Consider the following 72,089-nt stretch of genomic DNA (forward strand, 5'->3'; position numbering starts at 1 on the left):
TAAGAACGGAGTTAATTTGAGTATTTTTCTTCTAAATACACTTTTTCCTTATCAATGCCATCTATAATGATAGGAACGACTTAAAGAATATATACATTTTCCGTTTCATATGCTTCATAAATGGCGTACCAGGTTCGACGATCCCCTTAGCCTATACTATTAATTTTGATTTCACCTCATTCATCATGTAATCTTGACATTTTGTTATTTTATTTCAATTCTCTCAGGTCATTACGAATGTGAGCGCATTTTTCAGAAGTTTGTGCGGCCGGAAACGGGGACAGTGGCCGAGGCCAAGGGGTCGATCAGCAAAGAAGCGACGATTAAGCGTGGTTGTTGAAGTAATAGTAACGATGATGATAATAGTAGAACCAGGAGGCCGTTTGTAGAAATCGTAATCGTGGAATCGCCTACCTTGATACTGATTAAGGTAAGCCTGAATAATACAAATTGAACACTACTGATACGTTTATATCATTATCTTACCAATCTGACGCCTCAGATGGTGTTTTTCATGCTACCCCTGTATGTCAGTTCCCGGGTTAGACGGAAGATTGAAAACGTTTTGCATCTTTCTCTGATCACAAGCGTGCCAGTTCGCCTTCCCTTTAACTATATTTATTAAACTCATTTTTTGGTGAGAACTTGGTTCTTAATAAACACTTTTCCTGAAAGCACATATCAATATTAAATGTGTCACACAGTCACCTCAATTTGGTACTGCCGCCCCCCACCCCTCAAAAAAAAAACATATGTAAAAAGACTGACACATTTATTACAAAGTGTAACATGATAGGATTTTCTCGCCGGAGTGGAGGGGGGGGGGGGGGGAGGGGCTAGCCTAAGTACCTTGGAGGGGGGGGGGGGGGGGGCGTGTTCCGAGGGGGAGTAGAGCGGGGGGGGGGGAGGGACACAATAAGGACCATGTTCTCTTGTATTTAATATATACTGAAGGTATATGAGTTTTTTTCCAGGGGCACGTTCCCCTGAGCCCCCTGGATTTACCGCTGCATTTTCGAGAGCGTGTGACCTTACACTAATACTTGAAAAATCATTCTTGAAAAAGTTATAACTTGTGTTAGTTTGATATTTATTACCTTTAAAAGCGGAAAAGTGCAACATTTTTCTTTATTTTTTTTGCCAGTATATTTCTCAGTCTTTTTTTCAAAATATTTATTCAATATTTCAAAATATCCTTTTAGTTTATGACTAGGCCATGATACTTAGGCCAAATTAAAAAAAAAACATGTTTAGCGTCATGATTTTTTGAAAATAGGAAGGAGAAGGCCCTCCCCCCCCCTTTTTTTCCCCTTTCAAAATGGCCGCTCAAAATGGCCGCTCGGTAAATTTTCCCTGAAAGTCGGGCTATTTTTCAAGATGGCCGCCGACAATAGGAGGCGGCCCCCAAAAAGGAAGCGGGCGGGGACGCTAAACATGCATATTTGTTTTAATGGCCTTATTGTGATCATACTATTCATTGCGTTTTCCACCCCACACACTTTTATGTAACGCAAATTAATGCACACGTCTTTGTGAAATGCCTCGATACGAATTATTCCATTCACCTTTCACAAATAATTTTATTTCAATAATCACATTGCAAACCACTTGTTAGGTAGGGCAAGCCATTATGTTTGTCCAACCTAGCAACAGCTAACGTATGCAATTTGAATTGTAACAATATAAATATAATTATTCGTGACGGAGAATGTAATGGCTCCTGTCTAGGTATAACGAAATTTAAATACATAATGCATAAATGCATAAATTTGAATTAATTTTGAAAATGGTCTGTCCAACTCTTGCTTCTTTGTTGTATGTGTCCTATGATAAATTATATCTACCGGTATAAAGAGATTGGACAATCCATTGTGTTTGTCTTACCTAGCAACAAGTCGTATTACGTGCATTCTACCATATTCAGGCATTCTGGCATATAGTTGACATATAGTGGACATACAGTGGTATTTATTTGTTTGCTTTTCCAGATTTTCTATTCGCTCAAGAAAATTGTCGCTCAAAAAAAGTCGACCCCCCCTTCCACCCCCCCCCCCCCCATGAAAGCTGACATCCAGGGGACAGCTTGAACCTATCTGAGGCGCTCAGTTTGGTAAGTTCAATTTGTGAGATATATTTTTCCTCCTTAGCCCTTGTCAATTTACAAATTCCTTGGGAGGGGGCTACCCCCTTTCACACCCTAGCTCCCTCATAAAGTGCCCCAACTTTTGAGAGCCTTTTGACACCATTGTAATAGACCGGTTTACTAACATATTTAAATGTTATGCATACTTTATAAACAAACGCTGATTTTGACAACCAGAAAGATTGCCCGACAAAGCAACTTTTATGAATATATAGAGATATAAAAAATATATATAATATATTGTTGATATCAAATAATAAACCACAGCGGACAGTCTAGTGATCTGCTTGAAACTACTAAGACTAGTTAGATGTAACATGAAGGAAAGAAAGTACGTTATAATAAAAGGCTACAAATTGGAAAGAAATATAAAAAGCATATACTTGGAATGAGGTGGAAGGAAAAGGAGAGAGGAAGATGATCTGACCACGCCACACAGTGACGACCACGATGACGACTACGGTGATGAAGGGATGATGGAGGAGTACTCGTGTGTTTACTTTTGAATAAAATCCTACGGGGACCAAGGGGGAGGGGGGTATATTTTCCCAAAAGCGACCTAGACAGACTTACGTCAATTGTAACTCGAAACCTTAACCTTAGTTAAATTTATTTAGATCTAAAAATATAAAAAAAGGATATAAATTAAATATGGGTTTTCAAAATATTATAACATTTTTTAGTACGACAAAATAGCATTGCATTGCCAAGTTGTATTTAGACAAAAAGCACACAAAATAAATTATATTTTAAACCAATAAAAAAAGGTTAGTAAAAATTAGTAAAATATAAGTAAAAATATATGTATAGAATGTTAGTGTACCATTCCATCCCATATATCACTTTCTGTAACAAAATTTAAATTTGTGGAGGGGGGCATCTATTGTATTTAGCAAATCATCTCAACATTGACGTATAGAATCCAAAATAATAAAATGCTCTTTAAAATTGTAGAACACGTTCACATGATTTAATTAAACCAAACTGCAATCATTTCAGTTATATTGATTGTGGAGTGAACACATAGAAAGTATTCATATAGCAATATACAATATCCGATTTTCTCCATCTATGTTTGCATTTACCAGACTATTCAGTGTTATTCTTTGCCAGTTTATAATTTAAAATGCCAGTACTTCTAAATATCTTCTATACATAAATGTCCGTTTTCCTGACTCTGTCTTCGGACGAGTTATATCTACACACAGATTACCCTGTCTCGTTTTGTAAACATTTGTTAGATGTGTAAATGTTTCACTAATTTAAGGAGGCACTTGGTTTGTCATAGCTTTATACATCATCACTGCAGTGTCGTTTTCTATTTTCTTGGTGAGAGGGTGACGGTCCCATTTTAGTAGTTCAAGGTTTTCCCTTCCTGATGAAACCCAGGAGGTGTTGTTGATTAGGCGAGCACCTCGGTTTTGAATTCTTACGATGTTTTCCCTAACTGCTGATCTTCGTACTTTATCCTGGAGACCATCCCAGATAACGGCCAGTGACTATTGACGTATTGGTATGGTATGGTATATTTTAATTATTCACGGTTAAAACAAATACAATAATTGTGCCCGCATTTAGCAAATGCTGTTTTTCAGCGAGGCCGAGCAATTGGGACATGTCCAGTCTCCAAAAACTTACGATGACTGTATCTATGGACCATTGTTTTCCCTTACAGCTGATCTTCCGCATTTAGTGCCCGCATTTAGTAAATGCTGTGTTTTAGCGAGGCCGAGATTACATAAAATTCGAACAATAAAATATAAAACAATTAAAATGTGCAAACAAATATGCAAGTTATAATACATGAACATATTTACAGAAATTTAAGTACAAAATCGAATCATAGTGACAAAAGAGAGATAAAAAGAACATTTCACCACGAGATGAAAGAAGTGAGCCAAATTCTTTAATTTTACTGATCTCACTGTAACATTTAACAACATTTAAACTTCTGACATCGTTGGGCAAGGTTTTAAAAAGCCTTGATGCATGGTATAATGGACTATGCTGAAGAAAATTTGTGTGATGTCTTGAAAGGGGAATTTGTGAATTAGCATAATGAAACATAAAGCCTACATCAGTATTAATTTCCACCCTGCCGTGATTCAGCGGTATCCAGAGTACGAACGGGGCATCTCCATTCACCATTTGGTTTTCTCTATAGATCAAGACATGATGAACAAAGTGCCCGAAAGGACACTCTTCATTGGCGCATTCGATTTTATTTATTTATTCATTTCACATGTTTAAAAAGGGTAGCCCAATTAGGATATACACTGGTTTTCGTTGGGGCGCTTTAAAATACAAACTTTATACATTCCAAAATAACTTGTGAATAAGACAAAATTGAACATTTTATTATATAACCAACAATAACTTCATATTACGTTACAAAACATTAAAATGCACAAATTGAATATATATATTTTAAAAAACCTAATAAAGAGGAGAAAAGATTTACACTAATATGATATTACACTAATATGATATATGAAGGGTAAGGGTAGGTAGGTATATGTGCCAGTCTAGCGCCTTCCGATTTACACGTAAACATTTAAAACAAACTGTATTAATAAAATATTAAAAAATCAACATTTAAAATAAGACTAACCGTAGCTGCACGCAAAATTATTTACAAAATAAATACATGAAAGTTTAAACATATACAAAAAAAAAATTCTTGAGCGATTTAGTGTGTTTGGCACTGATGCAATATGGAGTTCTTTGACTTGACCGGCATTCTGGACTGCTATACCAGACTGTCCTTCTGCCAGGCAGAGTGGCGTGGGTGAGTCCTACCTCGGACAGATGGAAAAACATGCTTAGCACAAATGCAGAATGGAGTTCTTTGACTTACCCGGCATTCTGGACTGCAATACCAGTCTGCCCTTCTGCCAGGCAGAGTGGCGTGGGTGAGTCCTATCTCGGACAGATGGAAAAACATGCTTAGCACAAATGCAGAATGGAGTTCTTTGACTTGACCGGCATTCTGGACTGCAATAAATGACTGTCCTTCTGCCAGGCAGAGTGGCGTGGGTGAGTCCTACCTCGGACAGATGGAAAAAACATGCTTAGCACAAATGCAGAATGGAGTTCTTTGACTTACCCGGCATTCTGGACTGCTATACCAGTCTGTCCTTCTGCCAGGCAGAGTGGCGTGGGTGAGTCCTATCTCGGACAGATGGAAAAACATCCCGTGTTGACGTAAGGAGTTACTGGTGTTTTATTTTCTCAATACCAGAGGCAGTACATATAATAAAAATCATGCAATTTACATCATACTGACTTGGACATCACATTCAGAATAATCAAAATATAATTCAAAAATATAATTCTTAACTAACGTCAATTGCTAAACAAAACAAATCGTTCATACATTTTTTAATTCGTTTAAAACAATAATAGTAATAATGATAATAATGATAAACAAAAATAAATAAATGCTTGTACATGAAATATTATAGTCTTTCAAACTGAAAATAAAAAATAGAAAATAGAAAATTAAAAAAATACAGTAATACCTCTGAAAAGAGAAAAAATAAATAAATAAATAAAAAAAAATAAAAAAAACAAACACAAAGCAAGGAAAGACTACTGGGAAGTTGCTTCTTTTAAGTTGATTTATATCACACAAAACCTTCCAAGACCTCCAATCTTTTAAGTGAATTGAAGTTAAGATCATCTCTTCCTGTGTATCGATCTCTTTTACGGTGGCAGTATACATAAGTCAAGTCCAGCATTTCTCTGCTCATGCTGAACTTACTGATCAGGTACAGATGTGATGTCGTTTCTTTCTTTCTGGTTCACTGGTGCCCAGACATGTTCAATCACTCTCCTGACCACGCCTTTGAGATATGGTTTCTTTTGGGTCATATTCGCGTTCTGTGGGGATTTATTTATTTATTAAGTTTAATTTCAGTAGGGTAGTTCCATTCAAGCCAAAAATAAATTTAATGGCCTGCTTTCCAAGGAAGCCCTACATAATACAGGTACATAAAATAACATCACATTTGAAACAAAAGAACACAAATTTAACACAGAACTACGTAATAGTATGATAATTTAATTAATAAATGGACACTCTAAACGAATACATTACAAAAATATTTTAAATATCAACAACAATAACTAGGGCCTATAGCCCATTTATTCATTATCTTTAAAACAACAAATCTAGCACACAAGAAAATGAACACTAGATTTCGCAAGAAAAAACAACAACTAAATATTAATAAAGAAAAAGAAAAAGCTTATTGGAGTCGGGTGGTATGTCATCAATCATCTCCAGAAGAGCCATGTAGCCCTCGAGTGAGAAATGAACAAACTCTTCTGTTTGATTGAATGATGCCATCGCCTTCTTTTTCGCATGGCGAAAATTGTACTCCGCCTTTATGTTTGCAAGAGTCGCTGGCTCACTTGATTTTCTTCCATCGAAGAGTCTATTCATCATGTTTGTCAAAAGATTCCTCTTTTATGAGATTCTTGGGCTGTAGGCAAAAGGCCCTCAAGTCGCTCGCTTTTGTTTCGAAGAGCAGATTGGGCCTTTTTTGCTCCAATGCTGAGTTGAAACGCCCCACCTTCACAATGTGACACAAGTGGGTACAGTGATGTGTCATGGGTGGGGACATACTTGTTAAGGGCTTTGAGTTTGCCTATAACACCTGCAGTTGTAGATGGATTTTCATCAATAATGCCAATATTTACCAATTTTGTTTTCTTTGCAGACTCAAATCAATTCAATTTAATTGATTTCCACTTTAAAAACAATTAAAAAACGAACAACATATAATGAATAATAGTGGTTAGTAAACATAATAATCTACATAATAATCATGAAAAGCACTAATTGGCTAATCGAAAATGACCCCTAAACAAGTAAACACATAATATATACACTGTAAGAAAATATCAACTATTATAACAGGAAAAACATAACAAAAACATCAAAATTTAAAATTTAAAAAATGATAAGGAAGCAAAGATAGGAAACATAAAGAAATATTCATCATTTATGAGTTCAGGAGGTGTTGTTCAACTAATCGTACGAACTGATCCACGGTCTTACTATTCTTGAGATTAGTTGGGAGGTTATCCCAAATAGTTGGTCCATTGTAATGAATTCTGAGTTAATGATACTTGTTCTTAACTCCATGCTTGTACTTACGCTTAGCTTGTGGCCGTGCTTTGAGGCCCTAAGGGGAAAGTCCTCTCAAGGATGAAGCCGATCTCTTCCTTCAGAGCATTGTGTAGATTCGCCAGATCATTTGGGGTCTACAAGATCTGTTCTAACGGTATGTTGCGAGCTTGCAATGTGTCCTGTGCTGGTTTCTCTGTATCTTACAGGAAGGGAACCGTGTCAGCTGCCCCAAAACAATTGGCTCACAAGCGGACATTTTCTCTCACCTTTACACTTCCTTCATGGCGGGGGGGGGGGGGGGGGTAAACTTCTGGGTGTTTTCCCAACTCAGGCGATAACCTCTAGAGTCTAGACTCCTCTTCCATTCCAGCATGGACAGCATGGGCCATGTTCTCTTGTATTTGATTTATACTAAATGTATATGAGATTTTGTTTTCCAGGGGGCACGTTCCCCTGAGCCCCCTGGATCTACCGCTGCATTTTCGAGAGCATGTAACTGTACACCGAATACTTAAAAACAATTCATTCTTGAATAATATATATGAAAGGTTATAACTTGTGTAAGTTTGATATTTTGTACCTTCAAAAGCGGGAAAGTATAACATTTTTCTTTATTTCCCCCTATATTTCTCAGTCTTTTTTTCAAAATAATTATTCTATATTTCAAAATACCCTTGAAGTCTTTGAAAAGGCAAGGCCATAATATTTATGGGATTATACTACCCATTGCGTTTTCAACCCCACGCCCTTTTGTTACCCCGTGTAAAAGGTCATTTTCGTTATGTAACCAAATTTAATTTAATTTAATTTCTTAATTTGAGCCCATGGACTGTTCTTCCGCAGTGCCGTGCATACATAAAAACATACACTAAAAAACAACATATATATAACATAATACAACATAATAATGATGAAATAAATATATCCAAAATAAATACAACATACACTAAGAAAACCTATGAAATATTTAAAGGGGACGGGAATTACTCATCAATGGCTCTTGATTCCATATACTTATTTAGATAGGGTAGTTCCATTCAAGCCAAAAATAAATTTAATGGCCTGCTTTCCAAGGAAGCCCTACATAATACAGGTACATAAAATAACATCACATTTGAAACAAAAGAACACAAATTTAACACAGAACTACGTAATAGTATGATAATTTAATTAATAAATTGACACTTTAAACGAATACATTACAAAAATATTTTAAGTATCAACAACAATAACTAGGGCCAATAGCCCATTTATTCATTATCTTTAAAACAACAAATCTAGTACACAAGAAAATGAACACTAGATTTCGCAAGAAAAAACAACAACAACTAAATATTAATAAAGAAAAAGAAAAAGCTTATTGGAGTCGGGTGGTATGTCATCAATCATCTCCAGAAGAGCCATGTAGCCCTCGAGTGAGAAATGAACAAACTCTTCTGTTTGATTGAATGATGCCATTTTCGCATGGCGAAAATTGTACTCCGCCTTTATGTTTGCAAGAGTCGCTGGCTCACTTGATTTTCTTCCATCGAAGAGTCTATTCATCATGTTTGTCAAAAGATTCCTCTTTTATGAGATTCTTGGGCTGTAGGCAAAAGGCCCTCAAGTCGCTCGCTTTTGTTTCGAAGAGCAGATTGGGCCTTTTTTGCTCCAATGCTGAGTTGAAACGCCCCACCTTCACAGTGTGACACAAGTGGGTACAGTGATGTGTCATTGGTGGGGACATACTTGTTAAGGGCTTTGAGTTTGCCTATAACACCTGCAGTTGTAGATTGATTTTCATCAATCATCTCCAGAAGAGCCATGTAGCCCTCGAGTGAGAAATGAACAAACTCTTCTGTTTGATTGAATGATGCCATCGCCTTCTTTTTCGCATGGCGAAAATTGTACTCCGCCTTTATGTTTGCAAGAGTCGCTGGCTCACTTGAGTTGAAACGCCCCACCTTCACAGTGTGACACAAGTGGGTACAGTGATGTGTCATTGGTGGGGACATACTTGTTAAGGGCTTTGAGTTTGCCTATAACACCTGCAGTTGTAGATTGATTTTCATCAATCATCTCCAGAAGAGCCATGTAGCCCTCGAGTGAGAAATGTACAAACTCTTCTGTTTGATTGAATGATGCCATCGCCTTCTTTTTCGCATGGCGAAAATTGTACTCCGCCTTTATGTTTGCAAGAGTCGCTGGCTCACTTGATTTTGAGTTGAAACGCCCCACCTTCACAGTGTGACACAAGTGGGTACAGTGATGTGTCATTGGTGGGGACATATTTGTTAAGGGCTTTGAGTTTGCCTATAACACCTGCAGTTGTAGATTGATTTTCATCAATAATGCCAATATTTACCAATTTTGTTTTCTTTGCAGACTCAAATCAATTCAATTTAATTGATTTCCACTTTAAAAACAATTAAAAAAACGAACATATGCATATGAATAATAGTGGCGGGATCATGAAAAGCACTAATTGGCTAATCGAAAATGACCCCTAAACAAGTATACACATAACATACACACTGTAAGAAAATATCAACTATTATAACAGGAAAAACATAACAAAAACATCAAAATTTAAAATTTAAAAAAATGATAAGGAAGCAAAGATAGGAAACATAAAGAAATATTCATCATTTATGAGTTCAGGAGGTGTTGTTCAACTAATCGTACGAACTGATCCACGGTCTTACTATTCTTGAGATTAGTTGGGAGGTTATTCCAAATAGTTGGTCCATTGTAATGAATTCTGAGTTAATGATACTTGTTCTTAACTCCATGCTTGTACTTACGCTTAGCTTGTGGCCGTGCTTTGAGGCCCTAAGGGGAAAGTCCTCTCAAGGATGAAGCCGATCTCTTCCTTCAGAGCATTGTGTAGATTCGCCAGATCATTTGGTGTCTACAAGATCTGTTCTAACGGTATGTTGCGAGCTTGCAATGTGTCCTGTGCTGGTTTCTCTGTATCTTGCAGGAAGGGAACCGTGTCAGCTGCCCCAAAACAATTGGCTCACAAGCGGACATTTTCCTTCACCTTTACACTTCCTTCATGGCGTGGGGGGGGGGGGGGGGGGGGTAATCTTCTGGGTGTTGTCCCAACTTAGGCGATAACCCGCCTCTATAGATCTACCGCTGTGTTTTCGAGAGCGTGTAACTGTACAATGAATACTTTAAAAAAAAATTGAATAATATATAAAAGGTTATAACTTGTGTAAGTTTGATATTTCGTACGTTTAAAAGCGGTTAAGTGTAATATTTTTCTTTATTTGTTCTCCCTATATTTCTCAGTCTTTAAAAAAATGTTTATTCTATATTTTAAAATACCCTTTTAGTTTTCGACTAGTCAATGCCATAATATTTATGTGATAATACTATACCCATTGCGTTTTCTACCTTACCCCGTGTGTTTTCCACCTTACCCCGTGTGTTTTCCACCTTACCCCGTGTAAAATACCATTTTCGTTATGTAACCAAAATTTAATTTAATTTTATTTATTTATTTAAGCACGGAGGCCTATACCTCAGCACATGGACTGTTCATCCGTAGGGCCGTGCATACATAAAAACATACAATATAAAAATAACATATATATATACAACATAAAACAACATAATAACGATAAAATAAATATACACAAAATAAATACAACGTACACTAAAAATACATATGAAATATTTAAAGAAGACGAGGATTACTCATCAATGGCTCTTGATTCCATATACTTATTTAGATTACATTTGAAATTCATATGACAACTCACGTTTAAGTTCTTGTGTAATAGAGTTCTAGCACTTCGCACCAAAATAACAAACTCTTTTTCTTAAAATATGTTCTTAATTTCGGTTGTAAGAAATTTTGCATTTAATTTCTCATATCATAATTCCATTTTCTCCATTATGAAATTTCGTTATGTTATTCAATCATTTAGATTCCTGGAAGGGAAACAGAACGACTAGCTGCCAGGACTACAACTTATGACAAAGACGGCCTCCAGGCGACGAGTTGACGAACCAAGGCGATGGTGAGTAGAGCAGCTTTATACGAACAGATTTAAAGCAATATTCGAACTTTTATTAGAAGGAGCACTCGTTTACCGAAGTTACGGTTATCTGTCGATTCGTATTTCCGGAAATGATATAGCGTTCGAGCTGTAATTATGTATTATTATGCTTTTAAATGATCAACCTTCGGAATAACAAACAATTGAATTTAATAACACTTTGGATTAATGAAGTTTCGGAATTATGAACCTGCAGAAAAAAAACCTTTAAAAGTACGTTGTTACAAAAGAGCAAGATAAGACTGGAATATTTTGTAGCCTCTTTTTAACTAAAAGATTCGGAATAGAGAGCTTTCATTCTAGCTCGCTCCTTGTACTAATCTTTATAGCCACAAAATGAACACGTTATCAAATTGCATAGCATATTTTCAATTTTACCAGGGGTACGACAACAATGAAGCGAGGAAAGCCACCTACATGCAGGTTGATAGCGATCACGACGCCTACCAAGTTACGACTATAGTATACGGTAATGGTGAGCAAGCGATTACGAGACTGATGGTGACCACGGTGGTAAACAGGTATATAATAGAGCAAGATTATGAGGAAATAAATGGTCTTATCAAAATAAAAGAAACTTGATTAAAATTATCATAAAAGAAGAATGCAATTGTGTTTGGTATTTTGAAATCCGCATTTTGAAACCTACCTAAAAATGTTGTCCTGGGCCCCATCTTATAAAGAGTTACGATTGATCCGAATCAATCGTAAGTCCTCCAATCAATCGCAAGTTTGCAGTCTCCTATCTCTTATGTACATGGTTGCGATTGATATCAATCGCAAATAAGTTGCGATTGATATCAACTCTTTATAAGATGGGGCCCATACCATTTTTATCTACACTGCTATTCCCGCAATTTTTTAATTTCCTAATTCTAATATTTTCATAGTTGTATTTTAAAGGCTGGTTAAATAAAAACTACACTCTCTTCAAAGTAGGTCTACTGCTTAATAAACTTAACATAATTAATGCAGGCCTTTAATCCATGATTGGCTAAATCTTGCAGCCGTTAGGTCATCATTCTCCACCAGTAAATCAATTGACTTACATGTTAATTATACAAGATAATAAAAGTGTCTATTCATTTAAATTTTCAGCGAGGGGCGGCAGCCAGGGTGATGGCAACCAGAACAACGAACAAGATGACGGCAACCAGAACAACGAACAAGATGACGGCAACGATGATCATCAGGCCCGGTCATCAGGGTGGAGCCAACCAGTGCGACGACATGGACGGCAACCGGAGCTTGATTCGGTGAAGACGACCGAGCCGGGGCGACGACCAGAGGGACGGCGTCCAGGGTGATAGCTACGGAGATATAAAGTGCGTCCCAGAAAAACGAAACCGAAAATTATCGATGTTTTATCATAACTTAATAACATTTATAATTGATAATGACACATATTTGGAAAGCTTAGAGCCTCCTCTTTCATTTGGTGTAAAGCATGAGTGATTAGAATGGATTTGACGAGAGGAAACCAAAAAGTCATTTGGCGGACGGTATCTGAATTTCAAGGAGAAAATCACATTTCTAGAAAGTTGAGTTTCTGCCCTTTTATAATTATGACACCTTAATCAGGAAATGAGCAAGGAATGACACAGTTCTGTTTGTTTAAAGTAGTGCTTGCATTTCCATAATTTTATCAAACGAATTCGTTTTCACTGGGTGCCTGCCGTAGCAACAAAGAGAGTTGACAAAAGACTTGACTCCATTTCGTTGACAATCAGCGTAGACGAAAGACTTCATGCATGGCTGATTGTCAACGAAAAGGAATGTTGTGTTGTTAGGGTGACGTATATTAAGACTACTTAAGGCCCATGGGGCTGAAAGTGTACGAGACCATCAGTCAACGAGACTCCAAAGTTCAGTCTCGTTAGTTTTCTTATATTTTGAGGGTCATGAGACTTAAAGGAAACCAAAACCTTTATACTAAGTTACTTTTCTTGTAAAGTTTAAAAGATTTGAATAAAATCTGTGAAAGTTTGAACAAAATCGGGCAAGGAATAAGGAAGTGAGAGCTTTTTGAAATTACTAGTCACTAGAGGGCGGTATTCAATTTGATGACATCATCTGTGAACAACTCTCCATGCCTTTTGTACATAAGATTTCACAATTTTTGTTTTTTCTTCGTATTTATTTGTGTTCTTGATCCGACTTCATAACATGTGAAGTAGAATATCATTTTGCATTCTATATCTTGCTTTCAGGGGAGTACATTATCTCAATCACAAGAAAGAAGGAAAAACATGAAATTTGATGTACAAAAGGCACGGAGAGTTGTTCACAGATGATGTCATCAAATTGAATACCGCCCTCTAGTGACTAGTCCTTTCAAAAAGCTCTCACTTCCTTATTCCTTGCCCGATTTTGTTCAAATTTTCACTGATATTTTTCAAATATCTTAAACTTTACAATAAAAGTAACTTATTATGAAGGTTTTGGTTTCCTTTAAAAGCCGGTCTCGTGAGCTTATTGATGTGCTCCCGTGGACTTTCGGTCATGTGTCCATTAAAAGGACATTGCATCTAATTGTTTTGGAGTAAACTCTGTAAATTCTCTGTTTTCACTAGTATGTGTGTTGACATTTTTGTATGTGAAAACAATCAAAGTTATTTCCAATGTGATCCATAACACTTCGTTTAATTGCTCTGTCAAAGTGTTTTATATGAAGTCAAATTAATTGCATAATAATTATGTACCTGTTTTGTATATGTTTCAAGCAGATGAAACCTTGTGTTTTAGGTTCTCAGTCTTCTTAGTGTAGTCCCGTTGTAGTAATGTGGTATTGATTTATTTTCTGGATAAACATGAAATGTTACTTAAAATGGAAAAGAGCACTGGCAGTATGTAATTGCGTAATTATGACACAGACTGCCAAGTGACGTATGCCTATATTCTGTTTTTCAAATTGACATATCATAATGTTTAACGACAAAAATTACATTGAAAATAAAGAATATTCATGGTTCAAAATCACATTTATAGACTCACGATTAGTCCTATATAATTTTGATTCTGAATACATTTAATTTGATGCCCCAGGTGTTGTCGAAACGAAGATTCACTGTATATTACAGACACAAACATTGTTACGGCTGGAAAACGGAATATACCAAAGTTCCCCTTTCAACGTTGCACCCACATCATTGTTCTGAAAGTACAAACAATGTATCCCTCCAGCCAATTTAGTTCAAATTCGTGTAGTGTCATTTTGAGTACTGACTGTAATTTTCTTAAAGTGTCACATTATTTTCTTTCATTTTGTAATGTTTTGGATTATGCAACGAAACGTTTGACCATCTTTATAGCTATTACAGAACAAAACAGAGGGGCTGACTAGGTTTATGGCACTCTCTTGACACACTCTCAATAACCATGGGAACTTTTTGTTAGTTTTTAATATACCATAGACATACCTCCTTCTTTGGACAAAATTTGGTCCATGCTCTTTTAATGAAAAATTAAACCCAATTTTAGGGGCATCTGACCGTTGTGGTGTACAGTGATATCGCTTTCTTTTGACAAAATTTGTTGCATGGGCTAAACCGAGGGTAAATTTGATCCTAACTGGCGTCTGTTCCTGGAGGGAGGGGGGATCTGTGGGTCGACAGCCTTCCCCCCCCCCCCAACTAACCATAATCTAAGCGGGGACTTGTATGAAGTCAATTGTCTAATTAATGGGTCAAGAGGGGTCTAAGTAACGTTCTTGGCATCAGAGGATGGAAGAGATGGGAAAGAGAGTGAACGAGAGAGAGAGGGAAAGAGAGAGACAGACAGACAGAAGAGTGAATATGTATGTGTGTTTATAATTGTGAGGGAGAGGGATAGAGAGGGGGGAGAGAGAGAGAGAAAGGAGGGTTGCGAGAATGGTAAATTTTTTGAATATTTTTACTTCTATGACATGAGTGCTGTAATGGTGATGAAAAGGTAACATATACAAACAAACAACCAACAACAAAAAGCGACAACAAAGATAAAAGCTCTAGGAAATATTCTGCCATGTTAATGTTATAGGGGTTCTGGACATCCACCCCCGGATAACCACCCCCAGTCAACTACTCGCTAGGACAACTACCCCCGGACAACTACCCCTAGGTCAACCACCCTCTAGGACGACTACCCCCCGGACAACTACCCCCAGAAAACTACCCCCAGACAACTACCCATATACCCCCTAGGACAACTACCCCCAGACAACTACCCCCTACGACAACCATCCTCTAGGACAACTACCCCCGGACAACTATCCCAGGGGGTGGATGTCCAGGGAGTAGGTGTCCAGATATACGGTTATAGGACCCTCTTTTCACGATCAGTGGGCAGAACCGCGGTGGACCGCCATTGACATTTTCATGAGGAATCAATATTACCCTTCGACTTCTTTTTTTCTTCTGTTTTTCCATTTCTACTCTTCTCTTGCTTTTTGTCTTCCTCTCTTGCTCTCTATTTTGCTTCCTTATTCCGCAATGTCTTCTTCTTTTTGTCCCTTCTATCTCTTCATGATCCCTCTTTTTTCTCTGAAAAGAAGAAGAAATTACCATCTACAATGTTAGGACATGAACCACTATTATTTGTAGATTTGAACTCACATTATTAAAAGTCCAACTTGCCACCTTTATTTTGTCAGTTATTATTTCATCATCAATTAAGATTGTGTTGTTTACCTCCTTTTGGCTTGATGGCAAGAGTTTTTTCAAAACCTTCCAATTTTTTATCAAAGAATTTTTGCATTCTGAGAACTCGTTGTGGTAATACTCTTTTTTAAGATTTATGTTTAGGTTATTAATGTTTCTATGATATTTGAACTTTTTCCAGCAACAATTACACTTCATCTTTTTATACCTTTTCTTATAGTAATCACAGTCACGTGCCAATGTAATATATTCATCCAATGCACCCCATTTCGTTTTCTTCTGAGAGAAATACAAGGTGCATGTTTATCACTTAATATTGTGAACACAGATTTGATATGAGACCACATTTTATCAACTTCAACATTTTCTTCATTAAAGTCAGCCCAATTTTGATTTCTCAAGTCCTCTTGAAATTCACTTTCGTTGAAGTTCCGAAAAGATCTAAATTTACATATATTCGAATGGAGCATTGGATTTTTGCCTGTTACGACTAGATACATCAAACAGTGGTCACTAAAACCACTGGACATTACACCGGACTTCGAGTTAGCAAAAGAATCCGAGGTAAGTATTAATCCAATGCGTGTACTGGCTATGAGGTGTAAACCGCATGTAGGCGCATTTATTACTGATTAAGCTGACAAATACGACAAATATCCTTACCATTTTTAGACAAAGTATTATCATTTCTCAAATTACAGTTGAAATCACCCAGCAAAACGATATTATTTAACAATGACATTACTACTTTCTCTATATTCCCTTTAAGGATGGTAAAAAATGTTCCTGGGCAGGAAGGTTTCCTGTATTAAAATACCATCAATATCGAACTACTACTTGTTATTTTGATTTCTAGCCAAAGTCAAGCTCCTTCTTTATGGAGCACAATGTTGGGGTCGATGGAGAACATCTTCAAGGCAATATACTGACATATTTCGATTAACACGAGTCACCAATACAATGTGTAAGATCAATGCTTTCCCTGAGGAGTTATTTTGGTGCGAATACAGCTAGATGAAATTTATATACAAATGAAGCAATAATTCATGGAGCACATGTGGAGGTCGTTGGAGCACATCTCCAAGGCGGTTATCAAAATATACTATAATGATAAAAAATGCCAGTCAGACATAAATATGTAACGTTAATCCTTTTCTGAGGAGTTATTTTTGTGCGATTACAGATGAAATTCATACACAACACTACGCCAATATAATTGATAAAATCCCGGGGGGGGGGGGGGGGTACTCAGATTTGGTTTGGTCGGGGGTGTGCCGCCGAAGCATTGAAACCCTTACCCATTTTTTAGGGTCATTTGGGGGATTTTCCCCCTGAAATAAGGCCCATTTTCACAATTTTCGGGTGTTTGCATGGCAAACATCCGAAACTTTTGGTAAATTTGAAGAAAAAAACACCTATTTTTAATGGTATTTTTGTCATAAATGGGACCCATGTTTAAGGATCTTTTGTGAAAAAATAGACATAATTAGCAAGTGTAATTTATGGAGCACATTTAGCACATGTTGAGGTCGATGGAGCACATATCCAAGGCGATATAAATTAACATATACTGACACATAATAATTAACATGAGTCAGAAATAAATATCAATGCTTTCTCTGAGGAATTATTTTGGTGCAAAATTTATACACAATGACGCGAATATAATTTAGAAAATATACATAGAGGCTGTTCACACCGCAATGAGATAGCGCGGTCTATCGTAGCACCCCCTTTTTTCTAGCGCGCGCAAGAACGCGCTATCTCTCGTGGACCACCCCCAAGAGGTGCTCCAGTGGCACGCCGTTTTGGCTCGCCGTGGCTCGCTGTTGGGCGGACCGAAACGACGTTGTACCTTCCAAACCGCAGAGATAGCGCGGTCTAGCGCGCGCTATCCCTGCCGGTGTGAACAGCCTCATAGTCTAAATCTCTAGGGTCTATTAGCAAGTGTGGTAGGGGGCCCTTGTGTTCACATTGTTTTAGAATGGGAAATAAATTAATTTAATTGAATTATCATTAAAAAAAGAATGATAATACTATAACAGCAGGAGAAGTGATAATGATAATAATGAAAAGGATAATGATAAAGACAATTTAATAATAGGCCTAAAAATTCTTCTTTTTGCACTCCATAAATATAGATCGCGCGCCCTCAACGTCACATTTAGACCGCTAATTTTCAAACGAAATACGTCAACAAAATTTTGCCGAGAAAAAGAATGTAAGTTGCCCTAAATTATCACCTGTCGTCTTTATTTTATTTTACAATGAACATTATTAAGCAGTAGTGTTAACCCTTGATTTTGTATTGAATATACCGAAAGTGTGATTTAAGCACTGTAGTCGGAATTTTACAAGAACATTTGCGTGACGTTCGTTTCGAGTGTTTGTCGAGTGCGATCTTGTGTGAGCTTCGGCCGTTTGAGTGCGAGTTCCCCCGAGGAGCTCCCCCTCTTCGTTGGGCAGCGCGAGCTAGAGCTGAGGCTCCATGGTATAGTTTGCCGCAGTGATGATGGCGCTAATTCAGAATCATATCCATACTAACTGATACTGGAGATACCCTACTGAAACATACCAAAAATCTATTAGACTCTAGATCTAAAAACTAAATGATAAATCTTCATAAATTGTTGAAATAATGGTTCTCAGCAAAATTTTGTTGACGTAGCCGTAGGACTAAATTCATTGCGACAGCACACGTAGTTTCGCAACAGACTTGGTCTACATATGGCTAGATCTATGCATGTTAGCGCATGTGCTAACATAACGCAGAAGTGCAGAAAGTTGTGCGACACTGACCAATTTCGAGCTAAGTTTGAGATCGTTCCGGGGCCCTAAATCTGATTTAATTTTGATATTTAAGAAAAGTTGTTCAGCTGCCTGATTTGTGCAAGTTTCGTGGCTCATAAATTATTTTTATGCCTCCGTTACGAAGTAGCCGGAGGCATTATGTTTTCGGGTTGTCCGTCCGTCCGTACGTACGTCCGTCCGTCCGTACGTCCCGTTCTCGTGATCGCGTTATCTGAAGAACCGATTGATGGATTCCTGCCAAACTTTGTTCATGTATGTATCTTGCAGAGCCGATGAACTGATTAGATTTTGGGGTCACAAGGTCAAAGGTCAAAGGTCACAGGGCTCATTATGTATGCTGAAACAGCTCGTGATCGCGTTATCTCAAGAACCGATTGATGGATTCCTGCCAAACTTAGGTCATGTATGTATCTTGCAGAGACGATGAACTGATTAGATTTTGGGGTCACGAGGTCAAAGGTCACAGGGCTCATTATGTATGCTGAAACAGCTCGTGATCGCGTTATCTCAAGAACCGATTGATGGATTCCTGCCAAACTTAGGTCATGTATGTTACTTGCAGAGCCGATGAACTGATTAAATTTTGGGGTCATGAGGTCAAGGTCAAAGGTCATGCGGCTCATTATGCATGCAGAAATAGCTTGTGATCGCATTATCATTAGAACAGATTGATGGATTCCTCCCAAACTTAGATCATGTATGTATCTTGCAGAGCCAATGAACTGAGTAGATTCTTGGGTCATGAGGTCAAAGGTCAAAGGTCATGGGCTGCTAATGTATGCAAAAATAGCTTGTGAACACATTCTCATTAGAACTGACAGATGGATTACTATTTAACTCGGGACATCTTGCAGAGCCAATGAACTGAGTAGATGTTAGGGTCATGTGGTCAAAGATCAAAGGGTCATATATGTATATGAGAAATTGCTTGTAATCACGATATTCTGAGAACCTGTTAATGGATTACAATTGAACTTGAATTTGAACAATTTCTTCTGTTTTGGTTTGTAAAATTGCTCTATGACGGAGGCATCATTTCGACTGCGCGCAGTCGAAGTTCCATCTAGTTTAGATTGTTACAGCTGTTGAAATGGCTGTCTGACCGGTGGTATGGGTGTCTGGTCAGGTCGCCCCCAAGCCGGTCGCCTCCTATACGCAGTCGCCTCCTATACGCAGTCGCCTCCTAACGTAGTCGCCCCCAAATTGTGTGGTCGAGTCGCCTCCTATACACAGTCGCCTCCTATACACAGTCGCCCCCTATACACAGTCGCCACCTACGTACAAAGGCAGTACGCTAGCGCAGCGGTCAGAAGCAGGTTATTTAATGTTTATGCTATTTATACGTTTGTAAATAAAAGAGAAAGTTTCATTCTTTCTATTATAATGTTGTCCACCTTCTTTTAGATTACTATTTTGTGCTAAAGTATAATGTGATAAACGTTTCATTTTATTTTGATGCAACAGAGATTTACATTCAAAGGTTTCACTTTTTATAATTGTACAGTAATATTCTTCTCATTTCGTTATTATCAGCCGCTGGTTCTCTATTTCGTTCCCTAAACTAAATAAAGGTATATGTGAGAGGGGGGGGGGGGTTAGAAAGTTGGACGTAGCCTGTATAGAATGTGATAAACGTTTCATTTTATTTTGATGCAACAGAGATTTACATTCAAAGGTTTTACTTTTTATAATTGTACAGTAATATTCTTCTCATTTCGACATTATCAGCCGCTGGTTCTCTATTTCGTTCCCTAAACTAAATAAAAGGTATGTGAGAGGGGGGGGGGGGGTTAGAAAGTTGGACGTAGCCTGTATAGACCTGTATTTGTTATGTTATTTGTCTCCCCTCCGATCACCCCCCCCCCCCCCCCCCCCCCCCCCCCCCCCCCCCCCCCCCCCCCCGCTCTGATTTTGTTCTTAGTTAGTCTGTTGGTTTGATTATATCTTTTCGCTAAAGTATAATGTCCGACGTATACCATCAGGAATATGTTATAATAATTAATCTCAAGGAAGGGATGATGCCGGGATACAAGCAAATGGCGGAATAGACAACATTATGGAAGATGAAGATGGACAAAGATGAAGATGGACATAGACAGAGAGAGGGAGAGAGGGGAAGAGAGTGGGTTGGCGGGAGATGGAAAGTTGGACGTAGTCTGTACTGTATTTATTTTTTCTCTTAATCCTTGTCTGAATTCAGTTTTCCCTCGCCGTGCTGACGTTTCATTAAATTATTAGAGAACGGTTTTCGACTCTTAATCCTTGTCTGAATTTAAGTTCCCCCTCCCGCGTGAAGCGCGGAAGCTTTGACGTTTCATTAAATTATTAGAGAAAGAACAAAGAAGACGATTCGTTGTATACCGACTCTTAATCATTGTTTGAATTATCAAAAAAATTCTTTGTTATTATTATTGTTTCAGCGCTTTTATCCTCCGCGCGCTTTAAAATAATGAAGGACAAAAGCGCTGCGACATACAATAAGGTATGTATTTGAAAGAATAACTGCTTTTTATTTGTGCACAGATTAAAAGAAAGTGACATCTATATACAAAATAACTATATAGGTTAAGGTTGGAACCTACTAGTGCTTTCGAATACTTGAAAAGATGAGCAGCCTGTGTTCATGTTGGTCACGCATGGTCGTCGCTTATTCTTTAAACAAAATCACGCACTTATATAGAATGAATCAGTGAGAGTAAAATTAGATAACGTTTCGTTCATTTGGGTCTACCGCCGAAAGCTTTTATTTCGATCTATTTGCTACATAATAAACTTATATAAGTCATATCAATTATAGCTCACTTTTAATTCAACGTAGAGACATTCTCTTCTATTTCTATTTTTAAACTTTTACAACTATCTCATGACGACACGTTCTAGTATATGGGTCTTGTAGTATAGTGAACACAAACTATGGGATTAAAAAGGGATCTGAAAATGCTCTAATTTGCTTGCGTGTACAAATTATACTTGAGAAAAGCTAAGAAAGCCAATCTATAAAATCCTTATTATTCCTATAGCCTGTGGATACTCCCTTAAGTTCCGTCACTAAGCCAACCAGAACGATTTATTTATTTATTTATTTAAAATGGTTTATTTCATTAAAAAACATTCGCGGCCCGAGAGCCGAATCAGTTTCTTTTACAAAGTATACATCAGTGACAAAGTAAAATTACATGTAAAACATTATGCATGGTAGCATTATGGTAGTAAAATTGCAATTCTTTTGTACATAATTGTGCTTCAACGACCTTGGCAAATTGCTTGGTACATATACAGAAATCTGAATTGTATTACCATATTTGCAATGAAATTATATATTGAACTTATACAATATATGAATAGTGATACATTTTTGATATTCAAAAGAATTAAATGTTTTGATTGGAAAATGCATAGCCAGATAGGTGGTGTTTTCTTCAATAACAGAAACAGAGACAACAACAGAAACCAAATCCAGGAATTATAAAATCAAATAGATGCTACAATGATTTAAACAAATTATACATTGTATAGGTAAAATGCAGAACATTTTGTATTTGGGCCAATATACTAAAAGGTACATGTAGAATATTGCATAAGATAAAAACATGGGTAAAAGTTTGCCATTACAATATTCGATATAATGTGCATCATCTTGGGAATTGTTAAAAAGTCAAACAGGATTTTGTACAATTAAATCTGATTTAGTTTTAAAAAAAGTAAAATTCTATAGTAACATTATTCAAAAATGCATTCACATGTCACCCTTTTATTTAGGAAGTTATACCAGAGAAATAGAAATAGAGAGAAAGAGAGAGAGAGAGAGAAAGAAGGAGAGTGAGAAAAGGGAGATAGAGGGGGTGGGAGAGAGATAGGGAGAGAAAGAGAGATAGAGGGAGAGATAGAGAGCGAGAGAGAGAGAGAGAGAGAGAGAGAGAGAGAGAGAGAGAGGGGGGGGGGGGGGGGGTGGAGGGGGAGAGAGAAAGAGTGAGAGTACCAAGACAGTGAGCTAGCCAGAAAGCCATGAAGAGGGTCTCCCCGCTCCGCAGCACAGCACTGACAGAGAGGAGACAATAGGGGTATTGAGAGAGTGATGTGGTAGTACGTAAGCTGGTGGAAACTTAGATGCAAATATCCTCGAAAATATGCAGTTACAATGGAAAATTTTCAATATTTAGTAATATCATAGTACCGTGAGATGCCAGGAACTAAAAATGGCTTGACTTTGACTTGTAAAAGACATCAAACTAAAACAACAAATTAGGGGGCGAGCTGACCAAAAAAATGGGGGCGAGCTGACCAAGAATCCCAAAATCGGCAAAAAAAATCAGGAGGCGACATGACCAATTGTGGGCGAATTTGGAAGGGGGCGGGCTGACATTAGGCGAGCTGACATGGAACCGTCTGACCAAAAACTGGGCGCGCTACTAGATCATATTTAAAAGTAGATTCTAGACCCATTGTTACCTCTGTTTCTTGTCAATTTTGAGTATTTTTTCTACAAACAAAGACTTATAAAATACACTTTCTCACAGGATTCACAGCAATTTAAACTGCTGCACAAACCGACGGTGGAGTGCGGGCACGTGTGCGTACCTGAATTTAGCGACCGTGACGATGGATTGCTTAGATCTAGATTAATTTAATGGGCAGGTTGCATTATTTGTAAAACTTTTGTTTCATTAGAATTATGCATTTAGGTCTACTTTTTTAGGCCCATACAAGGTCACGGCACTGCATAGACATAGTCTAACCATACTGTGTGATGGATGGCATAGTGGCATTAATCGCATGCATCTCTATTCTATTTTTGAGACCATAAGTCATTAAAGGTTTGACCTGAAACTGATTAATATTTCTTTTAAAAAAAATAAACAAGTGATTGTTATTCCTGATAAGCTAATAAAGCATAGACCTAGATCCTATTTTTTCAACTAGATCTAGGTCTAGTTGAACAATAACAACAAGGAAACATTTAGGTCTAACTTAAATGAAAATGAATGACTAAAAGAACAAAAAACAAAAACAAACAAACAGTGACAAAGTGGTGTCAGAAGGTTGGCAAAATCTGTTGGCTGTCTTTGTGCTGAATTAGCACAAAAGATGAACACATTTCTAGTTAATGCACAATCAAATTTCAATGATATGTGATCCCATAGACAGTCAAAATTATTGTGCTAGGGTTTTTTAAATTGCAGGTCTAGTCCTTAGATAAATAGCACATGTCCACTCTTTAACTAGCCCTTAGCTTAGGTCATGCATTTAAACAATTTATAAATTAAAAACTTGTCTCTTGATGATTAACTTACTCTGTTCACATTGATATGTACAAATGTATTGTAATTTGTAGGTTTATTTTTAATGTTTGTTTTACTTTGTTTGTTATAGCGCTCAGAGACTTTGGTAGAAACTAGAAAACGCTTTAGATACGGTAAGTACTGTTTTTATTATTAACATTAAAACAGGCTAAATGATTTAATATTTGTAATATTATAATTTCCAGTGCAGACCAGACTTGAGTGTTGATCCAGCAACCATCGATCATGAATCGTCAGAGTGCAGGCAGGGCCTCCATGTCCTCTATGGGGAGTAGAAGGTCTTCAGTGGGACCTCTCAGGGTCAAACATGACAACAGTGAGTACAAAATGCATGAGCATATGTGTGTGCTTGTGGGCATGTGTGGGTTTGTAAGACATGTGAAACAGGGATAATCATATGTATAATTAACTTCCTAGTGGGGATACAATGGCAACTGTGGATATCCCCAGTAAAACTTTCTTATTTTTTGCTAATTTGGGTAAAAGTGACCCGAGAGGAGTCTACCCATTTCCTGGAAGAGTTCCAAGACATCCACATTTTCATAGTGAGATGCCACATTTTTTATTCTAAAAATCTGATAAATGTACTAGCCTGAAAGTTACCAATCTTGATACAAATAATAGTAAATAATTCTTCTGATTCACTTCAAAATGCTGATTATATTCAGAAGATTTCATATTTTGGGGCCTGCTAATGGGCCACCCTGCCTATAAATAATGTCCAAATGTCAGTTTTTCATCATATTGAAGTGCGTAATGCAGGCAAGACCATCAAGAGCGTTTCCCTAGTTACTCTTTTGAGGCACTTCATGATCATTTTGAAACAACATTTTTATAGGGCTTCAATATTACACCATATCACAGACACTGATAACACGTAGAGCATGTATCTCAGATATCACATTGTTAAACGATGCCTTTTATAATGAATACAGGAGAACCCTTTATCCCTGTTTTTAAAATTGAATACTTGAACCACTGCTACAATGTATATATTGCCTAAACCTCTGCAACGTTCCCTCACGTTATCCATTTGGTTTGATTCCCATCAGATGCTGCATCAACAAGCAGAGCTGCAGGGAATGGGTTCATGCGTCGGTCCTCAGGGTCATCAGGGACCAGTGCAGGAGGTCGCAAGTCCACCACCTCAAAGTCCACCTTTGGCTTCAGTAACACCAGAAGGTAATTATAAAGCTTTGAGTAGAAGTGCAGTATGTACTCTATAACAAGGTGTACCGAATCGTTCAAAACACAGTTTCATTGATACTGGGTAAATTTGAACTTAATTAAGTACCTTGTGTCACAAAATGCTCCCTAAAATAAAAATGTACACGACACACGTGTATAGGGCCATTGAAATTCCTGTGGTTATGGTTTCTCGAATATTTCAAGGGACTTTTTGATGCAGTCTAGCATAATACCTGTAAATGATATGCCTCTAGGTAATTTTTACATTCCATAGTTAATTTAGTAATATTTTCTTTAGGAGACCTCTTTAATGGCTATGGCCTCAACAGCGCAACGTCAAGAGACTTGTGATACTAATTGTATGCAGCTGGGGGGTGTTCCACAAAGCCTTTTTTCAATGACAAAAAACAAAAATCAGTGACAAATCTGCTGATAACCAATCAGAAGCAAGGATTTCAGTAGCTTATAACAAAAACTGTCATTTGTCACTGATGACAAGTGTTGTGAAACGCCCCCCAGATCTCATTGAGTTTGCCAACTGTTTTCCTCTGCAGACCTTCCAGCGGCTATGGTCGGTCTAACATGGCTAGGGAAGTACTGCGGGAATCACGTCCAATTAGCGACAAGTCTTACATGCAGAAAGAAATCAGAAGAATCATCGAGGTAGGTATCTTCAAAGTTTCTGTATTTATATTCCAAACTTTCAGAGATACATGTACAAATGAATACCATCATAGTGTAAATTGACATTTTCTGGACATCAGTCACAAAATTTTGCAATTATAAATTTGCAGTTGATAGGCTACACCTTGCCTTTCTGTCTTTTCAATAGCATATTACCATAGCTGCCAACCATTCCTATTTTAGAAGAATAATTCCTTAAAAATTTGGCCTCCAATCCATTGTTTTGATTCCTACATTCCTTTCTTTTTCTGAAAATTTTTGTTTATAAAGTACCTATACAAAATAGACTGTATTCTTTATTTTTTCCTCAAGAGATCCCTAATTTCTGCTGTGAAAGGTTAGAAGATATCACTCATTCTGTGAGTAGGTTGATGGAAAATCCATCAGCTAAATGTCCTGTTAAAATAGTAATATTTCATTCAAGACCAATTTTCTTTAAAACTTCATCTTCTCTTTCGCATTCCAGTTCTTGCAAGAGAATGGTTTTTCGAACCCCATCTCTGTGAAGCAGCTGATGTCCCCGACAACCAAGGACTTTGTTCGGGTCTTCCAGTTCCTCTTCAGCTTCCTGGATGAAGACTATGTGGTCGGCTCAAAGATTGACGAGGAGATTCCAGCAAAATTCAAAGAAATGAAGTAAAAACATGGACTTTATTTGCTTTTCGTTGTACATTGTACTTACAAAATCTATTACACGCATATTATCTTTTTATTTTTCAAACTATATTGTGTAGTGTCTCAGTTTAACTGTGTCAGTGATAAAATAAAATCATTATAAAATCAACCAGTTTACATACAGTCAAACCTCTCTTGGCAGTCACCCGCCTATAGTTGTAACCTACATCATTTCTCTCTCAGAAGAAATGCATGTCTACGGTTCCTCAGTTTTCCTGTTTGCCTCATATAAGTAAAATATTATTGACAAATTACAAATAGATTATAGACAGATGCCCTTTGTGTTGTAGCTGTACGTAATTGCATCCCAAAATCGATTTGAGCATATTAAAATGATTTTCTTTTGTTGAATCTTTTCTCCTTTTTAGATACCCCTTCACCATCTCCAAGAGCTCCATGTGTACCCTTGGAAGCTCCCATGCGTGGCCTCACATCCTGGCTGCTCTTCACTGGCTCTTTGACTCTATACAGGTAATTCAATACTGTGGACTGGGTGCTGTTTAGACGTTTCCCAGTCATTTTGTATATTTTATATTATGTAATTTTTGTGGGAAAGAGGAGTAGAAGAAGAAGGATACTTCGGATTGACAATCCGCAGAAATGGTCAGAAGAGAGAGGAGTAGAAGAACTGGGAGTGGTGCTAAAAGAGAAGGCTATGAGCCGAGGGTTGTGGAACAGCATGATCGCCAAAGTCAATTGATATGGCACTTAGAGAGAAAGAGAGAGACAGAGGTCTTTGTTGTAATAATGTTATTTGTAAAAATCAGTGTGACTCTTCTGACCCTTACTTCATTAGTAGGACACAAGCTGTGGGAAATTAAATGGTCATGTACAGTCATGGCAATTAGTGTGAAAATCAGAAGGAGTCATGTGCAATCTTTTGATATGGATTAATTAGTATTAAAAAAATCATTTGTATCTAAATGAAGGAAGAAAGTTCAGAATATGAAGAGTGATTCATTTTCATTTTAGAGGCAATGTTCATGTTTCTCAGCAAATATCATATTTATAAGCATAACACTGGCAGTTATCGCATTAACTTTTATAAGTTTATGTATTTGTTTCCTTTGTAAAATCCTTACAGTATGCTATGAACACGAGTGTAGCAGAGCTATTGTTTACTGATGAAGAAATGCCTGGCTGCCTAGATGAACAAGCTTACTCTGAGGTTAGTATCACAAGAGGATCAAGAGTTGTTCAAGTTTACGTTCCTCTAACATGTGGCTGAAAATATGCCTTAAGTCAAACCAGATCCAGATTTCAGACATTTTCGTGCTGCGAAATAATTGAATCACAACTCCAAATTTGATAAAATTGTGAAAAATAGCTGTCATGAACTATTAATCAAAGGGGGAATTAACCTCTCTACTATGAAGCATTATCATGACATAGAGAGTAAAACAATGTTTCATTGTATCACATCCTCTTGCGAGTACAATAAAGATACCCTACTTTGCCATATTTACAACATCGTCTGCTCCCCAAGGAAGCTGCCATTTTGTCGAAATTTCCCTTCAAAACTTCTGCGAAAGACAAAGAATTCTAAAGAGAGTTATACGTCGTCCCTTACGTCAAATGCATGATGTTTTAAATGGCCTACAAACTGAAATTAACATGTAGTTTGAGGTTAATTCCCTTTTAATGTTTCTGGTTTCTCTGTTTGTTGACATGAGTTTGATTTTGGATTTGCTATTGTACAAGGGAGATTTCAGCGCAGCAGTCTTTATGCATATTTTTTTCTTGCCAGAGCTCTTTGAGTGTCTTCAAGTATGGCTCACTGTTCATTGATATTATAAGCTTCTCAATTTCCATCCATAACAGGTGCACTTTGACTACTTGGAAAACACATACTCTGAATATATGAATGGACAAGATCGGTACGATGTGCATGAGACCAAACTCAGGAATGCTATACGTAAGTACAATAGTTGAATCAAATGTAAATCTTTTAAAGATAAACTTGAGTTCTGGTAAAAAATGAATTCTCACAGAATCTAACGAAACTTACACTGAATGTTCAAGATTACAAATAAATGTCATGTGCCAAACAATTTTGGAAGAAAATGTATACTGGCTGAGTAATGAGCATCAGGAAATCAGGGTAGTACCAGCCCTGACACCATGTGTGTTGTCCATATACATCTTTCTATGTAAGTGATTGTTACTTTACCAAGACTGCCAAATTTATGATGATTTTGATGACTCCAGAACCTTGCATTACACACCATTACTTACATGCTATATGATCAACTTTTCTGATCCATTCCACACCTTTTCTTTCACAATGTAATCGCATTACCAGAACTCAAGTTTATCTTTAATACCTAATTAATAGTATTTCTTGAGAATATGGAAGGAGTAATCCTCCTACAATGTCATTTGCAAAGACAGTAGATGCTCTTTAACTTTTCTTTTATTTATACAAATTGTCAACTTCCTTCTCGGGCAAAATTTACCATTACTAATTTCATTTTAAAATCTGTCACGCTTGGTATGAGAAGCAAGTATGTTATACGGCAGCAACAGGTCTATATGTTGTGGTCCAGTAGATAAGTCTCCGGACTATGAATCCAAGGTATGGGGTTCAAATCCCTATAGAAGTTCTTTGGCAACATCTGGCACACTCCACCCAGGTGAGGTAAATGGGGACTTGGCAGGAACTAATTCCTTTAAATGTTTGATCACTGTAATGGCAGCCATGCTCAAGCCGGGGAAAATGGAGTGCTAGGAGTGGCAATATACCAGACATGAGTGCTATGGAACACTCCACTATTATTATTGTTATCATTATTATTAGCAAGACCTTTGTTTGTGGGTGACATAATTGTTTTTTGTTGGATTTCTCACTTGATGATACAGAGACGACCAAGGGCGGTGAGGTGAACATGGACAATCTGGTAGCAGAGGAAGAGAGGCTTCAGGCAGAGCTACAGGAGTTGGAACAGCAACAGGTATCTTACCCATTCACTACTGAATTCTCTCATTCCCATGGTGTTTAAAGCCTGTCTGTACTAGTTTGGCCAGGAGGGATTAGACCACCCAGCATGGTCACTGACAGGTGGCTATCACATCAACTCAGCTCTCAATTAATATAAGAAAAAGAGGATCACGGTGGACCAATGGTCACCAATTAGGCATTGTTTTCTATATAGAGGGAGCAAGTAGCTACAAGTAGTACAGTGGGGCTTTAATACTAGCCATGCCAGGTTCCCGTAGGCAATATGGGGTGTGTCAAATGATGCAATAAGATCTAAATTAGCAATATCTTTAAAAGATTTCAATCATTCTCACTGCAATTTTATAGGTAATATAATAGTATACTATCTCCTAAACTTTGAATGAATTTGAACAAGGTTATGGTTAAACTACAAAGGTATGCTTCTTTTTGTAAGACATAGCCTTTTTCAAATGTTAAAGAGATGTTTGGGACTCCCTTTATTAATTAAAAACTTACCTGTTGAAAAGGCATGTTATCGTTATACCATACTTTTCTACCCCTTTTCTCAACCTTTCAGTGTCAAACCCTGCTATAACTCTGCGTGAACCTAACTCTTCACTTCAACCCTGGACCTTACTCTAACCCTCTACCTTTGCCAAAGTAAATCCTTGTTTAAAAATTGCCACATCATGGGGCTGTTATTCACAGTAGTAGAGTATATACAAAAAAACAAATTAAATATATATATTGCAAAAAAAAGATTGACAAATCATGCCTATAACTTGTGCCTTGATCTGTTTCCATCTCTCTCTTACCCTCTTCAGAGCCGTATTCCCAACCTGCAGGAGCAGATGAAGGCCAAGACCATTGACTGTGAGAGGTTCTCTAACTACCTGGTCAGTCTGAGAGAACACAAGAAGACACATGACCTCAAGATGCAGGAGATTGACCTTCATCTAGGTCAAATGGGTAAGAAGGACATCTGACATTTGCTCCTATCGCAAGTGCTCTGGGATTTATTTCGTCAAAAGTATGCGGTTGCGCTTTTAGGTTAGGTGTAGACAGGGCTCCATACAAACTGTTTTGGAAGGGGAACCAGATTGAACTTTTACAGTCTGTATGCATGAGCCCTACTTGTATGTTAAACATTTTGAAGTTTTCTGGTTCAGTCTTAGATAATTGAATTGTGCTCCGGGTGCATGTTTATGTCTAGCCCTAGTTTGGGATTCTTGTACATGTAGTGTCAGGTCCAGGGTTGAAACTGGGAGATTAGTGTACACAATCCTGGAGCAATGCCGCCAGAGCATGTATCTTAGCTCCACAAAATCATCCAGACAATCCGAAACTCTGGGTAAATGTGGGTAAATCTGACCATATTATCATATTAAGTCTTTAAATGTATTGTTCAACACTTAAATTCTAAGGCAGAATTTGCTGCCTGTGGCATGGAAAGAGTTAAGAATATTTGATTGATGTTTTTGGTTAGCAAATTTAAAGCCTGTCTGCCCTAGTTTGGCCGGGGGGGGGGGGGGGGGGGTTAGACCTCCCTGCAAGGTCACTGACAGGTGGTTATCTCATCAAATCAGCTCTTAATTAACATAAGAAAAAGGGGATCATGGGGGACCAACAGGCATCGATAAGGCATTGTTTGCTATACAGAGGGCGCAAGTAGCTATGAGTAGTGAAGTGGGGCTTTAATAGATTCATCTCTTTTTTTGGATTGTTGGGGAGCAGAGCTGGAGGAGTCTGAGCTGGACGGGACGATGGCTCGCCTGCAGTACCAGCTGGAGAACCAGGAGCTATCGGCGAAGGACGTGGAGCGCATGCAGACCGAGCTCCGCCAGGCCAACTCCAGTCTGGACCAGGTGGAGAGAGAGAACCAGGCCCTGGACCAGGAGATCTGGGCCGAGGAACGCAGCATTGCCAAGAAGCAAGAAGAGGTCAGTAGTCAATATGTAAAATTTTCTTTAGCACAGGTTTCAATGAGAAACCATTCTTAAGGAAAATGAAAATTGTGGTCTTCATAGATGGGTGATCGCTAGAAGAGGTCAGTGAAAGTAGTACAGTGAAACCTGTATATGAAGACTGCAAAAAGGAGACAAGAAAAGTGGTCTTTATAGGCAGGTAGTCTATATAAAGTAAAAGGTCCTTTAGTTCAGGTTTCAATGAGGAGCCATTCTCAAGGGAAATGAAAATTGTGGTCTTCATAGATGGGTGATCGCTAAAGATGGTTCGATTGTACAATTAAGTGATTAAACACTCCCGAAAGCGATCTAGAAGTTATTTTATTTGCTTGAAGAGAACCAGTACTTCCAGATCAATAGTGAGACTTAACTTTTCATTTGACATCAGTGCCAATTAGCACAGTTGTTTGTTTACCACACGTGCAGTTTCGCACAAAACAATAGGAACTAATTGACGGAAGGATTGCTTTCTGCTACACTAATGGCTTTGCGAAATCGCCAATTTCTTGATTAGATCCATGACAACCCTGTATAAAATAGTCTGGAGCAGTTAAATAATCTTGAAGTCTTTGGTTTATCTTCCCTGATATTACAGGAATGTGACGCAGAGATTATACGTGTGGCATAAAAAGAGTTGAAATTGTATTATTCCACTTTTTCATTTCAGCTTGAGAGGAAAGTAAACGCTTACAACAGCCTTGCTCGCAAACTGAAGCTGATTCCAGCCGATGCGGAGAATGCCCATGGCATCGACTACGAGCTCCGTCTCAACTTCCACTCCATCCACACCCAGCACTCACCCATGCTCGACTTCGTCAGCACCATAAAGGTAGGATCACATTGTCAGGGCTGCCAACCAGTACGATTTTATCGTATTTTGTACGAATTTTAGAAGTAAATACAACAGTACGATTTTCTCAATAAAACCGATTTCCAAACAACAACAAAAACACGAAAATTTAAACGAGCTTGTGTATTTTGTGTGTGTGTACCATTTTCAATGGCAAATTGAAATTGCCTATTTATGCCTGTAAAGTATCCTACAAATATCTCACATCAGCAATTTGGGGATGTTCATTGGTTCATTCGAACATACCAGTCATGACAAATTCATGCATATTCAACCAATGGTCCATTGATTTATTGAAGGATCATTCACGACGAATTCTTGCATATTTAACAAAATGTTTGTAAAATGTACTCATGCTTAATTCTTCAAAATATCGACGAACACAGTCTTACAAAAAGAAAGTACTTATTAATCAAAAAGGGGTTGGCAGCTCTGTTTATTATCTCTGTTTTGATATACCTTGTACCAGCGATGTTTATTTCCTCCTCTGACCCATCCCTCATAACTTTTTCTTTAATGCAATCGTCATTCAGTCTGTTGTATGTTGCATATTTTGATACAACAAGCACCAATTCAACTGAAAGAACAGAAACATATTTGTTATTTTAAGGGATGATTACTATTTCTCACCAATGTAAATGTTCTCCAGTCTATTGTATATGTTGTTTCAGCCTGCCTTGATTCAAATGAGAACAACGAAATCTATATATGAAGTAAAATATGAAAATACTTGTTTTCTCTGGTAGTTTACACCAATCACCATGTCCCACTGCAAATATAATTTAGTCTATACGTCATTTGTTTTCATTACAGCCTGCATTGATACAACTGAAGAAGAACATTAACAGTGAGGTACATAAACTCCACAGCCAGAGACTCAATGAAGAAGAAGCACATGATCAGGTAAGTGGTTTGATGTACAGGACTCTAGATTAGCAGGTCCAGGTTCAAATCTTAGCTGGAGCATTGAATGCCTGAGACAAAGCATTTAGGAACAATATTGTGTGGAAATCTTTATTCATATTTAAAATTCCTTTTGGAAGGTTTGTGTGAAAAAAATTGGTTTGCAAGAGAACATTGCAGTTCCCCGTATCTGTTTTCAGGAAAATTTGATTTGGTGTTTTATTGTGGTATACCCCTGTTTTGTTCCAACATGTTGTGAAGCGAACTGATGTAAAGTCTTCTTCAAGATATTCCAATGAAATATTGTCCAATTAGCCATGGCATGTTGACTTTTTTTTAAAGAGGGTTGGGGGGGGGGGGGGGTGAATTGGTAGGGGAATGGTCCAGTTTTTGCAATGGAATTGCAATTTATCTCCCATATTATTTTCTAATCATTGTAGGTTCAGTGGCAGTTGTAGTGGGCATTTCTGATATTGGTTTGTGTACTTTTTTGTTTTTTCTAGGTGAAAGAGATGACAGAGGGGAAGAGAGAGGAGATCAGAAAGCTGGATTCTCAAGTTCAAAGACTGGAGAAAGATGTCAATGCATTCAAAGAGGTGAGATGCCCATGGATATATATTGTCTCAAATGCAGATGTTAGCAATGTATTTTTATGACTGTTTTTCTTCATGCATCTTTTCATATGGTATATTTGTATTGTTTTTTATTTCCATTTTTTTCTAACTCCTGATCCACTAGTGTGCATTACTTACATGTGTGAGTCTGCCCAGCTAGAGCCAATATGAATGAATAATAATAATAGTAATAAATGAAACTTTATAGTGCCCAATCCACTCTGTGCGCTTGTTAAACAGGAGCGTTTTTACCTGATTTTTAAAGGAATTAGAGGTTGTTGACGTTTTCAGGAAGGCTATTGTATATCCAAGGTGTATATACTAGTTCTAAAGCACATTTGAAAAGACTGTAAGGTAATTGCACTGTACAGATGCCACTTATCTGTCCATTGTTTTCATGATGATCAATTCTTTCACTATGCATTGTCGTAGAAAACTCGTGATGAGACTCAAGCGATGACAGCCAGACTTTCCGACATCGAGCAGCAGAAGGAGATGGCAAGGGCGTCTGGTAGCACAGACATCGCTCAGACACAGGAACAAGTCAGACAGATGCAGTCAAGGTGAATAGTAGATGGATAAGATCATATGGTGTCCCATACGTTATTGAATATTGTATAGTTATGTACATAAATTGACATTAAAAAAGTTACATAGGACAATTTTATGTGTACCGGTAGATCATTTCTTTATATACCATTTAAAGTGATTTTGATTCTTTTATAGATCATTTTCAGACAGTTTCTTTTTATGTGCTCTTGGATTGAGCTTCCACGTTTTACTTGTTTATCACCTTTGCTGGATGTCTTCCGAAAATGTCTAAAAACTCTCCTCTTTGACCATAATTAACAACAGATTCTTTGATTATTTTTAAGAAGAGCGCTGTGAAACAACAGTTAGTTTGTAAGAGCGCTATAGAAATGAATGTATTGTATTGTATTGTATTGTATGTATTCCGATGTATTTCTGTCATCATATGTAACTGTTTCCTTCAGTTCATCAGATTTTCTTGTTTTTTAAAGTTCCGAATAATATACTACATCTTTGTTTTTTTCTATATAGATATGAAGAAGGCTGCCAGAACATGCAGATGGAGAGAGAGAATTACAATAAGTTCCTCACTCAAGTGTGCACGATGATATTGGAACACAAGACAAAATTACAGGTCAGTTTCAATCAATCGTAAAAATATATCTCCAATCTTGCTGTAATTAACCGTATCTTCCCATAATTCGATCTATTTGTAACATAAAATTAAATTGTAACTTGAATTTGTTGTAAATTTACAATTGGTTGAAGGAGATAAGATTAATTGAAGGAAATACATGTACGATTAATAGTAGCTCTTTATGTTTTTACACAGCCCAGGACATTTTTCTTGTTTTTTCTATTTTGTGATTGCTTTGCATTGTTCTTCCTTGCTACTTCCATAGAAAAAGAGCATACATACAAGGCCAAACGTGTGTTGGTCTTGTACAAATATTGGGAGGATGTTACTCTAATATATGATGAAGAGTTGAGAATAATAAAGAGTATCTAGACACAAACCACTGTGCGGCATTTAGTTGTATCTCAAATGATATGATACATGAGTCAATGACCTTTGCATCCTACCTACCCCATTTAACACCTGGATGCATGAAGAGAAACAATGTCTCCCTCTATCGCTGATCAGAAACACAAGCTAACTGTGCTATGCTATAGCCATTATGCTAGCGAGCTAGCTATATAGCTATCACCACTTATCCTCCTAAATATTCCAATGTAAATAAAAATGCTTTGCTATTAAGGACATGAATATTTTAATTAACATATTTATTGTTTCTACACAGAATCATGTTGGGCATCTACAACAAGAAGCTCACAACCACCTTGAAGTCATCAGAGGTATGGAGTTTCCACAGCATCCTAACCCGTCCACGTAAATACTCTCATAGAGAGATGACGGTACGCCATTGATAGCTATTTTAGCCAGCTTCTGCGTTAGCATGTAAGGAAGTCCTCCCATTGAAAACGCTTGTAGAAGATGGTGATCATCGATAGCCAATTTAGCCAACTTCCAACGCTTTCTTCATTACAAATTAAGAAATACAGTCAAACCGGCTTCTGCAATGGCATGTAAAGAAGAACTCCCCCCATTGAATACTATCATAGAAGATGATTCATCGTCGAAAGCCAATTTAGCAAACTTCCAGCACTTATATTCAGAAATACAGTCGAACCAGCTTCTGCGATGGCATGTAAAGAAGAACCCCTCCCATTGAATACACTCATAGAAGATGATGTGTCGTGTATAGACAATTTAGCCAAGAATTGTATTAGAACCTGCTTCAGGGACCATCTGTCCATCAGCATTTATTCATTGCAGGCCTGATTTATTGTTTCACTTTGGTTCCCTTCTCATTACAACATGTGACATGATGATGGAACTCATATTAGGAAGTCCACCTGCCTAGAAAGACTGCTTTTTTTGTCTCCCTCAGGTGGCCTTTCTATACAGACTCTACATTATTTGTATGATAATTATTAGGAGGGAGGAATCCCGTAATTTTTAACATTGTTTATCAGTCTGATCTATAGTCGATTTGAAATCAATGATTTCAGTAATCATTGTAGTAATGCAAACTAAAATGTATTTGTATAAAAAAAATAGAAAGGCCTTTATGTATGTATACAAATAATACAATGTTTATGTGTGTCTGTCAGTAGAGAGATATATATATATTTTTTTTTTCTTCAAACGCTCCTTTTAATTTGGATTAACTTTTGTAGTAGTCAATTTTTTTTTTCCAGCGACGATGTGAATGAAAAGCAAGTTTAAATTCAAGTTGATGCATTTATTTCAAGCAATGGTGAAAATATTGAGATGATCCCAAAATGCATGTATTATGTATAATTTGGCAGAACCGCTTCTCGTTCATTCTTTAAAGCCACATTGTACTACTTGTAGCTACCTGCTCCCTCTATATAGAAAACAATGCCTAATCAGTGCCTGTTTTTGTTATGTTAATTGAGAGCTGAGTTGATTAGATAGCTACCTGTCCACACTGGTACAGATGGCCTTTAACAGAAAGTGTGTTTTTCCCCCATCAATAATCAAGACTTTATCAATTTTGATATAACATATTGTACAGATTACTTTTTAATATTGTTCTGTACGTAAGATTATTCCATGAAATGCACTCTGTGTGATATTGGCTGCTGGAGCTAAGCATGGGTAATAAATCATTTCCAAAGCTCCGTGGAAGGGCAAGGGGGACATTATATCATAATGTGATATGCATTATACAAGAACAGAATATTATTACAGTGATTTATTATTGTTGTTGTACACACTACATGTATTTGTAAATAGACAACTCTTTGTAGAGTATTTGTAGTGATTTTGTGTACAGTGTTTTAAACTTGCAGGCTTGTTATCAATTTTCCATGTTATATTAATTAGTGATTAACTGTACATACATTAGATATGACCCACTTTGTATATTGTGTAAATAAACTGCAGTACATTTATTATGAAATATTTGTGTGTTTGGATTTAATTCAGCTATTTCTATGCCTTAAGCTTTTAAAATATATTCAGAAATGCATTTATTTGAAAAAGGATGACTTTCTTAGCTATGAAACTCCATCAAGGATAAAACAGCCTTATAATGCAGACAAAATGTATACACAATTTTGCATATAACTTCCTTACAATTCGATTGTTATTTTTTGTGAGAGAGAGAGGTAGAGAAGGGGGATAGATACACACACACACACACACACACAGAGGGCAAGAGAGAGAGAGAGAGAGAAAGGGGTAAGGGCCCGAAGAGAAAACAAAAAGAGAGAGATAGGGGATGGGGAGAGGACAACTATAGAGAGTAAGCATATACATGTACATAGAACACAAACAGAGATGAAGATAAAGGAGAAATAGAAGAGATGAAAATACAGAAAAATGAAAGGAAGGCAGAGAGAAATTAAAGAAAATAGAGAAATTAAAGAAAATAAATCGGGGGGAAAAATGATAAAAGAATGAGAGTCGGAAAAGAAAATAGAACAGAGAGATAATGAAAATATAATGAAGGATAACAAAATTATATAAACACGAGGAGTTATAATTCTTCAAGGACCACCAAAAATGGACCAGCCTTCAACAGTCTACCATCGACCAAACCACGTCTCGGTCATTAAAATATGATGTTCTTTTAGAACTTTCAGATTCTACCTAATATAAACCCTCCACTACGTCTAGTTAAAACTTAATTTCTGAATATTTAGGAGGATAACGTATCTGGCTAGCTCGCTAGCGCTGATCAGCGATAGAGGGCGACAAATATTGTGTATAGTTACCACACCAACAACAACTCCAGCGTCAACTCTTAATTTTATGAGGTAGGAATTTCATGTTTTACAAGTTTTTATACTCTTATTGTGTTTTATGGCACCCTTTTGTATTTACTAGAAAGTTCCATTGATTAATTTTGCTAAAGGAAGTTTACTTCCGTGAGTTTTTGTGCATCAAACAGTAGAACTAGTAGAAGGCAACTTCGGCAGTCGGGGTAGCCGTAACTTGACTCGGCTTGTACGCCTAAACTCTGGCTTAGTGTCGTAGCAAGGACCTTGGCCCTAGGCTGATTGTTTGGAGAGGGTGCGGGTGCGAGGTTTTGAGAAAGAAAAAAAACAACATGTAGACCTAGAATCTATATAGATCTACTATGCTCTAAAGTCTCTGATCGGATGTGTCCTTTTTATTTTCGTAAACCAATTTGTTTGTTAGGTAATCAAGTGTTTTAGACTTTTTGCCTCATATTCATAAGTAATAGATCTAGGTCTAACGTTAGAGGTAGACTAGACAGTAGACTAATTGTTGTACTTTTTCTAAACATTCTTATTCTAAAAATTCTTATTCTATGGACTGGAGTTTGGCCTTGGCTTTGGGGATATTTCAATGCTGTCTAGCTATGCTGGCCTAGGAACATAGGCCTGGCTATGCTTATGAAGTTATGGGTGGTTGTCTTTGTGAATTGTCTGTTTGGATGCTTTCAAAAATATATCCTTCTCTTTTGCTTTGCTTTGCTTTTCAAAAATATATCCTCTTTTGCTTTTGAATTTAATGAAAAATATGCTTAAAATAATGCCATAAATAATGCCATAAATAGTTGACATTCATTTCTTTTTTCTTCGACCCAGTAATCAGTATGGCAGCTACAAAGCCCCCCGTAAGCCAGCGTCGGATGCAGCCAACCAGTTTTGCCCTAGAGGGTCGGCCAATGTCCAGTGAATCACTTAGTACCATCCGCAGGAAGTTTCTCACCGCTCCTATCCCAGAACCCCCTCCTGATGATGATCAAGATGAATTCCACAGACCACCAAAGGTTCCTTTTTTGTCTTTTTCTTTCCAACAACTGATATCTTTAAACACTTCTTTTTTGTTTAACCCTGTTTATGTTCACATTATGTTTGTAGCTGCTAGAAATGAAATTACTGAACCATGATTAACACGATGATGAACACACTCCTATGAGTTTATGGTACCCATCAGAATTCCATTAAGTATTGGGACCTTCCTCTATATATTGATGCAAAACACATCTCCTCCTTTTTGATCAACTATTTGAAGAGATCCCACAGCCTCTGTTAAGTGACCTTCACCCCCTGCATTTCTAAACCTGCACCTGGTAAGGGTTATGTTTGACATACCTTACAACTGGGATAGAACTTTCCCAGTTGGCAATCATTAAATTATCTGTGTTTTTTTTACTATATGTGCAGAGATTCTTATTTTAAAGACTGAGTTGCTCATTTTCCAGTTATATCTGTTCACTTGTGTTAAACTCCAAAATTAAATGGCCCATTGTAATGTAAGTCAAGATGATGTCATGAGAGTATGTTTGATTCTTCCATATCTACAGGTCAGCAGCGCAAAGGGGAAGAAAAAGAAGAAAAAGAAGGTCAAGAAGGAATCATTCGATCTGGACATTGACGTGAGAGAGAAAGAGAGACTTCAGGAATTAAAGGAGGTAATATTTCTTGATTTCAGCATTCATTTAGTTCTACCTAGTTTTCCAAATCAATAATAGTGGTTACAATGTAGAGGTATATTTTAATGAACTTTTAGATGAAAAGTCAAGAAATCCTGCAATTGTGGAAAAAAGAAATAAACCATATTACAGGTATTGTACACTGAACATTAATTACCAGCGACAAAAATGTTATATACATCAAACTCTGATTTTGTTCTTGTTAAAAGATCAATAGATTATCTATTAATAAACCTCTTGATAAGAATCTGTGAAACAATATGCAAGATATTACAGTCTTTATCTTTATTGTCATATGTAAATCTATGTGAAAATATAAACTGCAAATAGCATTACTGTAGAGAAGCATCATAATTGAGTACTTTTATTCTAAACTTTGTGCAGAATTTTGTTATGAAGAATTTCAAAAAGTTTTTGCTGCCTATTAACAGGCATCATAATATACTAGTGAATCCTCACAACATATACTGTGATGAAACAATTTACTAGTATTCCTTCTTTATATCAAATCAAATTTATTCTACAGTCTAACAAATTTATTCAAGAAAACTTCTACAATATTTATTTTGAACATTTTGATATACATATGTGGATAATTGTTTTAGGAACATTTTCATTTTATGCATGGGAATGACTTTGGAGTTTGGATCATTAAATTAATTCATATTTTACATTAACAATTATATTTATTTAACCGAGTTGACAATTTCCATTGCATGTTGCATGAACGAGTAATTTGTTTTCCTGCCCGAACACCCTTGTTGACAAACATTTCCATCCCATCCTCCTCCCCCAATGAAAAAATAAATAAATTTGTAATACCACTGATTGTTTCTCTGGAAATCAGTGGTTGAATACGGACGCTGACAAAAGTGGAATCCACCATGAGTTGAAGATAGCAATGTTGGTAAGAGCATGTTTTTGCGCACCATGCCCATTGTATCACTTGTATGTAACACATTGCACCATTGATGTACTCTCGATCTGCACTCATGTTGTACAGTGAACTTATTGTCACAATGTGTCTGTATGTGTGTATTATTGGGTTTTTACAGATGCTTATCAATCAGAAATGATTATTTATGTTTTGGACGAACTTTAATGTCACCATCAGAAAGACGTGACTCTGTTTCTATGAAAAAATGACAGATTTTGTAATTTTGAAACCATTTGACAGACATCTTGTATTTATCATGATTTAATGTAAAAATACAGCACTGTATATTTTATAGGTGTATGAACATAGAGAATTATCCTGTCTTGTTACCCTCAAAGAGATCCATTAAAGCATGCTCCTGTCCTCAGTAATATAATGTACCTATTTTGTGAGTCTATGTATTTCATGTTTCTTCTCACATTCTGTTATTTTGTAAATGGTACAATAATTTGTTGCTATTAGCGCTCCTAAATAATGTACATTGTATGTTATTGGTATTATCATTAACATACATGTAATAAGTTTCTGTGCACAAATACTCATACTAACCAATCACACCGGTTAATACTACCCCTTCGACTTCTGCACAAATACGGAACGCCCTTTGCAATTCATTTCACACAAACCCAGATTCCCTTCCTTATTCATCATTATAATACAGACTGATACCCTCCCTCTTCTATTCAAACCTGGTAAGACCATCGGCCCTACCCCTTTCCAATTCACACTCGCATAGAGACCCATGTCCTTGGGCCATCAAAGCACATCTTTCGTCACTCTCATCAGTTTTATCTACGAGATCTATTTATGCACATTTTAATCATCCAATTATGTTGTCGTCATAGTAATTTGATAATCAAGTTATTCCATTATCATATCCTGATTTAAATGAAATTATCCAATATGTAAAAATGTCAATCGACTGATACTTCCAGTCATTTTCTAATCAAAGACTGTCACAATGGATCTAATTAATTGTATTCGATACCACTTAGTTTAATCAGCAAAATTAGAAATTTGAATTACCGGTAAGGGTATATAATTCTTTTAAAAGTCCATCTTTAGTACATTTTGAAAAGCTGTTGATCTTGGTATTTTACACTTGGTGGATGCGAGTACCCCTCTATCTCTATCTTTCTTTCCTCCTCTCTCTTTTCTCCTCTCTCTCTCTCTCTCTCTCTCTGTTTCTCTCTTGCTCTCTTTCTCTCTCTCTCTCTCTTTTGAACCATCTATCAGCGACTACAGATTAATAGTGATACAAATGGTTGGTTACTAAATCTGTAAGAATGCATTATTTTATATTTGTGATACAGGTGCTATAGTAACATAATAAAAGATTTTGTCATTGCACCATTTTCTTATGTTCATATGTGATATGGCACATTTTGTTGTTGTTATTGTTGTTGAATTGTTGACTGATATGCAGTATTCATTTTGATTATTTTACATTGCATTGTTTATTTGTTGGATACATTACATACCTTCATATGAATGATTGTTTGATTATTTCTGCCTAGATTAACAGGAGTAAATATTGGCTTCAAGATAAAAAATGAAAAAAGTAAACTTTGATAAGATGTACTGTGCTGATGGCATGATGAAATTAGGCAACTCTATGAAAGAGTGTATGAGAAACTTCATGTAGTTATAATGTTAGCGACACTTTTATTTTCAATTGTATACTGTTAACCATTTTGTTACAATTATAACATTACAAAATATAAAAAATGGGGGTCTTTATTCTGCTTTAATATATAATAAAATGCAATTACTGAAATCATAATGAACAAAGATTCAATAGAATAATGTAATAAGATTAATTTTTAGTAAAAGCTCTCTATACTAAACTTTATCACAGCATTTACAAAATTGATAATACATAGTATATTATTGAAAATTAACAAAGGCAGTCTGGAAAGTTGTACCTGTAAATAATGTATTACGCCTAGTGGGAATACAAATGTAATTGGTTCATCTTTCATCCTTCTAAAGAAACACATGAGGGTTTTGGATGATCTGGAAAAGCTGAAAGCCCATTACTATCTGGAGTACATGGACGCGCTCACGGACAAGGTGGAGGACCAGCGAAAAGATATTCAAAGGAAGAGTGAGCAGTCTATCAAACGCAGACTGAAGAAGGAGAAGAAACAGGTACTGTGCATTTTATTCATTTTATTCATTGGCCTGGGGCTATATCAATTAGTTTTACAAAAATATAATATTTTCCATGAACCATTTTTGGTTTTTATGTCTTTTCTTGATGATAGTGGTCGCCAAAGTATCATACCTGCAACTTGGACTTGATTTTTTTTCTAATGTTTTCTTGAATACTTGGGGCAATTCCACGGTAACGGAAGGACACTCAGACAAGATTTTTGAACTTCAGGTTCATACTAAAAGAAATGTTTTATTAGTATGTATTAAACTATGGGGAACAAAATGTGTTTCAGTCAAGTGGAAAGCTTCATCAACTTCACAAAGTTTGGATAAACACTAATTAACTGGAAAAACCATGTCCATTTTTATGTCCTTCCGTTACCGAGATAATTAATATACACATTCTTAAACTACTTAACTATAATGACAATTTTTTTGGGAGAATTAAAGGCACTTATATAGGTATTATATCTGTACTGTTTCACATCTTATACTAATAAAACAGTTCTTTTAGTATGAACCTGAACTTCAAAAATCTTGTCTGAGTGTCCTTCCGTTACCGTGGAATTGCCCCTTGGGTTACTTTGTTTTTTATCACATATTCAAATTTCAAGCATATTCATGCTCTCACAGACTGCATAATATTTCTAATGTGGCTAGAGTATGAAGTGGCTCTTTATGCAATTATTGTATCTAGCTCATATTACAACATCAATTGTCTCTTTGTTCTCGAAAATAGAAAGTATGATACGGTCTGAAATGAACTAAGTTCAAGGTTAAGAGAGACGGGTCTATCCATTGATTTTTATCTCTTGATACATTAAATTAATTTATATCTCTTGATATATCTTGCTATAAATTCTCTCACTCACTTTCTCTATCTCCATCTCTCTCTTTGTATCACTGTGTCAAGAAGCTAATTGCCTGGTCGCTCTTTTGTTTTCTTGTTTGATATTATTTATTTATTCATTATTTATTCAAGTTTGATTTAAAATAGAGGGTAGGTACATTTATTAAAAGAAACTGCTTTCAAATTACGCTCTCTACTCGAGATTTGATTTGGTTCTTCTTCAATGTTTGATGCTTCACTCACTCCCTATTTGTACCTTGTTGTCCACAGCGAGAGGCAGCCCAGAAGGCTAAAATCCAGATGCACCATCCCGAGGTCTCCACCGATAATACCTTCCTGAGGGGCCTATCGAAAACAAAGTTTCATAATGTGAGTAGATCGAGTGAAGCCTCCCTAGCTTTAAGGGTTGTTCAGATATGCAATGATAAACACCTTTAAGTATGTGTCAATGAATGGCAACTGTGTGCAACAAAAGTCCTTACCATATTCACTGAGCACAATGTGTTTTATGCAAAATGTATTACCTTTGAAGCGTATTCCATTTTACGTCGTCAAAAAAAATCTCCCTGGCTTTTGCCGCGCCATATCTGAACGAGGCATGAGTGACCACCTGTATAGAAAGACCACTTTTTATGAAGACCAGTTTTCAATTAGAAATAATGCATGGCAGCGATTAGAAAAAATTATGGAGTTGCGTGGCATAGAATTATATCAATAGGTACAATTACTGAATGAAATTGAAGAAAGAAATATTAATAATGAAATAAAGCTAAGTGTATACGATATTAATTAGTACAAAGTGAAAAAGAAAGAGAAGTACAGATGAAATTATGCTGATGCGTTCTTGAAATTTTCCTTTTTCATTCCAGATTGTGATTTTACAAGGCCATCTTGCCAGGGAGGGGCGTCTGAAAACAGACGAGCATGTGAGGGCCTACTGGGAGCAGATGAGCAAACCGGAGAACTACCGGAAGATCTTCGGAGAGGAAGGGACGGACCACCAGGACGGTGCTGAGACCAGCTTTGGGACCAAACCTACAAAGAGAGAAGGGGAGACGATGCCTGGGAGTGATGCACTCAGCCAAGGCACCGGTATGTCGTTAACCCTGTATTATCATAGAATGAAGATGAATATGTGAGGGAAGTAGTCTTCTTATTGTCAACATCCTAGACTACATACCTGTAACTTAGTTCAAAGAGAATTTAATGTGTTTGTGTGGGTGGGTGGGTGCGTGGGTGGGAGGGTAACAGGGGGTTCATAACAACTGTACCCTTATTTTGACAACCACTCGCAAAATGAGGACATCTTCAGTTCAAGAAAATTGCAAAATTGTTTCAAATTTGAGGCCCTTTCATATAAGGGTTCTTTTATTTAGGTGCTCTACTTGTAAAGGAAAAATATATATTTTTTTTAAAATCAGTAAAGGCAGTAAATTTCCAGGTCATTCTCAGGATGTTCTTTTAAACATTTGAGCCCACGATTTGTGTGCGCACATGTGTGTGTAGGGGTGTGTGAGTGCACTAATGAAATAAAGGTAATTAATAACCATAATTATTTAATGGAAAAACTGTTGTCAGTATTCATTTTTTTCTTCATAGTACCCTGCAAATCCTGCAACATTGGAATTGCATTGTAGCTCTAAGTACAGATATTTTAATAATTAAGTTATTACTTCACATTTTAATGATGTATGCACATGTTTTCATTTGTTTCTCTCCACTTAGCATCCGAGTCGATCCCTGAGAGCGGTTCTCCGTCGTTGATGTCCCTCCGCCAGCTGGATCCCCTGAGCCTCCACCATGCCTACCTGGATCAGATCCAGGAGGTTAAGGAGCCCTCCAGGCCTAACTCCATGGGAGCTCCTTACCTCCAGTCATGGATCCAGCAGCCAAAGATAAAGAAGGTACAGTCTTTGGTTCATGTCTATTTGTATGTTTAATTTGTCTTGATTATATAATAATGATAATATAAATAATAATGATGATGATGAGAGCTACAACAACACCCACAGCAAAAACAACAACAGTAATAATTAATTATTATAATGATTATAATCATAATTATCATTATAACAGCTACTTTTATATTGGGCATGCATCCATCCCAGGGGTTGTTTATTAAAGGCACCTACAACTCTGGCTTTAGCCCAGCTGCCCTAAGGCGCTAAAAGCAACCTCCCACTTTTTTCAGGTATTTGTCTTCATTATATGATAATAATAAGAACAACAACAACAATAATAATAATAATAACATCCATATTTATACTGCACTTGCATCCATCCAAGGGGATGCTCAAGGAGCCTACAAAGTACTGTCATATACACTTGCTTTAGCCCAACTGCCTGAAGGCACTCAAAGCATTCAAGGAACAAATTCCTACCAGGTACCCATTCACTACACCTGAGTGGAGAGTTGGAAAATGTAGATTAATGTCTTGCCAAAGGAGAACAATGCCATGGCCAGACTCGTACAACAAAACATGATATCCACAGTCCAGTGACATATCCACTTGATCATGAAACACGTATATACCCACATGTTGTGTGTCCGGAGAAGCTGTGTCCATACAAACAGATCATTTAAATCACTACTTTGACAAAACGTAAGGAATGGACAATAAAGCAATAATACAAAGGTTTTTCTGTAGAACAACTGTGTGTGGTTAATCGATATTTGTTATGATTTGATTTTTCCCATCATTGCTGTGCAGAAAGCTGTACAGGCACTCATCATCAAGAAGCCAGTTCATCCAAAGGTCCTGGAAATGGAACAGAAATGTCCAAGGGTAAGTATTGCTGTTGTACCCATGCATGTTTCATTTTCTCCTCAACCTCCTAACTTTCCTTCCCTCCTCTCCTCTCTCTCTCTTTCTCTCTCTCTCTCTTTGTCTATGTCTATCTGTGTTCATGTCTCTCTCTCTCTTTCTCTCCTATCTCTGTTTTCTCTCTTTCTCTCGCTCTTTTTCTTTGTGTGTATGACTCTCTCTTTCCTCTGTTTTTTCTTTATTTGTTTTCCCTCACCCTCAGTCTTTATCTCTGACTCTGACCTCTTCCAAAAAGTAATTTGATCTTTTCATTCTCTTTCCTTTGTATCTAGTTCCCTTCTATTTTGCTTGCCATTTTCTTTCTCATCTTTATTTTGGTGTTTCCTCATCTTTCTATTCTCTACCTTCTGTGTCTTTGATTTTTTTCCGATAAACTTGTTTGTTTTCTCTTGTATATTCTTTAATTTTTCTTTCGCTTTTGTTGTCTCTATTTTGTCTTGACTGTGCATTTATAATCAGTTTAAATTTGTATGCTATTATTCGCTTCTTTTCTTGTTTTTTTCACCCTTATTTTCTTTCTTTCCCTATCCAATATGAAAAGTTTATATATTATCTTTCTTTCAAAAAAAAAAAATCTTCTTTCAGGTTGAATTCCCTAAATTGGCAGCTTTCACCCTTGACCTTGAGCCTCCAAAGGAAGATCCTGAAGTGGAATTGATGCGAGAGGAATTCCGATCTAGAGCTCGTCTGCGCAACGCTGAAAACAGTAGACTTCGCAAGATGTACCAGTCTTCGCTCACCAACAATGCTGCTACGCAGAGGTGTGTTGTGATCAATAGTGAAATAAACAATGAGACTCGATTTAAATTATAAGATGATAATTGAGTAAGCAATACAAAGCGGTACCGGTATATGGTTTTACATTGAGACTCGGGCCTATTTAAAGTAAATGAAATTTGAGCAACAACAAAAAAAGGAGGCAAAAACAGCATACAATTTCAAATTGTTACAATGTGCAGGTGGCTGCATTGTGTCTTTCATGAAGAAATAAAAGGAAAAAAATGAACAGTATCGGGTATGTGGCTTGTTGCAGTGTCTTTCATGATGAAACGCAAACTGAGACTCTGGATCCGTTAAGTATAAAATGATTGGATGATATTTGAGCAAACAAAGCAAAAAAGAACAGAATGTGATAATGCATAATTATAATAATAATAATAATAATAATAACGTTTATTTAACCAGGGTAGCTACTTCAGTTATGAAACTGTTCTTCCAGTGGGCCCTGCATAACATAATGTTATTACTACCCTTCTCTAATCTAATATGCTGAGGCGCCTAGCTAGAAGGCAGAAGGTCCCATTGTTATAAGTCTTTGGTATGACTCGGCCGGGGTTCGAACCCACGTTCATGAGGCGGGCGCTCTAACCACTGAGCCACCATATCTTTCATGATGAAACACATTATACTGAGACTCCAGATCGATAAAGTATACAATGATTTGATGATATTTGAGCATTCAAAACAGAGAAATAGTACATGTGATTTTTCCATTTATCTTCATCATGAAATGTGCATTGAGACCTGGGATTTTTAAAAGTCTAAGATGATAATTAGTACACAGAGCAAAGAACAGTATGGGGTCTAGCATTATTTCTTTCATGTGTTTCTCAACAATAAAATATGTTACTCTGTCTTTAATTTTTTATCTGCAGAATATTTGACATGAAAGATGAATTCAATACGGTGCTGAATGGACCATCATTAGGTGATGTGGTGAGTTTGGTTTCTTTGTCTCTCATTTGTTACAATCACTTCAGTCATATTTTTTATTGATATTCGGTCAAATTCAGTCATATAAACACAACTCTATATACCTTTTTTAGCCAGTTCTGGTTCAAATATTTCATTAGTAATCTATTGTCATGCTCTTTTTTCTTCTTCAAGTGAACAGTTCATCTGTTAGTATAAACAATTTTTTGTTTACTTCTGCAACACAGTATTTGAAGAACAGCACAGAAAGAAATAACTGTAAATATCAAGAAGTTTTTTCTCTTTTAGTATTTCACTCCAGAAATTATTTTTTTATTCTTGGTTATCTCTCCAAACATACTTCAGATATGACACAAAATCTAGCCAAAATGCAATGTAGGCCAAATAAAACATTTTTCATGTTTTCCATCTTTCTTTTAATAAATAAGCTCTATGCTCAGGACCCATCAGACCAACTGTTCAACATGGCAAGAAGAACGTCAGAGGAGGTGGAGGAGGAGGAAGAGGAGGTTGAACGAACCGAAAGGCTTGCCCTGCTTCCTCCCGATGCCTCGCCCCATCATCAGGGGAACAGACGCAGTGGAAGCAACCCCGGGAGACCAAGTCCGGGGTTTGCCGGCATCGAGAGGATATCGGAAGAGGGCGATTTGGAAGAACAGGAGGATGATGAGGAGGAGGAAGGAGATGAAGATGGAAGGTTCATCATCTATAGCAGTAGGTCATCGAGCAGACGAAGCTCGCTGACGTCTACTCAATCAGATAGAAGGTAATAGTAATTCCTTGATATTTGCTACCTTAGTACATTCTATATCTCTGTTTTCAGAGTATGTTTCAAGGGAAAATCCTTATTTTTCTAGAAATATAAACTTGCTCCAATTTTGAAAAGAAATGTATGTATACGGTGATGTGACAAAAAAGGTTGTTTCCTTGCCTGTTTAGATATATCAGTTGACCTGGAAATGTAAACTAACATAATTTGTTTACATCATGTGTTCATTGTATCAGTAAGATGCGAAAGTTAATGTGGTTAGATTGGCAAGCTTGTGTGCGCTTGTAAAATGACGCCTGGCTGGAATGCTCCCCAAGGAGTGGAGAATGTGCATACATTGTGTGCGAGTAAGCCTGAATCCAATGACCGGGGTAACAGTATATATCCATACATGCCAACTGTTCAGATTAAAGAGGAACATTCCTCTTTTTGGGAGAAGATAATTATCATTTTAATGCAGGTGTTCCTCTTCCTGTACAAATTTGTCTGTAGTATTGAATAGGAGAGTTAGGATTGTTCCTCTTTTTTTTTAAAATAGCATAATTTGTACAGATTTCTGATTTTCAAATGTTGGCATGTATGTATATCTGTAAAGCGCTTTGAGAGGGCCTGCGGTCCTGAAGTGCGCTATAAAAGAAAAAACTATTGTTATTATTATGATCAGTAGAAGAATGCATATTCTTTTCTGATCAATATTCCCTCTCATATTCGGTGTACCATCTGTATTGATTCTTAGTTCTATAACACCCTGTTTCTTTTGATTCTCTTTGCAGGAGAAACATGCCAGTGACCCCTGAGCCTCCTCAACCATTCCCTTTGACCTTAGATGCAGTGATGGACCACACTGACACCAAGGTATGTTTTCTTAGTGAGATTAGTAGGGGGTGTTTCACAAAAACTCAGATCGACTTTAAGATCGACTGAACTATGGCAGACCATTGATGCCACTGGTTGCTCTCACTATTGGTCTCTAAATTATGATCTTTAGAGAATATTTTTTCCTTCAATAATGCCAACATGTTACCTTTTTATTTTTCTCACATTCCATTCCTTGGGTTCCCTGTACTTCCTTCCCTTCTTTTCTGTTCTTCCTAATTTCTTTCTATCTTTTATCTGTTTTCCCTTCCAGGTTGTAAAACGTCCAAGTGCATTGTGGGTCAACTATGGCAAGTTTCTTCCCCCAGTGAAATGATAGTTGGAAGGTTCCATCAGTCAGAAGAAAGACTGGACCATTTATTATCATGCTACTTACTGGCATTTTACTGCTGAAAGACACGATTCTTTCTTGACGTTTAAACTAAAAATTCTCACAGGAGATAAGGATGGGTAGATTGAACTGGTATGGCTAGGCTAGGAAAGAAGAAAGCCATTACATAGGTTGCAGAAAGACATGGGTTTTCAAGGTTGCTGGTTCAATACCCTGTGGCAGACCACGCACAAAACTTTGAAGGAGACCGTCAGAAGAAGTCTGGCCTCACCCAGGTGGATGCTAAAGACCAGGGGGGCGTTTCACAAAGCCTTCTTTCAATCACAAATAACACAAATCAGTGACAAATCTGCTGATAACCAATCAGAAGCAAGGAGTTCAGTAGCTTATAACAAAAACTGTCATTTGTCACTGATGACAAGTTTTGTGAAACACTCCCCAGAAGGCTTGAGGAAGGATCATAAGGAAATGGAACAGCCAACCCCACAGCGTCGGAAATAAGAACTAAATCACTCGTACCCTTTCCAAGTTTTGTAATTTTTAAAGTATGTGAAAAATTGATTCCTCCCAATTTATGAGAACATGACATGTTACAGCTTACATCTAAAGGTGTTCAACAAAGGCCTTGGTTCAACAAGAATTGATAAATACTCCATGATTGTAGCTTCAGCAGGAATTTTACATACAATTATTCAAATCATTCAGTTATTAACTCTTTATATACCACACAAATAATCTCCCTGTGCTACATTGTATTCATCATGGAAAGATATTATACCAAAGATTATTTTTACTGTTTCCGGTGCAAGATTAAACCTTACCAGTGTTGACAAGGTTGTCATGGAGCTAATCAAGACCGGTAATGGGTAGAAAGTTTTGCAATGGCCCTGTGTTGCGAAGGGGAGGGAGGGGGGGGGGGTACCGTTTAGAGAGGCAAAGAAAGACACTAAACTGCTGTAAGCAATTTAAAAAAAATGGAAATATTTTTAACATGAGCAGAATTATTAATGTTTTACTTTCAGATCTGATATGTGAATAGTTAATCGCATTCCATTCCTCTCACATTCCATCTCCTCCTTTTATGATTGTATTTGTCGTATTGGTACCTCCAGGCGCGTACGCAGGGAGGGGGGTTTGTATTTTTGTATGTGTGTATTTTAGAGGAAACCCCCCCCCCCTTGTTTTTTTTTAAATTTTTTTAAAAAAATAATTATTAAAAAAAGAAAGAAATTACGCAAATGGCTGACCTAAAAAAGGTGACATAAAAAAGTGTCGTCTTACCCCCCCCCCCCCCGGCTTATTCAGCAACTGACTAAGTCGTTGCGAAATTTTCGGCCTGATTTTAAAAAGTTAAAACCCCCCCTTGAAAAAATCCTGCATACGCTACTGGGTACCTCATCTACTCATCCCTTTAGCTTGCCATTCCTATTCGAATTGCTCTCTCTGGATTGCTGTTCTATAAATTGTTTTGATAATATAAACTTGCTTTAATATAAATCGGCACTTTTTAGTCCCTTTCCACTTCATGTTTTAATGATTGTGTAGTGGATTTTATCATAACTGCAATGTTCAGAGCATGAGAAGATGCATGCAAAGTCTTCAAAGAAACATGATATTCCAATGAAGTCTTTGATCAGTATTTATTACAGCTATTTGTTATGCTTACGAATGTACAGGTAATAAAGCATATCTATTGACAAATCAAGATACATTGCGAATATTTTGATACTGGCAAACGATTATATTGGTTTTTATTAACTCTTGTGTGTGAGGTATTAAAGATTTTAAGCATGAGAAATAAGTTTAAATATCATCAATGAAAATGAATTGTCTCCCATGTGTTGCTTTCTGTCAAGGAAATTGTGAAAGTGAGTATATGATGATGTTGATACATAAAAAGGGATGATGATATAAAAAAATGACTTCATCATGGTGATAGTAGTTAAACGGGCACTTTTGGGGTACTTAAAAAAGTGGGCAGGTGCACTAGCTGTGTCCCCAGCTACTGGGGATCATTGGCGTGCAGTTCTTTGTAAAATGTGGGCACATAATCGTCGTACTGGGCGACGTAGAAGTTGGCAGCCACCGGTTTGCCGAGATCATGTTCCGATGCGAAACGCCTGGCATTCCATCTGATTCGCCGCTCGCTGTTGCGGGGTCTGTAGGCATCCTCCCCCGAGGGTGGGGTCATGTGACCAGGTTGCCGGTAGACCAGAAATATATACCGATGGAGACCTATTAAATTTAAAGAAATAGAGGGAAGTTGGATCAGAAAAAAGGAAGGATGATATGAGAAAAGAAGAAACGGCCTGTGGTAGATCTGTCCTTGTCAGAGAATTTTGGACTTGTCCCCACCCCCCCCCCCCCCCTTATGGCCTAGGGACAGCGTCCACCATGCATTAGCTAAATGGGACAGGGTCATGGTATGCCGATGGTAGGCGATATATAACGACATATGGCGATGGTGATCATAATGATAGTTGGTGGAGATATTGAACATGTCGATAATGATGCCGATAATGATGACGGTGATGATGATGGTGATTTCCATAGTAATCATGAGGGTGGTGGTGTTATATATAATTATATGATACAAAAATAATTACGCTTGTTAAACGAAAAACACATCACATTTGAGGAAGAATTAAAAAGTACTTTCTGACCTGATCCTTCACGGGGTCCTGAGCCGATATGCTCGGCGTGAACTTGACCTTGGTTGACCTGACATCCGGGTATGTTGATGACCAACCAATGGAGGACCTCTCCCACTGATCTATCCTTTCTAGAAGGAGCATCAGGGTCGATCAACACCAAGGTGTAGAGAGCATTAGGCTCTGAGGGCCAGGAGATATTTGTCGGTGGTAACTTCACCTAATTGGACATGAATATTTTTTTTCAAAGTATCAATTATTTATTCATCTTTTCATTTATGCATATTCATTCATCTTTTCATTACCATTGATTCAATTCGTTTATTCATACATACCGTCCTTGTTTTCACGAAGTGACGGTAGCGAGGAAAATCGTAACGCAAAGTGAATGCAATTTTTTTTCACTACCGTCACTTCGTGATTTCGCATATGCGTTTATTGGTTGATTTTCACTTCATTGATTCATCATTGATTTATTCCATCAAGACCATCATACAGTGAATTTTTATTTTAAAGTATAGAAAATAAAACAATTAAAGCATTACAAGTACAGCTTTACACTGCCCAAATGCGAGGTAACAACCGCCCGAATATAAGCAATGTCCAAATTATCTTGGGCTGTAGCCCCCAGTTTCTGTTTCTTTTCTTTTCAAAATTTGTAATTCCAATCCTAAATATCTTGATAATGACAGGCGATCGGCTTGTAAAAGTCCGATGGGGTTCGTGACTGACCTAAATGTTTATAATTATGATTGCAGCATGAGCTAAATCCAGGAGTTTGTTTTAGAATCTGAGACAAAGTTACCATCCCTTTAACAATCAAGGAGCCACTTTAGAGATAGCCTATTCGATTCCTTCGTGCACGAAGAAATTTAACAGTATGGCGAGAAGTGCGTCAAAGTATTGAATAAAACAAAGTCGATAATATTAAATATCTAAAAAAGGAAGAAAGAAAGAAACTGATGAAAAGGTACTTTCCCCACCTGTGTAGGAGTCAGCTCGTTGCCCATGTTTGTCATGACGTCATCAGACCAGGCGATTTCGGCGACGTGCTCGGGCACGACGTCAATGATATCGGGAACAACTTCGTGTTTCTCCATGAGTATTAAACTGAACAAGAAAAAATAGGATATTTTGGGAAAATGACTTTTATTTCACAACTAAAAGAACTTTCTTCCTGAGCACAATAAATATTATGTTAGTGAGTATATCTCGTCGATAGTGATCTATTCCTTCTAAAAACAGAATTAACCGAGCGTTCAATGTGACAGAGCGAGCTGGCATGGGAATGCTCTCAACCGGTGATCAACGAATGTGCGCGTTTTTGTTGTTGCAGGCCTAAATTATATCAGCGAAGAGACTCTTTCATAATCATGTATATGCATATGAGACTCTTTCATATGTAGAGGAAACGAGACTAGTTCGTTATGCTGAGAAGACATGGAAGACAAAATATGTGGGTACCAGTACATTATATGATGCGTATATTCTTGAAGTCGTCAAAAAAGTGGGTTGTTCATTCCCAGAGAGGATGTTACATCCCCTGTCATTCAAAATTGGGGTCCTCAATTTTGTTCACTTATTGCAAGCGCGAGTAAAATAAAAAGGACAAAAAAAAAAAAAACGAAACTTGGCAGAAGAATGCAAGGCACGAATCCCCCCAAATGCTAAACAAATCATTGCAAATGAGAATCACAATCTAAATTACTTTTAAGAATTATTACGGTCAGGAAGGAAAATGCGCTCATTGAAATGTCGGACAGGCCGATATTTGGGCTCATAATGTTCCATATTCCGTTCGTTTGCACATTCAAATGGAGTGAGGAGCATGTGGGCCCAAGTATCGGCTTGTCGTGGTTTTCCTTCCTTCCTTGCTTCGTTCCTTCACACTGATGTTCTATCCTTTTTATAATTTTCAATGTTTAATACTAGAATATAATAATACTCCTATCTTGTCTATCTTTTATTTTGAAGGTTCTTCTTTGATTATAAACACAACGATATAGTTTCTCATATATATATATATATATATATATATTACGTATTTGTCCAATGTGTGACCAAAACAAATTTCCATGTATTCTTGTGAATTTGGATGAATAAAAAGAATTGAATTGATTGAATTGAATAATGACAATACATAGAAATTAAAAGCTAAACAGACAATTACATTAGGCCTAGACGATGATAATAATAATGATAATAAATGACCGCGGATCCTCCATTACTGTCATAAATAGGGAAATGTTACCATAATTATATAGGAGCCTGGAATAGAGGCCTTCTTGAAATGGTAAAATAGGAATGTTTACAAATAATAGGAAATTAAAACTTTCTGCACATTTGGGGGTTTAAATGTTCAACATTATATAAAACATCTGGGCCTGTGGGAAAAAAGGTGATGTTCTGACAAAGTGAAAACTTTCAGCCAATGACATTCTCGTAATCGGGAAGACGACGAAGCGGCGAAATTTGTTATCGTAGGATGGCACATAAAGTGGCAGGGGTCATTAATCATTTCATAGTCTACTGGTCCATTCTTTTTTAATGTAAAATCTTTGAACTTATGATTGACCACACAATAAATTAGGTGTAGGCTACACATTTATATTTCAATCATTGGAATAAAAGCGTTCACTCATCTGTTCAGCGTCTTTCTTTTATTCTACTGCTTTTTTTTCTTCATTCAATTTAAACTTATGATAAGATGTACAGACTAATCGACGTTTTCCTTCCTACAAGACGCATGCGCGTCTGCTGGAATAGTGCAACGTTGCAAAGCAGGGGCGTCGCTAGACCCTTTTCAGTGGGGGGGGGGGGGGGGGGGGAGGTGTAGAGGCCACCGATTACCGACAAAATCTTAATGCCAATGTGCTAATGCTACACATTTTACCCTATAAACCCGGGCACATACAATGATGAGCTCAGATCACTTTTTCTTCGCTCCTCCTCTACACCCATAATCAAATTCTACCGGGAAAACAGAATTCATAATTTCTGGTTGCCATGCCAACTATAAATGGACGACCAATCCATGTCAGTCAAATTTCGTTTTTTTCTATTACATGTGTCATTTCAGTTAACAACAAAGTGTGGGTAATTTACGGTGTAAAAAGGGATTTTGACTCGCCTGTTTTCATTATTGCCTTCATAACCTTTTGTGAATTTAACCTTTCAGATATTAAAGATATTTCCATTTCCCCCTCAAAAAAATACACAAATTCTGTTGTAATTTTTCCAGATCTATTCAACTTCATTTGTTCAATTTATAGATCTGTGTGAATGCCAAGCCATATGACATATGGCCTGATTGAGTTGAATACCCCACCACACACTCGCACACACACCCACACACGACAACCTGTGTACTCCTATTCTTTCTGAGTACCCACAAAGGACTCTAGGTAGGAGAGTTTCTTTTATAGTCCTACCAGGGGCGTACGCAGGATTTTTTCAAGGGGGGGGGGGGGTTTAAAATCTGGCCCAAAATATTTTGCTCCCTAAAATTTGAAAATCGCGCCGGCCGAAAAGTCGCTCAGTGGGGGGGGGGGGGGGGGGGGGGGGGGGGGGGGGGGGGGGGTAATAAGCGGACACTTTTTTTTTGTTTTGTCTCGAAATTTGAAAATTTGAAATTTTTTTTTCGTTGGGGGGGGGGGGGGGGGGGGGGGGTAAGGTCACTTTATGTTAGCCGTGGCCATATTTTTTTTTTTTTTTTATTTTTTAATTTAAAAAACAAAAAAAACAAAACAAAAAACAAAAACAAGGGGGGGGGGGGGGTTTAGTTTTTTAGGGGGGTTTACACACATAAAAATACCAAAGGGGGGGGGGGTTTGAACCCCCAAACCCCCCCCCCCCCACCTGCGTACGCCCCTGAGTCCTACTATGTATGATCCATCGTCTCCACGCTCACTCGGGGTATCTGGGGGGGGGGGGGGTAATAAGCGGACACTTTTTTTTTGTTTTGTCTCGAAATTTGAAAATTTGAAATTTTTTTCGTTGGGGGGGGGGGGGGGTAAGGTCACTTTATGTTAGCCGTGGGCATATTTTTTTTTTTTTTTTTAAATTAAAAAAACAAAAAAACAAAACAAAAAACAAAAACAAGGGGGGGGGGTTTTAGTTTTTTTAGGGGGGTTTACACACATAAAAATACCAAAGGGGGGGGGGGGTTTGAACCCCCCCCCCCACCTGCGTACGCCCCTGAGTCCTACTATGTATGATCCATCGTCTCCACGCTCACTCGGGGTATCGTTTTCTGCATGTAAAAAATCACACGCCAATGATGCAAATAATACAAGTTCACACAGATGTTTCTTTTCTTTTCTTCAAATGAGCTATCGCATGATTTTAGTTATTTATTTACTCCACGATTTTATCACTAGATTTTTCGTACTTTTATGATCTGTCTCGAATGAGGTACGAGCTCATTATCAACTTTGAATTATCCAAAGATTATCACAGACTATATAGCTAACTATAGATCTGTCATTCTGAAATCAAGCTAATTAACAGTCTTTTTTTAACCAATCAAAAACTAACAGTAGTTCGTCTATGGGTTGGCGCATGCAAAGACCCAGTATGTGTTTCATTATTTACTGAATTTAAGGGCAAAATATTGATATCAGTGAATTATTTTCATATTGTCACTCGTTATTTAATTGGTTCTTGTAAATTTGTTACATTAAATACCATCATTGTACAAATATCACCACGTAAATACCTGCTGAACTTAGAGAATAATGCAGGTATGAAATATATAACTTTACAATCTCTATAAAACTGTCTTCCATGAACATGCATTGGTTACAAGCTTTAGACTTTAGCTTGGTTACTGTCATACTCAAAACATGCTTATTCAAACTTTTGAATTCACAGCAGAAAACAGGTGGAATGGTAAATATCAAATTACAACGAAACATAATACATTCATCAGTATTATTTTATTTATTTGTTCATTTTTTATTTATCAAAATTGATAAGAAACTGCTTTCCAACGGAGCCCTCCGCATGGTACAAACAAAAAATATAAAACATAAAGACAAAATATGAATTAAAACATCAATACAATTCAATATATAAAAACATTTATACATTTGAATAAACTAAACACGGAGCTCACGAGGGATACACGGCGAGACCTCCCCTCTCCCAGTAGCCGGATTGTTATTTTTGTATATATTTTTAAAGCATGGTAGAGATCTATATGCAAAAATGCAAAATATAACTGTGTAAATTGTTTGTTTTGGGTCAAATGTTTGATTCTTCTAATACAAGCGATTGAACGTGAGATTTTACTAGAGATATACTGAATATGTGATGTCCAATTTAATTGGGAGTCGAGGATTATTCCATTATTAATATTGTCGACATGCTCTAAAGAAGCATTTTAAAATTGAAATGTCATTTTTCTATTTTGTAATTTATGTTTTATTACCAATTCTTATTACCAATAGTCATAATCTTTGTGGATGTAAATACATACGATTAAGTCTGAGCCATTCTGTAATTAAATCCAGATCGGACTGTAAATTTGCCTGAATATTAATCATATCATTATCGCAATTAAAAAGAGCAGTGTTCTTTTCAATTGCGATAATGATATGTAAGGGTAAATTATCTATATCATTGACATATAAAAATAAAAAAAATCAGGGGCCTAAGTATGGACCCCTGAGGGACTCCCGTCTTGACATATAAAAATGAACTTGTTGCTCCTAAAATTGAGACACATTGTTGCCTTTCGTTCAAATACATTTTAAAACATGGTAACTCAAAGTCTTTTATACCATAATAATACATTTTTATCGAGGATTGAATCAATTGGAATGACATCAAACGCTTTTTGTATAGGTCTAAAACAACCCCCAGTGAGTTTACCAGAGTTTATATTATCTTTATTTAAAAAAATGTCTATGTCTGTCAAACATGTTGATTTCGAATGAAGAGGTCTGAACCCAGACTGGCGATTACATAACAGATCATTGGTATTTAAATGAGCATAAAGCTGTTGATGTACTGCCTTTTCTAATATTTTAGAGACTGTTGGTAAAAGCGAAATAGGTCTAAAATGTTGTGAAAACCAAATGTATATCAGATGGGCCTTCCCACCAAGAACCCACAGGTATACGGAGCCCACGTGGCCCATATAAAAACCAGATGTATACCAGATGGGCCTTCCCATCCAGAACCCACAAGTACCAACACATATAGGGCCCATATGGGCTCCATGTGGGTTTTTAGTGGTGAAAATCGCACGTCGAACATTGTCTTCGCCCTGCTGAAAACCAGATGTTTACCAGATGGGCCTTCCCACCCAAAACCCACAAATATATCCCATCATTTGCATAATGAGTATGGGGTGCGTGCACATCTATGTTTTTTTAACAATTTATCTAAATTTACAGGATATTTCTTAATTACTGATGATTTAGTTATTTGCAATTCATTTCGAAAATACTACAAAATGTAAATTGCCAATTATTAGGAAATTTCACTACTTTGTTTAAATTAAATTTAATTAAACATGAATTAGAAAAAACACTAACTATAATCTAAAACAGATTCAATAAAATACAAGTATATGGAAATGTCTTATCACAGCAAATTAACCAAGTCTTCTTAACAACAATGCCTTTACATTGGAAATGTTAGACGATGTGTTGTTGCCATTGACCAAATTAATTAGTACAAGTGCTACATAACCTACTAATTATGTCTGCTAATTGGAGCTTTCAATCAGTGGTTGAAAGTTGTGCCAAATGGTACGACTGGTCCAGTTAAACCCAACTGGTAACCCTGGAAATTGAAATGGGATAAATGAATTCAACTGGGAAAAATAGGAACCCATTTAAACAATATGAAGCCCATTTAAAACCACATTGGCCCATATGGGACCAGATCAAACCCACTTGGCCCATATGGATCCCATATAAAAACCCGCTTATAGCCCATATGGGGCCCATATAGAACCCACTTGACCCATATATAGAATGTGGTAGGTCCCACATATGGCCCATCTGGTGCCCAATAGGTAACCCTTGTGTATATTGATGGGCCAATTGTGGGGTACATCTGGGTTTCACATGGGCCCATCTGGGCCAAGTGGGTACAATCTGGGCCGCCCATCTGGGGCCCTTCTATAACCCGGGTGCAGATTGCTGGGACCCATCTGGGCCAAATGGGCCAAGTGGGCAAGAGATGGGCTGGCCCATCTGGGCCAAGTGGGCCAGCCCAGTTGTAACCAGATAAAACCCAGATGGGCCCCACAACATTTTGCTATCTGGGGAGATCATCACCGCGGAACTGCTGGCAACTTTGACTACCATTTAAATAGGTGTTTTAAGACACCTAATAATTACTAATTTTTCACACCTAAATATCACTTATGCCCAGCTTAGATTAATAATCCGTTTGAGTCACGAGATCATCACCGCGGAACTGCTGGCAACTTTGACTACCATTTAAATAGGTGTTTTAAGACACCTAATAATTACTAATTTTTCACACCTAAATATCACGGATACACAGCTTAGATTAGTAATCAGTTTTAGCTACGTGATCATAACCAAGAAAGTTATGGTAACTTTGAAACCATTTAAAGAGGTGTGTAAGACACCTCATAATTACTAATTTAATATAACCAGAGATTCACGGACAGAACAATAAGACGATTAGCCGGTGTAAGTAACGTGATTATTACCATCAACCTTGGATAACATGTGAAACCAATCGATTAAGGTGCTTACAAGACCGAATAATTACTTATTTATCACCACCATCGGTTAACGGACAAAAAACTCGTTGCTTGGTCAAGTGGTTATTTGGTCATAAACACGTGATTTACAGAGGTAAGTGGAATCACGTTACTCCAGTCGCGTGATAAATTGGTGGTCTTTAGGTTATATGAAAACGTGAACAGGAGTACCTTTTTTTTTAATGAAAGCACGTGTCGATAACGTTTAAATTTAGTTCAAAGGGCACCATACTTTAAAATCACCTAAAATACACTCCCAAAAGAGGTTACTTTTTAGTGTTTTGTTTATTGGGTAGTACCCTGTGCTAGATTCTGTGCAAATTCATTAAAAGCTTTATTCAAGATTTCAGCAATAATATTTTTGGCTGTAATGAATTCATCATTTTGAATTATTTTCATTTCACCAATATCCTTTTTACTTGGCATTATGTTTTTTTAGTATGGCCCAGTTTTGACCAACATCGTTTCCGCTTTTTTTTCCAATTCCTTCTGATGATACAGTTTCTTTAGTTTTTGTTCAGTTATTTGCTTTGTTACGACAATGCTTTATTTTGTCCCAATATTGAGACTTAATTATTTGTTTTATAAGATTTTTAATGAAAATAAACCCGCTGTCTGGCTAACAGAATGTAGTCGTCATTAATCCACGGTATCCATGTTTGTTTCCGGCCGGCGAACCGTGACATACGGGGCGTGTTTATCACTTACTTCCTGAAACGCGGCTTTAAAGTTCTGCCAAGATTTTCCTTTATAGTCAACACCCTTGTCAGATTCAGATTCAGACCAGACTTTTTTATTTAAATATTTCTTCAAATTTTGTTCGTCAAAAATTATAAATGATCGGAACCTGCTTATTTGAGGTTTTAGTAATGAAATGTTTCCATTGATTACCAAGTAAACCAAAGAGTGATCACTGATTCCAATTGTTTGAACTCCTGACAGGTTATTGCATCAGAAACCAGTATTAAATCAATTAGTGTTTTACTATTGGGAGAAATACAGGCATAGTCAATGATTTCGAAGCATACTGAAATTAATACGCAATTCATTTACTCTATCCGATAAATGGTTGCTTGTCATCATATTACAATTAAAGTCACCCAAAATGTGACAGAAAATCAATTATCAATATTATGTTCAAGTATTTCAAAGAAAAGAGTTGCATCTACAGACACTGGATGGTTTTCTATATAATACTCCCACAAAATAGAAACTGCTTTGGTGCCTTTTTTTCTCTTTTTTTCTAACCACATCAGTTCAATCTGGTCACATTCCAAATCTTCTCTTCTTAAGTTAGATATATTTTCCTTTATGTAGCAACCCACTCCTCCTCCTCCTCCTCCTCCTCCTCCTCCAACTGACCCTCTATGTTTACCCACATATTTATATCCGGGCACGCAACTGATTTCATTCATACATATATCATCGTTTAACCATGTTTCGGACAAACTGAACAAATCATATTTATTACTTTAAAAAAAATACTGAGCATCGATCACCTTATTTCTTAAGCTTCTGATATTAACATGGCCATTTTTCATTCCTTTCCTATATGGAAATTAACAATTCCTTGTTTCTCCTGTATCTATATTTTGATCATCTTTATCACAATAATTGTTTCCTGCCGATGTAGATGACTCATCATTTTCATTATTAGCATTATCCCAAAATGGTATTACCTGTAATAACAAATTACGGCATTGCCAATCTACAAAATCCTTGAGTGGATCGTTATATTTACATAATGGGATTCTTTCACTTTTAATGTGAACCCATTCCTCATACTTTGTACATTTTGTTCGTTTCACTTGCTTACTAACACTAACAAACACATGGATACTAATTTTTAATCCCCATATCAAAACATGAAAATCAACATTAATTTACGGAAAGAAAAATAATAACAATAAGATCTAAAAGTATTTACGAAAATTCCACGTAAAAAATGCTAAAAAAAGCTAATTGGAGAATATTTATAGTGTATTAAGATTACAGCTGATAAAATCGAATTTAATACGATTCATCAAAGAAAGCTTTGTGTTTCAAAATCAATACAAGAATAACAGTGTAGAAGCTGAAAAAGACGGCACAAAAGTTCCGTAAATTATTGGTCAGCTACTTCATACTATACGTTTGTAGTCAGTGTCCCCCCCTAAAAACAAAAACAAAAAAACAACAACAACAACTTGGGACGGAGAGTACATGCATGTGCATATTTTACTACACCCTGTATGCTGTTATGTGAGATTCCTGTCTCTTTGATATTCACCTGAAAATCACAAAAATTCGGATACAGTATCACATTCATGAGAGCGAGAATACCGACACAGCAACATAATCTATGCGTATCTTTCTTGCTCCCTCGACGAGACGATTCCACCAAACAAACCCCCTCTCTCTTTTCTCTTTCATCTCCCCGTTTCTTTTGTTTCATTTCCTATTTTTCCTTCCTTTTCTCCTTTTCTTTCTTTTCTTTCTTTTCGTTTCTTTTCCCTTTTTTCCTTTCTCCTTTTTTGTCTTTTTTTGTCTTTCTTTTTTGTCTTCACTTTCCTTTCTTTTCCTTTCTTTTTCTTTCCTTTCCTTTTTTCCTTTTTCTTTTCTTTCCCTTTCCCTCTCATTGAACATGTAAAAATAGAAAAGAAAAAAAACTCATGCAGGCGCCTGAGTGTAACAATTTCCACAGGAAGGCGGTCGGCCAACAACAATTATTTTCTCTGCTACATCTATGGACAGATATGCGATTACGCGGTTCCCCGACATGTGCTCAATCTACAATTGCTTATTAGGGGATCATTTCGTCAAAGATGTTGGGTTATATATGATTTATAAAAAAAACATATTTATCCATTCAGGCTTATATTATCATAAATTATTAAACAAGTGTGTCCCATTCTATTTACTCGTTGGGGATCCAGTCATTGGTCCGGAGATTAATGGTAAGATTTTTTGTCAATTTATCGAAGAAATACTCATGTCCTCTCACGTCCTCAGTCCAATGAATATAGGGTCTGCCATCACTGAGGTACAACCTTGCCAAGAATGGCATTTCATCATCTGGGATGTCTTCGAGGAAAACCACGACAACGAATTCAGTCAGAGTGTCACTCACGTGGTCCATGGCCGTTCGGAACTTGAGTATAAACCAGTGGTCGTGCACAGCAGCTCTGCTGAGCACTACGATGGTTTTGTAACTATGACTCACCACGTAGTCAACAGACTCTAAGTAATGCATTCCCAGTACTAGCTCCTCATCTCCAAAGACATTCCTCTGAAACTGTGGAAGCCGTTCTGCGAGAGCTGGTCGGAGATGTTCGCGAATCCAATTTTCGTCATCATCGTAAAATATGACATTCAAGTCAAACTCATAATCATTGTGATCCCTAGCGTCTCGCATCTCCTCGTAGCCAAGAGCTGCCAGTTTGAGGAGAAACAGTCTATACCTCAGCTGCCATCGGTTGTGGTATACGAGTGCGACGATGAAAATCAGACAAATGGTGGCGATGATAGGCAAACAGACGAGGGCGATGTTGATGCTACAGAACTCTCTAGGATCAAAATCAATTAGATGCTCGCCCGAAGAGGCTTTAAAGAAACCGATGAACAGATGGTATTGTCGTCGTCGTCAATGAGGCTTAGTGGTCCGCTTAGCCAATCAAGAAACCAGCTTAGATCACAGTTGCAATTGATAGGGTTCATTGAAAGATCGATGAATAACAGAGAAGAATAGAGCGGCTTAAAAGTATTTTGCTCGAGACGTGTTAATTTGTTGTTTGATAGCAGAAGAGTTTTTAACTTTCGATTATCCAAAACGATCGCTCCATCAAGGTCCGCCAATAAGTTATCAACGAGATCAATGATTGTTACTTGATCCAATGGCTTAAACAAATCGACAGGAAGGTGCTCAAGTTGGTTATTTTTTAGTATTAGAACCCGAAGTGATTTCAACCCCGTGAAGGCTTGTGGATGAAGTATGGAAAGGTTGCAGTCTTCTAGAGAAAGATTTTGTAAAGCGGAAAGCTGTTGCAGGACCCCGGGAGGCAGATCCAATGTATTCCATGAAACGCTGTCTATAGGATTTTTGCTCAGATCCAAAGCTGTAAGATTGAACAATCCGTCGAAAAGAGAGACATTCACGTATGGGTCCCACAGGTTACTAATCAAAAGCCCCGAGTTTATCATCTCTAAATGTTCCAGGAGACGGACATTTTTGAAGGACTTCGTTGGTTCTAGTACCCACGTGAGTTTTTCCATATTATTAAGGAAAAGTGATGTTACGCTTGGAACCACCAACTGCAATGATAACATGATACTGCAATGTGACAAATCAATGTTTTGAATGTTTTTAAGTTCGAAAAAAGATGTCGCGTCCAACATCATGAGCAATTTGTTTGACCGCAAATCTAAAAGCGTTAGATTATGCAAACCCCGAAATGTAGATTCTTCAATTGTAGTCAAAGAATTTCCGGATAAGTGTAACTCAGTTAAGTCTATTGTCCATGGAATATTGTACTTGTTTATCTCTTTAATATGATTATCGTTTAAGTCTAATATTCTTAGATTGTGCATGCCCTCAAAGAAATTTGGCTCGATTATAATTATACCGTTCTCCTGAAGATGAAATTGCCGCAGCCTTGTGAGATTCGAGAAGACGAAAGGATAAGGGGCTTGTAGTTTATTCATGTTGAGATCGAGTATTCTAAGAGAACAGTCGCGGAGTGGATCAAATAGATCTTCAGGAACGACGCTCAAATCAGCGCCATTGTTGAGTGTAAAATTCTCTATCACTGAACGGGAGATACCGATGAATATATCTCTCAGTTCCTCGATTGTCAAAGCGTTCCGACCTAGTTTCAATGATCTGACATGGAGCGATGCAATTACGTTTTGATCTACTGATCTGATGGGGTTATCAGTTAGATCCAGAGTTTCAGAGTTGCACACGAAGTTAAAAGCATCTTCTGTGATGCTTTCTATCTTGTTATAAGACAAGTCGACATGCCTTGCTGTGCCACATGAGCTTATGTTTATGACGGTGAGAAAATTGTGACTAAGGTCCACAGTATTCAAATTTCGACTCCATTTTAGAATGTCATTAGGGATCGATCTCAAGTGTGATCCCAACAAATCTAAGTGCGACAGATTTTTTGCCCGTTTGAAGAGGCCTGATCCTGAAAGTAAAATGTGCGAATTGAATGCCATGCGCAAGTGGGTTAAATGTTTGAGAGGATGTAAAGCTGTGGGTTCTATCACCCTTATTTTGTTGTAGGCCAGGTCAAGATCGGTGACAAGAGGATATCTTCTAAATGAGGAGTTCAGGAGAGATGTGATGTTGTTACCATCAAGGTTCAAACCATCAATGTCCCGTGGAAGATGTTGGGGCACAGAATTGAACCCTTGGTCGGCACAGAAAGCTTTCTTTAGTTCCAAGTCCTCATCACATCCCTGAAGAGAAGTATCCAGATGTAAGCTCCTGGAGGGAACCAATGTCGCAACCCCATGCAATGTTTGGATTAAACTGATCACTAACTGGAGAATAGGCAGTGAGTGTTTAAAAGCCATGATGACCGATTACTATCTGCAAAAAAGGAGAACCATACAAATAAAAATAAAAACTCACAAAATATAAGCTGTGGATTAAAGTACTATGCACGTTCGCTGTTACAGCTCTAACTTTGATATAGAAAAGCAGTCTCAAGATTGAGTATCCTTTTTTATTTCTGAAAACAAATGTCTTTTTAAAACAAAATAATAAGCTTAGTATAAAATTGCTCACGTGCAATTCATAAGACATGCCAAAATGTACCAACTTTTTATATCACAAGAGAACACATCAAAGCACACTTGTTTTAACAAATATAAATGTAGGATGAAACGCATCTTTTACCTTCGTTTTTCACTAGCCTCTGGAAATTGGGAAACCAAAGAAGACGATTCGTACAATTTGATTAAGAGAGGAAGGAGATTCCAGCCACGTTCGTTTACTCTGAACAGTCACAGTTGAATGAAAGGCCTCAATTTATTGACACTCTGCGTGGGCAATGTGCAAGTGAAACTGTACTTCAAAGAAAATAAAAAGATTGGTCGATACATTTGGAAGTGGGAGGTTCGAAGGACGGCTTGACTTAAATTACTTTTCATTGTTTTTTTGTGTTAGTTGTCATTCAGATAATAATACATTTCTAATGTGACGCGTTTATTTAATAGTACTTTCAGTTTATAATTGTAGCACATGAAAGCTTAATGATTCTTGTTTAATTGTAGAACCTTGTCGCTGAATTATATGAAACTAAAACGATTTATCTATGGTTTATACTGTATTAAGAAATAATCGGTGTTTCGATTTTGTTTTAATTATATCATATGTTTTCCCGCCCAACTTCGTAAACTAAAGCTATGGTCACATCTCAGAGCGGCGACCGACCGATTTGTAGCCTGCTCGGTCGCCGCTGGAATTAACTTGTACGCCTCCCCTTCGAATAACAAGTTACAGTTATGGTCTATGGTGCAATTAAAACGAATTCTCCTCCCTATTTATCAAATATACACGATAAATTACATGATGACAAGCTATATCTTTGAATTGAAAATAACGAATTAATGCTCAGAGTAATTAATTGAGCATTTACTAGAAAAAATGCGGACATAACAAGAAGTGGTTTAATTTAGACATGCTTCTACTCTTTTCACTATTTGTTGGTCTTAGATGTTCTGAAAATGGCCCTTATTGGAAACCTTTAATGTCATCAAATGAACAATTCCATTTCGTGAGAAAAGAGCAATCGTACACAAAATCAACAACAACTGAAACAACAACAACAGTAGCAGCAGCAGTAGCAACAACAACAATAACAACAGACTGTACAACAAAACAAACGCGATGAAATTAAATGTAAATAAAGAAAGAAAGAAACTGATGAAAAAGTACTTCACCTACCTGTGTAGGAGTCAGCTCGTTGCCCATGTTTGTCATGACGTCATCAGACCAGGCAATCTCGATGACCTGCTCGGGTACGACGTCAATGACATCGGGAACAACCTCGTGTTTCTCCATGAGTATTAAACTGAACAAAAAAAATTAGGATATCTTTTGGAAAATGGCTTTAATTTTACTAGTAAAATAACTGTTTTACTGAGCACAATGGATAGTATGTGAGTCGGTGGTGATCTACCGAGCGTTCAATATGACAGAACGAGCAGGCATAAGAATTCTCTCAATTGGTGATAAACGAATGGGCACGTTTTTGTTGCAGGCCTAAATTATAACATTAAAGAGACTCTTTCATAATGTATAGGCAAATGAGACTTTTTACATATATGTATAAGCAAATAAGACTCTTTCATATTTCTTTATGTAGAGGAAACGAGACTTATTTATCATGCTGAGAAGACATGGTAGACAAAATATGTTGGTACCAAGATATTATGATGCGCAGGAATTATTGTAGGTGTAATTGTTAAAAAAACCCGGGATGTTTATCCCCGGAGAGGATGTTGCACCAGGCGGGAATCCACGGGGCAATTCTACCGGCCCGGCTCCCCTAGCTAGCCCCCTAAAACTGTAAAAACATAGGATAGTAACGTAAATCCTCCCTCCCCCCCCCCCCCCCCCCCCCACCAAAAAAAGAAAATACTGGTCCTCCTCTCCAGCACTCCCCCCCCCCCCCCCTGCTTATTCACCGGCCGGATGAGTCGGCGCAAAATATATCTTTACCAACTGGACAACAAAAAAGTGCCGTTACCCCCCCCCCCCACTTATGATGAGATGTATACAGACTAATTGATGTTTTCTGTGCATGCGTGCACTAAAAACAGTACAGCGTTGTCATGCCAACTTAAATAAATTTTAGATATTCAAGTGGAAAGTAGAAATAAAGAAATGTTTAATATTCAAAAGCAAATTAATTAGCAAAGGCTGAACAGGAAGAAGTATTCTAGTATCATAACAAGTACTGACAATTTTAGATATAATTATCTTGCATATCAATTAAAATAGAATTGAATGGTATTAGTTTTTTATGATAACGGGTAAACTGGGATGCGGGAGAAGTGGGATATCTCAACTAACTAAAAAAGTAATTATCATTGTTATGAATTTGTTTAGACTCTACAGCAGGACTTAACTAACAAAGTTCAAAATGACATCTCAAGACATTCCACGATTTAACTGTCTTGTATAGGTTTGATAATCACTTCTTTTAAGCGCTTTTAATTACCTATGATATGTTTTTTATGATTTAGCATGTCGATTAATGCAGTTTTAAGGGGCTAGGGATCTATTAAATACGGATCTCTGTGAGTTTACTGTTGATATCTTCATAGGGAATAATGGTTTTGGGTCGGGATTGTTCACACTTGGAATATAATTAGCTTCAAAACTGTTATCTAATTCACAGTACTAAGTATACAATCATATCCGATTGTTATATTTAAAAAATAACTTTACATTTCCTTTGGATCAGAATATTCGAAGTTTTATTTCTCTGATCAGGGAGGTGTTTTAAACACCTTCTCATATCGTCTGATTAGAGCTATAGGGCATATCCCTGCTCTGATATAGTATTTTTGTATATAATTATCCAAATAAGTTTGTTGAACATGATATATAGCCTTGACTAACTTAGAGGCTGTTCACACCGGCAGAAATAGCGCGCGCTAGATCGCGCTATCTCTGCGGTTTGGAAGGTACAACGTCGTTTCAGCCACCCAACAGCGAGCCACGGCGAGCCAAAACGGCGTGCCAATGGAGCACCTCTTGGGGGTGGTCCACGAGAGATAGCACGGTCTAGCGCGCGCTAGAAAAAACGGGGTGCTACGATAGACCGCGCTATCTCATTGCGGTGTGAACAGCCTCTTAGATTGTTAATATATAGATGTTATACAGTAGGATTACGGTTGCACCATGTGTGAGAGAGGGGATGATTGGGGAGTCCTGAAAAGGACTCTCGGTAATCTTTCTTTCTTCGGTGTGTGTGTAGTCCTGACTGTTGGTAGTCTTGAAAAAGACTGTTGGTAATCTTTCTTGAGCTCATAGTTCTAAGGAGAACTATAGTGCCGGTTAGAGAGGATGGGTAGTAGGAGTGGCTCGACGTTTCGAACAGGTTGACTATCCGTCGTCAGGACTCCCCAACCCTCCCCCCTCTTTCGGCTCATATGGTGCAACCGTAAGCCTACTGTATATCTAAGCCGATACTTATAAGCATCATAATATAGATGTTGTGTTTATTATGGAAATAGTTGTTTCATATATTTCACATTAGATGACGGCAACGAAGCTTTATATATAGTCATGTTTAGTGATACATAATTATGGCACTGTTTTTTTAAAACTATGACCAAATAGCTAAATGGCCCTTTGAGAGCCTGAAACTTTACAAAGATAACGAAGTAGAAATCAGTTACAACTTTTTCTTGTAGCATGGACCTAGATTGACCTCCCATAGCTTAATGAAAAATTTTCAACGTTGCTTTATGTGCATGAGGTATCCCTGAACAGCAAATTGTTTACGGAATTTTGTAACAAAATTGACATACCTTTTTGGTTGGTGACTACAAGTCTACAATTGCTATTAGCTTCATATTTCGCTCTGTTAGATCACATAAGCATTTATAACTACACTTTCTTGAAATGAACAGTATACCTTACATAAATTGGGTAGTCGATGAAGACAAACTAGGTATATGTACTAAACTAATCAAAACTGCACAATTTTTTCCATAAACGTATTTTTCTGCAAACAATTAATGTAACTTAGGTCAATAATACCTAAAGAAAGCAACTAACTTGAATAAAGTTATGATGTTAACAGTGTGTAACGTCCAAAACACCAGTGGTGTGACATATGAAAATTATTAGGCAATGCACTGGTTCCCAATTGTGGGGTATGTATTTATCTTATATCATCGGTTCTTATATTAAAATAAGTTTGACCCAAGAAAAAAGCACTTTACCTATTGAAATAAAAACTTGTTATTGTCAAACCCTAATTTAGAGCTATTTTTCACTTTCAAGGGATACAAAATCTGTATTTTCAAGATAGAAACTCAAAAATTTGCAGGAATAATCTCTGAAACATATTCTTAAAGACAAACTTATTTGTCGGTGTAGTTTAGCAAATGAGTTTTATATCACAGTTATTAGATATGCTATAGTTCAAAATAAAATTGTAAGAACTCAAAGTATTCATATCTGGTGAATAAATATGAAGATAGATTAAGCTCCGAAATTTGCATTTCTCAAAAATATGAATAGCCCTGATCCTAAAAATACACGTTAACAGTAAGTAAATTATAATTTCATTTTGACCCCTTTGTGGACACATTTGGTATATGTAAAAAAAAACAGTGCCATATACTATCTTGAATTTGTGCAATTGTTTTATTATTCCATTTTGAAGATCTAATTTATTTCTCCAGGATTTATTTTGGTTTTGATTTGATTTGAATAACCTCATGTTCATTTCACGTTCCATTTCATTTCAAATTCTAACAAAAATAAATTGTATAGATATTTATTTTTAACCATGAAACAACTTGTCTGCTACCTATAAAGGCATAAGTGAACTTTCTTACCAGTTTTACAATTTGTTTTGATACAGACGTAAGCTCCAACAAAGATCACTGCCATTTGGAATTCGTGTGTATGTTTGTTTGTTTGTTTTATTTTCCGTATAAAAAAGACAACAAAACTGAATTTAGACAAGAACACGATACAACGAATCATATTCTTTCTCTAATAATGTAATGAAACGTGAAACCTTCCGCGCTTTGCGCGGGATGGCCGAAAATGAATTCAGACGAGGATTGAGAGTAATGATTTATTGAAACGTCAAAGTTTCCACGCTTTGCGCGAGATGGGCGAAAATGAATTCAGACAAGGATTAAGAGTAATAATTTAATGAATCGTCAAAGCTTCCTCGCTTCGCACGGGATGGGCGAAAATGAATTCAGACAAGGATTAAGAGTAATGATTTATTGAAACGTCAAAGCTTCCGCGCTTCGCGCGAGATGGGCGAAAATGAATTCAAACAAGGATTAAGAGTAATAATTTAATGAATCGTCAAAGCTTCCTCGCTTCGCGCGGGATGGGCGAAAATGAATTCAGACAAGGATTAAGAGTAATAATTTATTGAAACGTCAGAAGCGCAGCAAGGGGGGGGGGGGAGAACTGGATCCAAACAAGAATTAAGAGTCGAGAATGATCGTTTTATTTCTCTAATATTTTAATGAAGTGTCAAATTTTCCGCGCTTTGCGCGGGAGGGGGGAGACTGAAAAATAACTTAGTTCCTGGCCCCGGGATTATAGGGTTAA

General features: G+C 37.1%; 4 protein-coding genes and 1 long non-coding RNA gene across 7 annotated transcripts; 3 read left to right on the forward strand and 2 right to left on the reverse strand.

The window, feature by feature from the left end:
* Window positions 1–2,048: 2,048 nt before the first annotated feature.
* Window positions 2,049–12,487, forward strand: LOC105441331. The gene is made up of 4 exons (XR_971978.2): window positions 2,049–2,110; window positions 11,198–11,290; window positions 11,711–11,850; window positions 12,428–12,487. It is a non-coding gene; the product is annotated as an uncharacterized LOC105441331 (long non-coding RNA).
* Window positions 12,488–18,122: 5,635 nt separating this feature from the next.
* LOC762371 (kinetochore protein NDC80 homolog) lies at window positions 18,123–36,534 on the forward strand. 2 transcript variants are annotated; one of them, XM_030995289.1, is made up of 17 exons: window positions 18,123–18,187; window positions 24,263–24,393; window positions 25,130–25,259; window positions 25,820–25,928; window positions 26,416–26,585; window positions 26,993–27,095; window positions 27,709–27,792; window positions 28,446–28,539; window positions 29,484–29,575; window positions 30,387–30,531; window positions 31,297–31,502; window positions 32,194–32,355; window positions 33,190–33,279; window positions 33,783–33,875; window positions 34,326–34,456; window positions 34,956–35,058; window positions 35,726–36,534. In XM_030995289.1, the coding sequence occupies exons 2-17, from the start codon at window positions 24,303–24,305 to the stop codon at window positions 35,816–35,818; spliced, it is 1,896 nt and encodes a 631-aa protein (XP_030851149.1). In that variant the 5' UTR covers window positions 18,123–18,187; window positions 24,263–24,302; the 3' UTR covers window positions 35,819–36,534. The 2 variants fall into 2 exon arrangements, with proteins under 2 accessions (XP_030851149.1, XP_030851150.1); XM_030995290.1 differs by having other exon boundaries at window positions 18,124–18,187; window positions 24,268–24,393.
* Window positions 36,535–38,199: 1,665 nt separating this feature from the next.
* LOC100893267 lies at window positions 38,200–51,262 on the forward strand. Of its 2 annotated transcripts, XM_030995292.1 has the most exons (14): window positions 38,200–38,273; window positions 39,072–39,256; window positions 39,794–39,901; window positions 40,770–40,829; window positions 42,852–43,010; window positions 44,137–44,235; window positions 44,736–44,958; window positions 45,592–45,770; window positions 46,578–46,652; window positions 47,277–47,452; window positions 48,347–48,407; window positions 48,833–49,170; window positions 49,947–50,028; window positions 50,303–51,262. In XM_030995292.1, exons 2-14 carry the CDS (start codon window positions 39,080–39,082, stop codon window positions 50,363–50,365), a joined length of 1,800 nt encoding a protein of 599 aa, XP_030851152.1. In that variant the 5' UTR covers window positions 38,200–38,273; window positions 39,072–39,079; the 3' UTR covers window positions 50,366–51,262. The 2 variants fall into 2 exon arrangements, with proteins under 2 accessions (XP_030851152.1, XP_030851153.1); XM_030995293.1 differs by lacking the exon at window positions 40,770–40,829.
* Window positions 51,263–51,995: 733 nt separating this feature from the next.
* LOC592095 (protein D3) lies at window positions 51,996–54,426 on the reverse strand. Its single transcript, XM_030995326.1, has 3 exons — window positions 54,015–54,426; window positions 53,044–53,251; window positions 51,996–52,615 (listed from the first exon to the last, which is right to left on the reverse strand). Exons 1-3 carry the CDS (start codon window positions 54,129–54,131, stop codon window positions 52,383–52,385), a joined length of 558 nt encoding a protein of 185 aa, XP_030851186.1. The 5' UTR covers window positions 54,132–54,426; the 3' UTR covers window positions 51,996–52,382.
* Window positions 54,427–63,358: 8,932 nt separating this feature from the next.
* On the reverse strand, window positions 63,359–68,099 carry LOC105447490 (toll-like receptor 3). The gene is given in 3 exon segments (XM_030995294.1): window positions 63,359–64,354; window positions 64,357–66,356; window positions 67,712–68,099. Coding segments are annotated over 2 exon segments (2,661 nt in total). The 5' UTR covers window positions 66,341–66,356; window positions 67,712–68,099; the 3' UTR covers window positions 63,359–63,677.
* Between the last annotated feature and the right edge of the window lie 3,990 nt (window positions 68,100–72,089).

Source organism: Strongylocentrotus purpuratus, unplaced genomic scaffold, assembly GCF_000002235.5.
Source record: "Strongylocentrotus purpuratus isolate Spur 01 unplaced genomic scaffold, Spur_5.0 spur5_scaffold_21, whole genome shotgun sequence".
Taxonomy (NCBI): Eukaryota; Metazoa; Echinodermata; class Echinoidea; order Camarodonta; family Strongylocentrotidae; genus Strongylocentrotus; species Strongylocentrotus purpuratus.

Coding starts and splice junctions, on each gene's coding strand:
- LOC762371 (XM_030995289.1), top strand. CDS start 24,303: ATGAATCGTCAGAGTGCAGGCAGGGCCTCCATGTCCTCTATGGGGAGT. Junction 24,394..25,129: donor CAGGGTCAAACATGACAACA/GTGAGTACAAAA, acceptor GATTCCCATCAG/ATGCTGCATCAACAAGCAGA. Junction 31,503..32,193: donor TTGCCAAGAAGCAAGAAGAG/GTCAGTAGTCAA, acceptor TTTTCATTTCAG/CTTGAGAGGAAAGTAAACGC.
- LOC100893267 (XM_030995292.1), top strand. CDS start 39,080: ATGGCAGCTACAAAGCCCCCCGTAAGCCAGCGTCGGATGCAGCCAACC. Junction 39,902..40,769: donor GACTTCAGGAATTAAAGGAG/GTAATATTTCTT, acceptor TCTGGAAATCAG/TGGTTGAATACGGACGCTGA. Junction 50,029..50,302: donor TGGACCACACTGACACCAAG/GTATGTTTTCTT, acceptor TTTCCCTTCCAG/GTTGTAAAACGTCCAAGTGC.
- LOC592095 (XM_030995326.1), bottom strand. CDS start 54,131: ATGGAGAAACACGAAGTTGTTCCCGATATCATTGACGTCGTGCCCGAG. Junction 53,252..54,014: donor ACGAGCTGACTCCTACACAG/GTGGGGAAAGTA, acceptor ATGTCCAATTAG/GTGAAGTTACCACCGACAAA. Junction 52,616..53,043: donor AGGACCCCGTGAAGGATCAG/GTCAGAAAGTAC, acceptor TAAATTTAATAG/GTCTCCATCGGTATATATTT.